At 39.5% G+C, this 71,586-nt stretch overlaps 4 protein-coding genes across 7 annotated transcripts in view; 2 read left to right on the forward strand and 2 right to left on the reverse strand.

Annotated features, from left to right (window-relative positions):
- Positions 1–24,826: 24,826 nt before the first annotated feature.
- Positions 24,827–42,730, reverse strand: DUS2 (dihydrouridine synthase 2). 3 transcript variants are annotated; one of them, XM_015640080.3, is made up of 16 exons: positions 42,671–42,730; positions 41,537–41,676; positions 40,608–40,653; positions 39,824–39,915; positions 38,880–38,923; positions 38,182–38,242; positions 36,882–36,929; positions 36,218–36,283; positions 34,547–34,617; positions 34,067–34,153; positions 33,793–33,961; positions 32,736–32,857; positions 29,913–30,056; positions 28,605–28,692; positions 27,878–27,951; positions 24,827–26,667 (listed from the first exon to the last, which is right to left on the reverse strand). In XM_015640080.3, the coding sequence occupies exons 2-16, from the start codon at positions 41,657–41,659 to the stop codon at positions 26,430–26,432; spliced, it is 1,473 nt and encodes a 490-aa protein (XP_015495566.1). In that variant the 5' UTR covers positions 41,660–41,676; positions 42,671–42,730; the 3' UTR covers positions 24,827–26,429. The 3 variants fall into 3 exon arrangements, with proteins under 3 accessions (XP_015495566.1, XP_015495564.1, XP_015495565.1); XM_015640078.2 differs by lacking the exon at positions 42,671–42,730 and adding an exon at positions 42,005–42,095; XM_015640079.3 differs by lacking the exon at positions 42,671–42,730 and adding an exon at positions 41,811–41,892.
- On the forward strand, positions 41,687–44,384 carry DDX28 (DEAD-box helicase 28). The gene has a single exon (XM_015640077.3). It carries the CDS (start codon positions 41,705–41,707, stop codon positions 43,718–43,720), a length of 2,016 nt encoding a protein of 671 aa, XP_015495563.2. The 5' UTR covers positions 41,687–41,704; the 3' UTR covers positions 43,721–44,384.
- Positions 44,385–44,892: 508 nt separating this feature from the next.
- On the reverse strand, positions 44,893–58,967 carry LOC107209628 (galanin receptor type 1-like). The gene is made up of 3 exons (XM_033517286.1): positions 57,105–58,967; positions 56,162–56,227; positions 44,893–46,516 (listed from the first exon to the last, which is right to left on the reverse strand). The coding sequence occupies exons 1-3, from the start codon at positions 57,813–57,815 to the stop codon at positions 46,199–46,201; spliced, it is 1,095 nt and encodes a 364-aa protein (XP_033373177.1). The 5' UTR covers positions 57,816–58,967; the 3' UTR covers positions 44,893–46,198.
- An 8,923-nt stretch (positions 58,968–67,890) lies between these two features.
- The window catches only part of LOC107210062 (dipeptidase 2-like), a 9,845-nt gene continuing 6,149 nt past the window's right edge, over positions 67,891–71,586 (forward strand). Inside the window, exons 1-4 of one of the 2 annotated variants that reach the window (XM_015640426.3) lie at positions 67,891–68,127; positions 69,757–70,040; positions 70,845–70,971; positions 71,457–71,586. In XM_015640426.3, the coding sequence (XP_015495912.1) occupies positions 69,907–70,040; positions 70,845–70,971; positions 71,457–71,586 (391 nt within the window). In that variant the 5' untranslated portion in view covers positions 67,891–68,127; positions 69,757–69,906. Of the gene's footprint in view, positions 68,128–69,756; positions 70,972–71,456 lie in introns of both variants that reach the window. The other variant, XM_033517238.1, reaches the window with a different exon arrangement.

The following is a 71,586-nucleotide window of genomic DNA, read 5'->3' on the forward strand; positions in this document are numbered from 1 at the left end:
AGCTTGAGAGGAGCTTAGTACTTGAGTCCTGTGTTCAGTTCTGGGTCCCTCACTTCGAGACATTGAGGTGCTGGAGCATGTGCAGAGAATGGCAACAGAACTGGTGAAGGGTCCGGAGCACAGGTCCTGTGAGGAGAAGATGAGGGAGCTGGGGGTGTTTAGCCTGGAGAGGAGAAGGCTCAGGGGTGAGTTTATCCCTTTTCTATAACTCCTAGAAAAAAGGGTATAGCCAGGTGAGGATAGGCCTCTTCTCACAGGCAATTAGCAACAGGAGGAGAGGACTTCAGGTGCTCTTCAGCTATGCCAGGAGAGGTTCAGGTTGGTCATCAGGAAGAATTTCTTCATGGCAAGGGTTGTCAGGCATTGGAAGGGGCTGCCCAGGGAGGTGGTGGAGTCACCATTGCTGGAGGTGTCCAAGGAATGACTGGACAGGCTGCTCAGTGCTCTGGTTGACAAGGTTATGATCAGTCAAAGGTTGGACTCAAATATCTTGGAGGTCTTTTCCAACCTAAATGAATCTGTGATTCTATTCCCTGGTTCTAACTTAATGAAATAGTCACTGTGTGCTGTGGAATTAGTAAAATATTAATCCTCAATATATATGATCTAGGAAGATTTTAGGTTTGTGCTGAAACTTGGGCATTGATGGGATTTAAACTACTAGTCACAAATAGTCAAGTTTGCTTATAGACAGTTATGTAATATTCACAGTTTAATTTGTTATGGACTGTGAAATTCATATAAACCAGAAATATCACTGCTATCACTAAGGTTTCATTACTCAGTTGAAAAATCAGCTGAGCTAGTTAGTGTGTTGTGATTCTATGGCCATCTGGAGGTTAATACTGTTTGATTCTAAAATAATTCTCATTGTTTCTGTGCACAGTGTCTTTCCATGTTTGTTGCTGTTTAGACATATCCAAACAGGCATGTCATAATCCCAGGCATACATTTGTACCTGGATGTTCTCCTTAGACCCTGCAAATGAAAGTGAGAAAAGAAGGCTCACATGAAGAGGAATTAGTTACAGTGAATAATCCTCAGTCCAGAGGCTCTTAACAGAGTGCAGTGAATTCTCTGTGAGTTCTCTCTCTCTCTGTGTGCTCCTGAGGAAGGTCCGTAACCTGTGCTGAAGAAAGCAAGCCTAAATGAAAAGCTACTTTTTGACATCGCAATTCTAGTGGAAACAGAACACATAGTATGAAAAAATACTTTGCAGAACTTGGGACAGCAGGAATTTGCCCAAGTTTGCCCAAAATGGGAAGTTGCTTCTAGTGCAAAAGCAGCCATATGTTTTTTACTTATCTTGTAAAGCACTGTCCTTGCCATTATCACTTCCCACACACCACTAGCTATTTCTTTGCTGAAAATACATGAGCAGCTATAGCTACTGTTCTTACAACACTTAAACCAAAGATTTGTGCTCTTGTTAGGGTAGACAATTCCCTCTCCTGAAGAAAGCCCGAACCTTTATAAGGAGCTCACATACAGTTGGCCTGTAGCCTCTTTTTATCTCTAAATCCAAGGTCACGTAGCAAGACAAGCTGGAAAAGTATGTGTAATTGGATTAACTGTGATTAAGAAAAACCCTCATACATTCTTGAATGAAAACGGATTACGATGAACGAGTCAGTAAAATACACTATACATAAAAAGACTTTTAATGGCTAATTTTGGTCTTAAAACTTTTGGGTAATCTTTTGCTTTTCAAAGCAGCTGAATTAGACTTTGTCTTATTGTTAAATAATTGTTGTGTCAGATTACAGCAAATGGAGCAACCACAGCAGTTTCCTGTTCTGTTATACCAATATATTATTCATTATGCATGTCCCTGGTGAAAAATACAATCAAACATATTCTCTTTATAAGGGGAGATTTGAACATGTTCTTTGATAAGATGCTCAGAGTATATTTCTAATTAATATGATAAAGATTTTAATATTAATGATTTGTTCATTTCCCTTAACTGTAAAATAAATCTTCTCTTTCCTTTTTCTTATTTCCACTATTCATTCAGAAAACAATGATATAAGCAGGACATTAGGTGTTGCTTTTAGTCCTACTTATTGCTGTCAATTGAAAGAGAAAATTGACTCTATGTCCTAAAATAAACAGAGTAACTGGTTATGACATGACCACTTAGCTAACAAGGTAAGAATTTACAAGGTGGTATTGTAAGTTATTTACAGTAAACTTTATAAGGATTTTTACTTCAAAAGCAGATGTATGTCTTTGAGCTCAGTACTTCCCTTGCCAACATCACCCTTTCTTTTTATCTTGTGTTCACCACACCTTTCATTCTGTTGACTCCGTTGTACTGCGCCAAAAAGTACATCCTTTCTGCAATTGAAATTGTAAGGTGAAACACACCTTCAAGCTTCTTCTACACAGCTAAAGAGTAATTGGGGTGTGACCAGGAGTGAGTTGGTAAAACTACTGACGTGAGTGAGCTCACATCAATTTCCAGGGAATTATGTCAACCACTGGGCTCGAGGTCCAGGGCATGGATGGTTGATTTGGCTTTTGTTGGCTACTGAGAAATGAAACGGTGGCAGTAACAAGGGCAACTTTATTTCGCTTGTGGTTTTGTGAGGAGAAGTTTCCTTTATTTATTCATTTATTTAATATGCATAGGTGGTTTCTGTCCTTGTTGCTTCTAGGCTATGTTATTGCATCCAGATGGGGATACACCTTGATCTGGTCAGGAGCTGGAGTTATTGCATGTGACTTGAGAAGGAAGGAACGTGCTTCCTGTGGTATTTGAATCCTTTCCAAACTGCGGCTATTTTTTAGGCGTGTTGTGACTTTCGGCTCCAAAAACCTGAGGGCTACATTGTGCTGTGTTTTATTTTCCACACATCATCCAATGCTGGATAGCTAGGAATTTGGGATCTGCAGCCACATCCCAGATCTGTATTTGTGTTGGAGTAATAGGGATTCCTCCCCCCTTCCCATGGGCAGCAAATCAAAGCCAGCTGTGCAACTGTAGCCAGAATAGGCTTTGGAAGACGCATGGTCAGGCATTTGTTCTGCATGATTCAATCAACCAAACAGCCTCGAATTAGGAATATAACACAGAAGGTTGCATTTCATGTGCTTGATCTCATTCCCATTTGTGGTTGAATCTGGACCTGTTTAAAAGCCACACACACCAGCGTGGCATAGAAAGGGCAGATGAGAAAGCACAGAGAAAGACTCCTGGATTGAGCAGATAATGTTCCTTGGCTGCAGCCATGATTATGCCTTTTACAGCTGCTATTGAAGAAAGCATGAGTACAACAAGGGACACTTTTTGATCAGTGTGTATACTTAATACTCAAACTCATTTGCAAATGGCATACAAACAAAATTATCACAGCCTTCATGTCTCTTACAGCTAACAAGGCACATCCATTGTTTAAGCAAGCAGAATGGTGTTCTGTAGGAGAAAGATAATATTTCAGTGTATAGCCTATGTTGAAGACGATTAAATTCAGCAGTCATATAGGAAAGAGGCTTGCATTCTGCACACAAGGTCATAGGTTATTTATATTTAATATGTGACATCTGGCATTTTAAATAATTTCCTTGGCTAATTACCAGTGCCTGGGTGAAATATGAAACTTCTGCCATTGGGGAATTAAAAGCAAAACAAAAACAAAAGTAGATTGCATAGCATTGGAAAGTTTTATAGCAAAATTAGGAGTCGTGCTAACTCAGGCATTAGAATACACAGTAGCAAAAAATAGATTACAAGACATTAATTTGATTGAACTTTGATAAATTTTCAGTGAAAATCTACAGTCATTCTTTTAAGATTTCCTATGTCATGATTTAGGTACAACACTCCTATCTACATCTTGAGCTTGGTGTTTGATCAATGGGGCATTTGTAATAGCAAGATTACAAAGTTAAAAAAAAAACAAAAACATTGCATACAAGGTGTGTGTTGACAAAAACATACCCACATAAAAACTTAATGAGGTCACAGTCTCATTTAACCATTTTACAGTTTTCCCCAAGAAATTTCATCACTCTTCTAAACCTACTACAGTCATATTAAATACACTTTAATATATTTCTCTTCAATATACTTTTACATTAAACAATCATTGCTTTACTTTATTGTTTGTTTAACATGCCATGTAAAGCAGACATTACTTCATAAAGTTTGCTGCTGCTTTATATTTCCAGAGTTTTACAGAGCAGGTTGCAATCCTCCCATTTGGAGGTTACCATCACACATGTTGAAAAGACTAGAGCGTCTAGAAATCTGGCACAGAACTGTATGGCTCTTCTCACAGACTTTTTAATTGTAGTATTTTGCTCTCAGATCATCAAGTGAAAGCAAAGTAAAATTATCAACTGCATTATTATTGAAACCAGTACGTAGGGACACTCCAGGCACAAGTACTTGCTTCTGAAATGATTGCTTTTACAGATACCTTAGAGTCTTATTACAAAGCCTAAAGTGGTTTGTGAGTGAAATCAGATGACAACTGAGATTGCTACCAGAAAAAGAACAAACTCCTTTAATGCACAGTAATGTTTGCATAAGATAAATATTTGTGGAAACTCAAATGAGGTTTCATAAAAGCTCTTAGGCTTGAAAAAAATACTAAGATGGCATTTTACTTACTTTTCCATATTTTAACTTTTATTTTTGACTGTTTACTAGCCAGCAGACAGTCCTCTTGTACAGTACTGGGATATAGAAAATATGGGCTCTGTTCCAAGCTTCCCCTTTCGTGCAGTCTAATTTTCAGACTTCAGAGGGGCACAAGGAACTTGCTATTTATATAGACACAAAACATTGCCTTAGTTTCCCTCTAAGGTGAGGCTAATACAACTTCTGTTCCTCTTTTCCCTTAGACTGCAAACACATCTGAGTAAGGACTCTCAAGTCTGGAATACATCTTATACATTCCATTTGAACTTTTAAGCAGCCTGGCCTGCTGATTTGGGCTGGTGTTTCTCTTTGTACTGGTCAAGGAGAAGCATCACACAACTGTTGTAGCAAAATGGAACCCGAGCCCCTGTGCCTTTAGCTGTTCTGTCCTAGGATCTATAAATACTACAGTCCTTCTGTGGAGTGGTTCTGTTTGGTTCAAGTGTAATGCGCATGCTGCAGAAAGTGCAATGTTTTTTCTGTATTTCATATATACGTTTGATATCCTTCGATTAGCTGAGATATAACCACCATCTCATGTGCTTAAGTCATCCCTCCTTATAGACTATAATTTAATAAGTGATACATATACTTTGCTTATCCATAAATTAATGTTTCTTCATCAGTATTTTAATTATCTTCAGGGGTAGAAAAAGAGTATTTCCCCTCATTACAGCTATTCACCATAATTCAGAATAAGCAATTAGAATAAATGTATTATTAAACTCTTCCTGATGTGCCTATTCCCAGGTTTCCATAGGAAGCCTCATGGGCTCACTCTTGACTGGCACAACTGTCAGCCTTGTGCAAACCACCCTGGTGTCCTTGACTCAGATCAGGCTAAGCCAACATGAAACAATAGGTTCCAGTGGTGCGGAAAACTTTAAAGGCTCCCTGGCAGTTTGGATCTTGGACTTCCAGCTTTCCTCTGTGGATCCATTGTACGGTCCTTAGACAACATATGCTCAACCCCTTGCTTAGTCTGTGCCTAACGAGCTTTCTGACTCAACATCTCAATTTGGACACAGCAGGTTTCAGCTGAGAGCTAATATGTGGAACACGACTGCCGTACACCAGCTGTTGCAGGTGCTTATGTGTCTTTTTTGCTGTAATCCATCCCAGTCTAAAGTCAAACAGGCCAGCCAGGTGGTTTACGTTTATTTTTGCCTTTGTATTTTTTTTTTTTTGCCTTTGTAGGGTTGGTGGTTTTCATTAGCTGCTCTTGCCTCTCCATTTTTACGTTGATTGAGTTTCCGCCTGGCTTGATGTCCAGATTGCAGCATGTAAGAGGGTTGATTCTTCTTTGACAGAGCAAGGGCTGGGAGCTTTAACTATTTGATTTGGTCACAGAATCAATCCTCATTACAGTCAGTCATCTGATATGCTGCTGGTCCTGATCCTTATCTTTCTACCCTAACCCCTTCCCAAGAATAGGCTTAGCTGCATCCTCTAGCTCCTTAAATATTGTCAGAGTAGATTGGGATAAAGGTACTGCTGTATATTAAAAATTTATGGAAAGTAGAAAAGACAAAACACAGAAAGGAATAACTGATTAAATACTATCTCAGTATTTTTCCTAGCTGAAGAATGAGCTATTCAATTAATAAAGTGATCCCAGTCAGCTCTGGAAGAATATTACTCAGTAAAGGTTCACCATTTAAAATTAATTTAGTTTTGCTGTATTTGAAGATCCTATATATTTATTCATTAAGTATGCATATAAAGAATGGCTTGGCTGGTAATTTATATTGAACAAAGCAACAGAGTTTAAATGAATGCTCATAAAATGGATTTTTAACATGTAATCAAACTAGTAATCTTTGCATTATGCCTAGTAATGCACTAGTAATATTGCAAGAGTTCATGTCACTTAATCATCAAGCAAAACCAAATCATATGATCAGCCCTTTTGCCTTCATTATCAAAAAGGCCACGGATGCCTGAATATGCACATATCATCTGTCTACAAACACAAAATAATATGTTTGACCTGCTGCTTACTCCTTTGGAGACCAGGATCTGGTGCTTCCATATGTTATGAAGAAATAACACCAATAAGCTACAAATACTTTCCCATTAAGAAAACCAGTAAGAGAAAAGGCTAAACTTATTAAACTCAATATTATGATATTACTTCATAGGTAAATAATTCTATTAGGTCTGTACTAAACTTAAATAGATTACCTTCCCATTAAAAAGTGGAATTTATCTAAAACAATTCTATAACCCATGACATTAAGAGTGATTCAAAATACAGAATACATCCATTCTAAAACATGACACATACTTCAGAGTGCTCAAAATTTTTTCTTTTGTATTTCATTGCATAATTTTTTTTTGAGGCATTATAATTGTTTGACTTGACAGACTGAAAATATGATTATCTGTACAAAATGTCATGTGCCTTTATCATTTAAAATGTTGGCTAGTTAACATTTAAAGCATTCAAGGCTGCACTGACTCCTGGGAAAAACAATTAACTATTCAGTTTTTATTTTTATTCAGTCTGATTTTTATAAAGGTTTTTATAAAGCATTTTTTGACACCAAGGTTAACAATCTGTTGATTGATCAAAAAGCAGAATGAATCATTAGAAAATGGCTCAGTGTTCAGACTACCCTCTAATTTTGTCATTTACTTCTGGTTTCTGTGATTGTCAGGCTAAAATATCATACTAGTAGTTACATCCAGGTAGTAACATTTGGGAGGCAAAGAATATAAGATAATGGAAACTGATCACCTCCACGATGATGGGTAAAATACAGACAGGGAGGTCCTAGTAAGTAGTTTTATGGCAATTTTTGCTTTAACTTAATAAACCCTTTTGCTGAACTAAATATACTCAGATCAGAAAAGGTCTCTGGATTCTGCTACTTAGCTTTCCATTTGAATTAAAACATACACATCTTCTCCAGTTTTCCACAATTCAAAAAGAAGAAACAACCAATCAGCCATGGAGTCATTTCAGCTGGGCTGGGACTCAGCAAGATTGTATGTACCCACAATCACCATAATGCATGACTTTTTTAGCATGTAGTAGCATTAAGCTGTCCTGATGGCTCAGCAAAAAAATGCTGAAGAGAACAACAGCTGCCCTTCTTGGTGCTCTCCTGAAGCAGACTCTAATCCTCTGGGTTTATACAGTTGTTCAAGAAACATTAAAAGGAAAAGCCTTCTAAAGCACCAGGGGCACCAAATGGGACATTGTTTGCTCTAAGTTTTCTCTGTGTTAAGAAAATGCTTTAAATTTTTTTACAGTAGCACCTTCCAAAAACAGTCAATGTATTAAAGATCCATATCACAGAATGCAGTTTTGTACTTATCATCACAAAGGGAGGGGTGTGTCTGCTGCAGTATGACCATAAACTGAAAATGAATCTTTTCCAGTCAAGACAGTACATGAAAGTTATTTGTCTAAGCAGCTTCCAAAGTTGTAAACCCAGTTCAACTGGCTACCAGGCTCTGACTGTGCTGGTACAAAACAACTGGTATGGACCAGTAAATCAGACAAAAGATCAAACTAAAAATAGTTTCAACATTGGTATTTATATATCTTCAGAGTATTAAAATTAGTCTTTCTGGATTTCTTGGAATTTTTCTCATTGGGGATTCCCTAACAAATAATACTGAGCCTGTAATAAAATGGAAATTAATAAGCTTTAAAATTAGTGTAGAAAACATTTGTAAGCCAAGAAATGTTAGAGCAGAACTTGAAAGTAATCCAAACTTTTTAAAGCTTAGAACTACATAGGATATCCAAGCAATGTTAACTCTTTCCTATAGTAGTCCTTTAGTTGGAAAATAAATTTGATCTACTTTTTAATATGCTTTTAATCTGAGAGTACAATCTCTTCTTACAGTAAATGATGTCAAGCATTTGGTATTAATGTACAGCATTTCTGGTATCAATAACTTTGTGAAATATCTAAAACTCTTCTGTTAATTAACTGCAACGTCAATTGTCTGTGTGAGGCTTCATGTTAGGAAATAGTAGCTATATGTGGTTTATATTGCTAAGGGAATCACAAATAAGAAATCCTAAAAGGAAAGGAATGGTTGCCAGTAAACTGTACAAGACCAAAGGTTAAGTAACTCTCAGAACACGAGGTTATGGGTTGAAGTAGTTAAAGGGAAAATATCCCAGAAATACATTTCAGAAAATAAACTAATTAACCCATAATATCACCAGAATGACAGGTATTTAAACAAAAGGGAAAGGGTGGAAATAATTCCTTTTTTGGGAACTCTACTTCAATATTTATAACTTAACTGGCCCAAAATGACTCAAAATTTAAAACTAAATTAGAATTATGTAGGATTTAAATTCCTTTGTACTTAATATCCTTGCATTTCTCAGGGGTGGCTCAATTGCTCCAGAAAAACAGTATTCTGGAAGGGAAGTTTTTATATTTTTTTGCTTCCATTCAGGGCGTATTTCTCTAACACCTTAAGCCAACCTAATTTACAGCTGCCACAGCCTGGCCCTCCAGCCTCCCCTGGGCCGGGTGATTTGTGCTGCTGCGAGCTCTGCACACCAAGGCAGCACAGGGACCTCAGCCAGTTAAAGGTTTGTGCTCCAAAGAAAGCAACTTTTTGTCTCAGTTCCCTGAACTGGCTCATTATGAGGTAGCATGAGTGGCACAAGGGAGTGACCTCTGCCAGCTCAGCTTCAGGAGGTCCCAGAGAAGCCTTGGGACCCTCAGTGTGCGGTGGTTAACCACCCCTCTGGGAGCCCCAGAGTCTGCAGCCTAAAGAGTGACATGAACTATAATTAGCTTTAGGTAGGTAGTAAATTAAACAGATGAAATTTCACCAAACCTGACACTTCCAACATGGGAACAGTAACATCTTTCAGCAGAAAAGTCACAAATGGCCCAGCATGACTTGTTGCAAGTGGTTTGCTAGAACCAGCACAGTAAAGGTGCAGTGAGATTGCTGCTCCACTTGGACATTTATTTCCCTGTGTGGGGAAAGAGGGGTTTCCACACACCTTCTTCCCTATGACCCCCCTTGTATGAGAACTGCCTAAACTCACTAAACCGGATGGAAATGTCTCACTTTTGCTGTGTTAATTTTCTGCCTGGGGCAGAACAAGGTGGGAATGGAGTAATTTTCTTTCAGAAGCAAGTTTTTCAGCTCAACTCAGCTCAGCCCATAGCTCTTCCCTGTCAGGCTGGGGATGCATGTCCTGGTCGGATGGCTCAGGGAAGGGGTGACCTCTCCCAGGCACCCACAACTCAGTGACACTCCTTGCAGTCACAATTTAAATAAGCCACATTACCCACACAGCTTAAACTGCAGGTCTTTCCCTGTGAAAATCAGGATGGAACCTGTATTTCGATCATAACTTTATCACCAACAGCCCACCTGCCTGAACCTCAGAGCCAATTCTCCAAGGTATTTGATGGGTGTGTACCAGAGCTCTCTCACTGTGCACCAATTTTGCAATGAGGCCACAACAAACATGCAAAAGACAGGGCTTTGCATGTAACCTTTTCCTGTTCCTCTGTTGTGTCTCCACACCTCTGTAAAATTTAAACAAAAAGAGTAATTAGTATCAACTGAACACATCCAGTTTCAAAAATAAAATACTAATAAGGATGAACCTAGTGCTTCCACAGAAATTGTCAATTGCTTGCCTTGTGCCAAACTGCATAGAGTGGGTGGAGGAAAAAAAAAAGGTTTTAAACCATGGGATATATGAAGGTTTGATCAGAGAACAATATATGGACAATGAATGCAAGGCACCAAAGGCATAATCACAGGTTTCTAACCTACAAGACTTGCAGGAAAAGCCAGCCCAAGTCAGGTACAGTACAGAAATTACTGGAATTGGTTCAATTTGACTGAATGCCAGAGCACACTCTAATCCAGGGAACAGAGCCAGACCTGACCCCATTTGCAGGACCTTTGTTGCTGTTTTAAACATGTATCTTTACTGTGCCAGATAACAAACCCAAGATGATATTAGTCTAGCAATTAAAGAATAATTAGCAAAAGAAGCAATGCCCTGATCCGCACCAGTTACTTAGACTTCCATTAATGCCAACTGGGGTGTATTAAGTACAGATTTTTCTCTAACAACGTTTTAATCAATTTGAATAAATAAATTAATTTAGGCTACATGATAAGTTATAACACGTAAGTCTCAAAACCTCCTCCCTTAAAATCAGCAACCTAGTCATTAAGGCAAATTGCAGTTATAACTACAAGTATTAGGAAATAAATGTAGAATTTGTATCTGTTTGTGCTCTGAGGCTTATAAGAATATGGTGTTAGGCAATGCCAGTTTGCTCCTTTCATCTGTGCCCCACAAGCATCCCATCTGCTCAGCTGCCTCAGTAGAACCATTTGTGAGACCATCCCTTGAGCCAGATCTAGGGAACTGACCCAGCTTTGAGCTTTATCTGGGGGAGAAGGGAGGATTGTTCAGGTTGGATAAGCTCCCCCCATCTGAGGCACAGAGTGGCCCCACAAAGAGCTGTGTCAGCTCCACCACGCGGGGATGGTGCAGTGGCTGCAGCAAGAACACAGACCAAGGATGTCTAAAGTTAGTACTGCTGCTGGGTGCTGCATGTCATGAGACAAAACCACAGCAGCAGCCCCAGTCCCTGGCCATGGCCACGGTGGGCAGCAGCCCCAGAGAAATCTGAGTCACATCCACAGGCAGTAAAAACCCCTTTGAACGAGCATATGAACGATGAACAGATGGGATCTTGAGCATAAATGCTGTGAATACATCGCTGTACAGTGACTTTAGAAGAAAAGCTGTGATGAGGCTGATCAGTAGTGAAACTTGGAGAAAGTGAATCTGAACAGTAAATAACAAGGCTTATTACAAGTGATAAATACAGGGCTATTGAATTGTTTGCTATAGAATTTCCTCGTGTTAACCTTTGTTTTGAAGATATTTTGCATTCAGTAAATCCTTTAAAGGATCATTGTCAGAAAGATGTATATGAAATAGTAAATCAGGAAAAATAGGCCAAAGTTTACTTCAAATAAGAGTGAATCTTTAAAACACTTAGACAACAATTCATCAATTTTCCCCCTCCCAACAATTCATAGCAGTAACTCTGAAAACAAACAATTTATCCACTAGGGATGATTGTTGTTCTAAGCCATGGCCCTGATGAATGTATTTTTTAGTCTCAGATATAAGGAAAACTACAAAAGGTTAAAAAATGTGGGTATAGTTTAGATAAACATCTAAGAGTTTGGAAATTCATCTGAATGCTTTCTGTCAGAAAAAATGTGCTGTAAGTCTTGTGAGAAAAAGGCTTATTTGTGATGTTGTCACTTTTATTTCTGTTCTCAGCTGGAATATGATGAGAGAAGTCAACCTCGCACATGGTGTTTTGTCTTCAGGAGTTGTGGGGAAAAAGTTCAGTTCTAAAAATAGAAGATTATGGTGAGACTTTTATCCTACATAAACTCACTTTGCCTCTCGTTACTAAAAGAGACAATGGGGAAATTTTGCTTAACACTGAAAAGTTGTGTGCAGTTAAAGAAGAGAGAATTGTTTTCATTTTAAAAGATTAAAAATTCCCCATATATTCAACTTGAAAGACAACTTCTATTCTGATTTTTAGTTACATGGCACAAAATCAAAAACGCCTCTCAGTTGATTTGATTTGTAACTCTGACATATTCCAAGTTCTTATGACAGTGCCTAGAGATTAAGCTTGACCATACACAGCAGTAGGAGTGAGTTTCACCAATGAATGAAATAAGTAGTCTACCATTAATAAATTACCTCCAAAAACTACATTTAATTTCCAAAATACCTCAGAAATTTATATTTTTTTTAAATTTTAAGTCAGTTGGATGTAGCCTCGAATATTAGCCATGAAAATGAAACTTGAAATTTTAAATTACTTTGATTTGTTGAAATTTTTCAACCAGTTTTATATGACAAATACACATATGTGCAGGGAAGGGCCATGGTATACATGTGAACTTTGAGTGCTCTTCCTCCCCAGGGGCAGCTGAAGAAATCACATCTCTTCCATAATGGCAATTCTCCCTTTTGATAGATCAGGGTTGTTTTTATCCAGAAACAAATGGGTTTGGTTTATAGTTCCCTGGACTAGCTCTGCTGGGAAGCCTTTAATATTTCTGATGTTACAGACATCTACATCAACAAAGGTAGCTAATATCTATAGGACACAGTCTGATAAATGCTGCTTTTGCCAGCAGTTCTGTCTTGAACCATCCTTGTCTCCAGGCTCCTTGTTCCTTTCTTTTCTTTCTGCCTTGTTGCCCTCAAAGAACTGTTTGGAGAGGGGGTGGCACTAATGTGGAGAATACAAGTTTTAACCTGCAAAAGCTCCCTGATCCACCTATAAATCAGACTTACACTATTAGGACCAAGGAGATACCCACTTAAAAATGGTCTCACACAGACCTCCTTGGTCTCTCCTATCTCCCACCCTGGATAAGGTTGCAAAATTTCACACTACTTTTGTATGAACAAGCTTGTTGTTACTGACTCTTGCAGTTTATTGGAAAATTAAAAATTAAAACATGCAGACTATTTTATAACCCCACATGAATGTACAAACTTTCAAGATCAAGTATGTTTGCTGTTCCCAAACCAGACACACAATATAGGTATTTGTATGTAAAAATTCATAGACAGAATTTTAAAGGCTCTATAATACACAAAAAAGAGCTGTTAAGCAGCTGCTCAGTCCCCACTTTTATGAATAGAGGGCTGAGTTATTACTCTATATAATAGAGTACTTGTTTTTCCATGAGGTAGGAGGTAATCCCTAACACTTAGTTTGTTTACAGGTCATATCTGCCTCCCCAGTGATACTTCCAGGGCCTGGTATATTTTCTGAAGGGCAAGGGGACTAGACTGAGTACCTTTCACAGACTGACCAGTGTATATGCTCCCTAGATAGAACTCCTATAAAGAGATTGCAAAGAATATGCTTTTGTTTTAGGGAACAGAGGCACATTTTTGATTTCTCCTTCCCCTCCCAAATATTTTCCTTCAGAAACAACTCTTGGTAATCCTTCATGCTTGTGTTTTTTTAATCTATAGACAAAAATCTGGAGCCAGAAGTCAGAAGAAAACTCAAATGCACAAATCCTTTTAAAAGAACTTCTATCTTATCTAGGCTTAAATAGATGTGGTAGGAATGTGGAGACTGGAGCCAACTGTATTATTTTTGCCAATTTGCCTTCAAGTGTGAATAATGTCCCAAAAGTTTATATGCTTTCCTAGATATACGTTACATGGCTCACAGATAACTGTGCAGTTTGTCTGTCTCCTATCCCAGCAGCTGTAAGAAACACCTGGACTCCTCAGGAAGACATATTGTTTGAGATGTCACCACCTTGTTAATTTAGAAAATAATAAATTCTCAGGAGCAGCATCAAAGAGTAGTGAAAAAAGGTTAGTGTGGATCCTGAAACAACTTTTCTTTCAATTCTTTCCCCTGGACCTTTCCCTTCCCTTTGCCTTTTTCAATCCCTTAAGCTCTTTGGGACCAGTTCAGTAAGGATCAGACTCATCTGCCTGTCCAGAGCAGTCAGAATTTCAAATTTATCATTCAGAAATCATACAGACCATAAGATGAACATTTATTTGGCCTCTGTATCACAAAGGACTTCTAGAATGGAGTTTCTGTCTTCCTTGCCTTGATCTGAGAAGCTTTACTGCATTTGAGGACATAGTCAGAGTTGTACAGCTGGTCTGTATTAAGAGATGAACTCCTTCACACCACCTATAGCTGCCAGTCCTCTCAGATCTGCCAGTCTGACTACACATGGAGCCACTCCCATATCTGGGTCTGTCAAAATAATCTGCCTTTTGTGGCAAATTATCAGAGAACCATAGGAAAGGAATCAAAGAAATTGCTCCTTTGTGTTAGCTCCTGTTGCTCTAGGGACTGGACCAGGTTCCCACTGACAGTTAGTTACCATGACTAATAATACCTTGACAGAATGTGAATGAATTCCATGATTTAGAAGATAAGAGTGAAATCTCACTAGGAAACCCTAGGAATATCATAGCTGTATAGCAGTTTCTTTAGTAAAACGAACTGATGGCCATTTGGAAAAAAGTATTTATATTTAATGATCTGCAAAGTTTAGCCTCTGGCAGTTCTATTTTAAAAATAATCTCTTACAATTAAAAGCAGTTAACTTTAAAACTGCTGCAAGATGAAATATATTTGTTCTCTTGTCCACACTTTGAATTGGCACAACCTTCCTTTGCTACAGACTAACTTCCCTCAAAATATTAAATGCTGCTATCTCACATACACAGAGAAGAGGCACAGCATCTGTTACTCAGTCAAGAAACAAGTCTGAGTGCCTCATTGCCAGGAAAGACAACTCACTTTGTACAAGAATGCTATTTGTTAGACATACAAGAATCCACTTAGCTTCCATTTCAGCTCATTTCTAGTTGCCAATATCTACCCTTTAAATACTTCCAGCTGCCACTTATGTGCTGAAAAGGTATCTGTTTTCATCTTTCATTTAGGACTGAGATACTGTCCAAAGCATCTGGTAATACAAACTGTGGGGCGCTGCGTAGCCCAGGAACTATATAACCTGGTTCAAAGGCATCCTAGAGGGAAATAAAGGAGGTTCCCGAGTGGTTCTTCTGGCAGCAGTAGCCCTTTGTTATCAAAAAATTCCACCTAACAAACCCACTTTCTTTTGCAGGCTTGTTTTTACTCTGCATCAGTTCCCCAGTCAAGCTGGCCAGACAGTTGTACACATTGCAGAACTGAGAGTGTGATGCAGGGGCACGAGGAGATTTCCACTGTACTTTTCTAGAATGGACTTCACAGGTCACACTTGTACAACTGACTTGACCACTGCCCTTCCAAATCACAGAGAATTTCAGCCTACACAGACACTAGCCCAAACCTCTTCCATAGCACTAATTCCCAAGGTAAACATTTTCAAGTAGGCTGTGGATTCAATAATGATTTCAAAATGCTTGTTTTCAGGAAACAATAGTGGGAGGATAAAGGAGGTACAACAAGATAATTAATTTTAGATTCTACACTTGAGTGAATTGTTTATCAGCTGCCATGATCCCTATTGAGAGCTAGCAAGAAGTAATAAAATGTCTAGGGCTTAAAAGATACAATCTTCCCTAAAATCACCCTCTAGGCTTAGAAATGTAGATTTCTATCACGAACTTGCATTGCTGACATATGCATCAAAATCAATGGCTAGTCCACCTGAACTACAACTATTTTAACCACTCAATAATGCAGATACTGGCTCAACAACTCCCCAGTGTATCTGAGAGTGTATGGACACTGTAGGCATTTTTAGAGCTACAGCTCATGAAGCACAGCCAGCCTGGCTGTAGAGCAGCTGTTGTTAGCAGAACTCCTGCAGCACAGATTTCATTGCAGGGGTGCATGATGTTCTACAAAACTGAATAAATACTTGAGATGTTTAGCCAGCTCAGAGATCTCTTCTGCCAGTAGCCAGTCATTTTAACTGGTATTTTAACAATACAACTTCAATTATATGGAAATAACATTTGCCTTAACTGCTCCCAGAAATCACAGAACTTACAAAGCAAACTTTCTCCCAAAGTACCATATACTTGCTCAGGAGGGCTCTTTTGCCATGACTCTCATCATCCACAGGGAAAATTTAATGCAAAAAAGTTGTAAGTCTCATTTGACCAATATGAATGCTGCCCATAAACTGCCAGGAGGTATTTCGCTGGGCCTGAAGCTACTGACCTTTCCCAGGTGACTAATACTGGCCAATAATCCCCATTTTCCCTCTTTAGGCACTCTCCATTCCCAGGTACCCTTTCTAGCTGACATGCCATCCTTGTTGTTGTAGCACCACTAAGACTTGTGTGGTCCCAGAGTGAATCAAATCAGGGAACTGATTCAGCTCAAAAATAAAAGCAATCACAAGCAAGTGTCTGTGTTGGCAAAAGGGAAGAGGTAAGAAGCAAAAAAGGCTGTAATAACAAGCAGAAAGCAAGGACTTGATACCTTGGTTTGAACCACAGCCTGTTATTTGAGCCTTACTAACATAGTCTGTTCATTCTAACAGAGGATCTGGAACTGTAAAGAGATGAAATTACTGCTGAGTTTGAAAAGGTCAATTAAAGATTTCAGAATAGATGTCAAGTCAGCCTTCACAGTCCCTTGCCTTAATTGTATCTCCACTTTTCCTTTCATGAAAGAGTTTAAAGGGTTTGAATTCAATGCTACAATTTTATTTAGTAGCTTTGAGTGTCTCTGAGAAATGTGTGTTGTTTCAAGAATTGGTCCAAGAATATAATGGCAACATAGTTTAAATACAGTGTCCTTCCAACACACTTATGAGACTCAAGGACAGGTAGCAACTTCTTTAATTGATGGTCATTCAATATCCCTTTTTGGTATTCTTCAGTTCACCTCCCATCTCCATTAACCATAATATATTTAATGAAAAATCTCATGCAGTCCCCATGAAGTACTGCATATCAGTTCCTTCTTCTTAAGCACACAATTTAAAAATTTTAAACAGAAAAGTGCTCAGAGCAAAATTCCTTGGCTAAATAGCTTTTAAGTTTGTGAGAACTTAGATCCAAAGTATGTTGCTGTAATCCATCTAATTCAACCAGCATTTCATCCTTTATAAGTAATTCAGTCTAAAGCCTTATACTCAACCAGTGAAAACTTGAAAAAATGCTGATTTCCATTTTAAACAATCTCCTGTCAACCATCATATATAAGAAAGTACATCAATACTTCTCATGTATATAGCGGGTAGATCTGAATTCAGGACATCATCCAGGATCTTGGAGTCATAACTAAATTACCAATAAAAGAACTCATGGAGATGGCAAATAATTTTCCTCTGACATTAATTTAGCTTCATGTGACCCCAGTTCCACATCCCTGACTATTTTAACTTTCTGCTCACCAGTTCATCCACAACACATTTTTAATATGTTTTGTATAATGTTTTTTCTTTCTCCTTTGTCTTGATGATACCACGAGCCCATTCTGAGTCCCTCAGCTTCCTCCTCCTTCATCACATCCATCCTTGTCACTGAGCACAAAAAATGAAAAAATATGTACTCCAGCTTGTCCTCTACTCTTGTGAAAAATGGGTCAGTCAGCTTTGTGCTCCTCCCTACCTTTCACCCTTTGTAGCTCTATCCTGTCTGCTCTGTTGTTCAGCTTTGTTCTCTTAGATGGTAAATTCTTCACAGCAGATGCTCCATATACTCTTAACACTTGGCCTATTTTGGATTTTGCTATCATATAGGATAAAACTATATTCCACTCAGACCTGAACTTTTTCTCATATCAATCAAAAAACCCCAAACCCTGTGCATAATTGCTAATGTTTTTGAGTCAGAAAAGTAATGTCAGAGTCTATTTTTAGATGCTGTGTTAAGTTTCACTCACTTTTGATAATCTGCATTTTCCTTTTATGGAGCTATATTTTGTTTATGGCTTAGAAATTGTGCATGAGATCTCAAATGATGACCTTTAAAATAAACCAAGTTTAACATCTTGATATCCACAGTGGCGTGGGAGTCTAAAGATGTGGTTGTAGATACCTGTTTCTCGTTAGAAGGAAGCTAATGACAGATCATGCCACTTCCTCACTTATCAAGGAAGATCCTCTTGATGCGAGTTTTGTGTCAAACTACAGTAGTTCACCATGCACTGGAGGTGTGTTTTTCTGTTCTATAGATACAAGTTGTTGACAGAACTCAATACTGTACATTGTTCATTAATTGATTAATTCACAGAAATGAACAGAATAAATTGAATACCTATGCAAAGCTTAGGAACTTGTCTGCACAATATCGAGCAGTCAATAAATGTGAAGTATACTGGATTGAAATTTTCCAGATATTTCCCACTTCTGTCTCTTCAGTCACAAGGAAGCATAATAAAAAAGTGCATCTGTTGGCCTGTATCTTCTGATGGCACTAATTTGTCCGCTAATCTGCACGGAAGTGCCAAAGAGTGAAAATTATTACATTCTTTTAGGAGATCAACTACATTACAGACAGTAATTGTACAAACTCCACAGACACCTTTATCACTGTCCTGAGTCCTGATCTGGAGACACTGTACTTTAAAAAACTAGAAAGTATTTTAATTGTCCTTTTCTTTTTCTGCCACTGATGTTTGTGCTGAGGTTGTCAACAGGATGTTTTGTACATACATACCCTTGATGATCCCAGTTGCACTGTGAGTAAGCAATGTAAGGAAAACCAACACTGGCAACAGTTGAATGCTGCCAACTGTGCCCTACAAACCTCAAGGAAAAAGCTGTGTAATGCCCTCTGCTACAAAAACAATCTTTGTAGATCAAAGACTGGAAAACAACCAACATATTTTTTGTCACCCCAGCTAAAAACCTTCTTGAGTGGAAGTCAATACCTGCACAATACTGTTCAGGTGTAACAGCTGCATCCCAAATTCATTCACCCAGGGATGCAAGGAAGGCATGCAATGGAAATTCCAGGATTAACAAGATGACTATTAGTGTTCAGCTAAAAATACTGGTCAGCCTGACATGCCTGCTCTAAATACTGAAGTGGAAGAAAAGAAAGGTGTTTACAGAAACAAACTTTAGCTCAGTGAGGCTAAGAAAACACCTGAGCAGAAACTGTCCTGAATTACCATTTGAATACCCTCTTCCTGATCCGCACAGACCTGAGTGAAGAGTATCATCAATATGCTATGATTAGCTTTTGTCAATATCCCAAAATCTATTAAAAATTGCAGACATCTTCTCTAAGGGCTGAGTTGTATTTAGTGACAATCAATTAAGTCACAGTCCTAGAACAGCCAATAAAAATTCCTAATGCAAGAAGGAATAAAATTTAGCTGCTCACTATGAGTCTGCACTGTCAGTACAGTGACACGGAGGGTTCTAAAGCACAGGGGAAGTGAGAGGAGTGAGCTGTGTGGGTGAAATGTTCTCTCCAGCCAGGTGATCCGGTGAATTCACAGGCTGGGCTGAGAGGAAAACAGTACACAATAGCAGTCAGGCAGTGATAGATGAAGATGCAAGATGTTTTCTAACAGGATGAGGTTAGCTCTTCCTTTCATGAAAATATAGCAACGTTTTCTGTAAAATCTCCTCTTAATCTAATTTTTTTTTTTTAATGAAGAAGTATGAAGAAAATAAAGTGTGGGTGGATCAAATCTGTTTGTCTTCAGTGTGTTTTTCTACAAAGTTAAATGGAAACTCTTTCCTCCATCCTACTATGAGCTCTGTTTTCTTTTGTGGCATAAGGCATCCCTTTCGATAAACGCTGTGGTAGACATTCTGCCTCTAACAAAGAATGGAGAATCTTACTACAGACACAAGTTTAGATACTAAAACCAAAGACAAGAAAAGGGGTAAATGTTTAATCTATGGGTAAATGCTGTACCAGTACTACTGCACTGAAAGACAGCAGTAACTAATCTTATTTTTTTTCTCTCTATGCCTTCACCCAGCATTGCTGCCATGATGGGATATGCGCTCTCAAGTCATGCTGCAATCATGCATGTTACCCACACCAATGAACAAACTACCACTGATTTTACAGTCTACATTGCAACACTTGGCATGCTGATAAAAGTTAATGGAGAGAAGATAATTTATTAAATACCTATTAATTCAGCATTCGTAATGCAGTATTTCTATAGCCTACAGGCTATAAACTTTCTAAGAACTACAACTGTTTTCCATGTTCAGGCACAGCAAAATACGAAAGCTGCTATTAGCTGTAATAAGAGAATGTCACAGGGCAGCATGACATAATTACCATGCCACTGATGTGACAGGTAGGCATCATGGTCTAACTGTACAGTGATTTACTGCCTGAATCCTGCAGTCCCAATATTGCACCTCCCTGATTCATACCTCTGATGCCCTTGTGAACACTCCACCTTCCACTCCCTTCCACCTAAGGATCTGAATACACAATGTTAAATTAACTCTTAAAAAAAACACCCTTACAAACACGCCATACAGGGGAAATAAATGCATACTTCTGCTCAAGTGAAACTGCCCCACATTGTTTTTAACACCCTTCAGATCTCATGGGTTTTGTGGCTCATATAGGTGCCTCTACCCACACATGTTTGTTTGTGTTCTGTCTGGTGTCCAGGATTTGGCTCTATTTCAGCACAAAAGAAAACAATGGTTTCAGTTTTTAAACTTTTTGTTGGGATTTAGTATGAGTATACAACTAGAATGGATACACAGATGGCCAGAAAGTTTGCTTTCAATTTTATAGCAATTCAGAGAGCAAATGAAGCAGTAAACTACCAAAAAAAAAAAAAAAAAGGGGGGGGGGGGAAGCTTTTACAGCCTGAAAAGCTTCAAGAAAATTAGAAAATTAAACTACAGTAGTCAATTTCTTAGGTAAATAAGCATACACTGAACCAAACCAGGTAAGTCACTGAGAAGCCTCCCAATGAATTTCAATTACAGCATGACTTTTCTTTATTCAAAAAGATAATATTTTCCAACACCTGAGATTAGAAAAAGTAAAAATGTACTAGCTTTAGTTAAATATCTTTATAACACTCACTTTTCTCTGACCACAAAGAAGGAAACTACTTTATCAGTCTCTCTTAGGAAGTTTAACCTGAAGGCCCACGACCAGCTGCTGACAATCCATGCTAACACCTGTGCACAGGCAGTGGCAAGTGCACAGGCATGCATTGCTTAGAGAAGTTTGTAAATCAACAAATAAAGCATTAGAAAAAACATGCTTATACAGTTTTAAATCAGCTAAAAAGTAGGTTGAAGATCTGTATTCAAATCCAGTTCTGCCAGATCTATGCAACAGAATACTAATCAAAGAACACACATTCACAACTATATTTAGATTATATCCATTGGTTCCAATCACCAAGCAATGATTTTTAAAGGCAGTTGAACAGGAACACAATGACATACTGAAGCAGTTACAAATGTACGGAGTTTATCAAGGAAAGTTAAGTTAAAATGAGCAAAGTATCAGATTTGTACTACAGTGCTCTGTAAACTCTCACAAGAGGATATCTCGCAGACACTAATTTTTAAAAACAGAAAACAGAGACTGTCCCACCACACCAGGGCAAGGGAAAAGTATTTATTTATTTAACTGATAGATGTTTAACAGCTGATTCACATTAGCTCCTGCAACACAATTTCATTTGGGAGCTAAGTGAACACCACAAGCGAGGCATATTTTAAGCCTCCTCTCACAAAGCTCACTGAGGCTAGAGCTCCTTGGAATATGGGTGACTGAACCAGACTCCCTCTGGAGCTCAGCAGTTCTTCTCCTTGACTGACCTAGGCAACTGCTTTTTAGCAATACTTGATGCACCCCCTCTTCACCAAAGACTAACTTTCCATGCTTAGCTTTCAATGTTTTTCATCAGCTTTCTCATCAGCACCTCTGACTCAAAGCCTCAAGCACTGGCCTCCTGCACTGTGGCACAGATGGAACTTAAGCTTTACAGGCCATCTCATCACTCCTTGACTCAGAGTCCAAATATAAGTAGGTTCCTGTTTAAAAAGGCAATAGCTTTCATTATGTTGAGCTCCTAGGTTTGATTAAAGAATGGCAGTAAAATGCTTTTGTGAATGAAGACTCTTTCCAGCTAACACCTGTCTGGGACCTCTCACAATCTTGCCAGTTGATGTGTTTGAAAAGCACGTTCTTTTGCATGTCATAACGGGTAAGTGAAAACCAAACCAAAACAAAAACCATCCCACCTCCCTCTCCTTCCCCAGCAACCCGAGGCACACTTATTCTTTGAACTGGAGAGCAGCTGAGCTGACATGTGGCTCACTTGCCAGTCTGAAACTGCAGTGCTGGGGAACTCTAGGATTTTGATATTCAAACTCTGTATTTGTACCGCCAACATTTAACCTCACATTCCAGGGCGGGGTTGGGCTGAGAGCCCGGGACATTCCAAAAAGCATTCCAGCCAGCAAGGCCCTGGAGGTAGACCCACAGTGAGTGCATCCACACTAAAGGCTGGTAAAAATATCTCTGCATTCCCATTCACATTTCTAGTAAGCAGGATACAGGGAGGACAAGTTATAGTTCTCCACACACCCATGGACCACACTTCGGCAGGTATCATTACAAATACTCCCTGCAGCATCACTAGCAAGTGAAAAAATACAACTGCTTTTTTGGCTGATGGAACAAAAAACCCTCCAGTTGTTTCACAGGGTTCCACAGGATTAATAGTGAAACATTTTCACTAAGCAAATACTTAAAATAGAGCACAGAGCACAGCTTTCATCAGTATTGACCAAGTATCATATTCACACCACATTAAATTAAAAAAAAAAAAAAAAGAGAGAGAAAAAAGAAAAATAAAAAGAGGTTTCTGAAAAGTGAAGCTAAATATCCTCCAATCCAGCTGTGGTCTCAATTGCCACCCTATGCAAGAATGCTGAAGTGCAATGACTGGATTGGTACCACAGAAGTCAGCGGTATTTTTCTGAAAACAATAAAAAAACCTGCCACCTTCTGTTTCAGCAAGGCACAGCAGGGAAGAGAAGCACGGCAGAAACTCAGAGTAACCAGCTGCTCTTTAAAAGCAATGCGGATGTAGTGATTTCTAGGAGGAAAGCACTGGTCACAGAAGTAATTACCACCGGTGCTGAGAAGGGAACACACACGATAAATACAATTATCCTGTCTGTAGAACTGGGTAGGATGAATTCAATGATCGAAGTAGGATAAGTCATCACACTTTAGTTCTAAGAGAGTTACAAGGAATCAAAGTATGTAACAGAAATACATTAAATCACAACATTCTGACAAGCACATACATCTACATACACAAGAGCAACTTTTCTTTGGTTCTTCCTGAAACTGATCAAAGATGTCAAATGTTATACTTTCTAGCCATTTGCCAGAACTGCAGGCCTTCTATATTTAGCATTAAAAGCTCATTCCAACAGAGTGACTCCTCACTGTCATTTTCACAGGCTCTGTTTGGCCTATCCATAACTACAGCACAGACAACCCTGCTAATGTGTACAACCAGTGCAGAGAGTTAAGAGGAGTCAGTGTAACATTGGCAACTATGTAATAATTTCAGGAAGGATTTGAAAACATGCAGTTATTAGAAAACAAAAATATACCCCTCAACATTTAGCACCCATTTGATTTAATACACACACTTTGCAGACTAGTGTTAACATTTATTTTGCTCATAGCAAACTATGCAGCAAGTTTTATCCAACTCTCTACAGCAGCAAAGCCAAGGCACATATTCTGTAATATGAGTAATAAAGCAACTCCAGGCTGGTACTCATACCTGTGTTAAGGTATCTATTTTCTATTACAGTTACATGTGAATTTTTGACAGCATCCTGCATAAATCTGCTCAGCTGTTCAAATGAACCCAAGATTTCCACCTTCTGAAGCAACACTGGAACACCCACCTCTCACCACAAACCTGTGCTCTGAATTGCATGGAGTCACTGGCTGGAAGGAAGCAATGTGAAAAGTCTGCACAGGGTGTACCTCACTAAGGAGGCAGGAGGATGCACATTCACATCACATGACAGAGTAACAGAAATAAAAACCCCCATGGTACAAACACTGTTATGAAGGCCTTACCTTCTAAACTCAATGACCCTATCTTGCTTCTGTAAGAATTGCAAGTCAGCAGTGGCACTTTCTCCTGAGAAATTTTTCGTGGTTTTTTCTGGGTCAAAAGAGAAATAACATGCTCTTCATGACTGACTTATCTATAAACTCATCCCAATCCACTGTATCTTCCACTGATCCACAGTAATTGTGCTGCCATACAAGTTCACACTGTACTTAAGCATCACCACCTATATTACCAAAGATTCAATTTTCCTTTTAGAGAATGACTATGAGACAAAGCCAGATCCTTCTGTGTGGCAGGATGAAAGACAATGGGCACAAATTGAAATACAGGATATTCCATGTAGAAAAAGGAAAAAAAACTCCACACTTTTGCTTACCTTAAGGGTGCTCAAACACTGGAAGAGGTTGCCAAGAAAGGCTGTGGAGTCTCAATCCTTGAAGATGTGCAAAACCCACTCAGACATGGTCCTGGGAAACCTTAGTTCACCCTGCTTTGAGCACAGGTTTGGACCACACCATCTCCAGAGGTCCTTTCCATACTCAAACATTCCATGATTCTATTACATTAGACCTTACAAACTACACCGGTAGCAGGTCCTAAAAATGACTTTTTCTTTATTATTATGGCTCCAAATAGTTCTGACAAAAGTAAGCTATCCAGATAGAACTTATACTAGAAAACAGGCTACTTCTGAAATTTGATTAATAATGCAAATTTTTTTAGTGCTTCAGAGTAAAACTGTAGCACTAAATGATATTGAATGTAAACATATTAAAGTGCATTTACTGCAATGTGCAAATTGAACAAGGAAAGCTGCCTTCTTCCTAGACTGTATAGATTTACTGTCTATTACTCTAATTGAAACAGCAGACATTTTATCTTCACAACCCTGAATATTATCTGATGAGACATTGTTCTTCCTTTTTAAAAGAAAGTTTAATTTGGCACTATCACTTGAGGAAAAGAATCAAATTTTTAAATAGAAAGATTATTTATGAATTATGAGCAAATGAATTATATGTTGCACATTCTTTATAAAAAGTAGTTTAGAGATCATGGCACGATAGATTCCCATCACTTTGTTCTCATACCAGAGCTGCAAATCTCAAGATCCCTCACACTGTTGGGGGAAACTAAGCCACCGTTTCAATAAACTGTTAATAACAGAAATCTCTGAATTCTTTTGGCATTCTTTTGAGGATTCAGAACTCTAATTTATATCAGACAAGCTCAGCTGAGTTGCCATGAATCAGACAGTGTCTGTATCCTCTCTTGGCATACAGCATTTACTTACAGTTTAATAGGAAGTTGTGATGATGGAAAACAAAGGAGAGAACACAGGCCTTTGATCAAGACTCCTGTATCACCAACAGCTGATTACTGAGACAAATAAGGTCACATTTCAAGAACATGCAAGGCCATATTCGGGTGGCCATTACTGCAAGTAATCTACTTGCAGACATTTACAAGGACTTTCAAGTCCAAAAGACAAAACTCAAAGGGCCTTCATTCAAAAAAGTCATTGCTACCAGGTGTGGCGCCAGTTCCTTACTGGGAAGACACAATTGTTAACACCTAAGACCAGGAAAGGATTGTTAATTCTACTGTCATTTCTAAAAGGCAAAATGTAGTAGAAATTATCACAGAAGAACGTTATTTTAATAACTGTCTTACAATTTTAAAGTCCTTCTCTCTAAAAAAAAAACCTTCTTCTTGATATACATGAGGAATGTAAACAAAGTTTGCAAAACATGCATAAAACTCAGTTGATACAACCATGTCTACTTTGCTAGTAATTATTTTCCTACATTGATTTTTCTGATTAATTGCAGTTTCATTCCTCTGCTTGTGGATGATGTATTAATGCATCTCTTACCAGCACACTGCAGACTTACTAAAAATAAAAAACAAGTAATGAAACCAATGACAAAATTGCTTTTAAAATACCTGATATTTTAAAAAAGTTTATTATTGGGATTAACTTCTCCATGTTCTATAAAATCAAGTTCCTAATTATCACCTAAAAGGCACCATAGGGACAGTGAGTGGTGAACAGTAAACATCTCAGTGGCATTTTTCACAACTGGGAAATTTATCTGTCTCTGAGAGAATCCAAATGAAATGTGAACAGCAAGATATACAAATAAGATCTCATTTGTGGCTGCACAGGCATGAAACCTCTAATTTCCATGCTATCGTGGCATCTTCGGCACATTCCTGTCAGAAGTTTCTTCAATAAAATTAGCTTTTTTATGGGAAGGCTCAGCAAGATCCTCTCCATGGTCTCTGCTAATCAAGCGCTCCTGGTCTCCCCTCTTGCGTTTGTTAATCAGGTGATTTTCTCCCTCACAGAGCTTTCCCTCTGGGACACCCAACGTTCTCAGACAGACAATAGCTGCAGCCTGTTCTGCCAGTTTCTTGGACTTGTCCCTGAAGAGCAAGCACACAGAGCACACGTAAAAGTAGAAACTGAGGTCTCTACACTGCCAAGACACAACTTCCTGTCTCTGATGCAACATCATGAAACAAACAGCATTTGTAGCCATCTCACAGCAGAGGAACAAAACTGGTCAGTTCCAGAAATTATTTCAATCTTGCTAGGTGTCAAGTGTTGATGCATCACTTCTGATGCAATATTCCTAGAAAATCTGTCTCTATCAGGTCTTGTCTCTCAAAACACTCTTCATTTCAAATGCACACAGTCAATGTGTGTTTGGCCCACACAATCCTCAGAAAGGAAACTTTTACAAATCTGATCACTAAACAAAACATTTATGAAGGATCACTCTTCTTGAAAGAGGCTCAGGCGTAGGTATACTCTCTGGCAGATGTGTAAGTTCACTGATGCTGACAAAAGCAGGAACTGCTCCATAATAATAAAAGTTCTGTCATTTCTGAGAAAGACTGCACATCACACATTTGTGGAAGTCAGTATTTTAAAACATTTTCTTTCAAAATTTCGTATCAGCCTAACTTCCTAAAGTCTCTGAACAGGAAGGCTGCAAAGCAGTTGTGTGCACTTGTCCTGTTTAAAATGTTCAGTGCTGAGCTCTAGCTTTGCAGTTAAATCAAGATCACCTTAGGTGAAAATGCCTCAAGTCAGCTCTGGTATTAACAGATGATTGTATAAAATACCATCATGAAACTTTACAGCAGCCCTGGATGTAGCTGCTAATTAACTGTGATCTCCAAGAACTCAGTGTACTGTCCTCTGCTTCACTAGATGTAGACTCTCAGTCCTGACTTCTTATTGGGAATGGATCTGCTGCCGTGGCTGAAGACATAACCTCCTCCAACATTCCCTTCTGCCTCCCTTGGCTTCTTTCTGAACTCATCACATACAGAATGGAACTGGGTCACCTATTTTCTCCCTTTCCAATACAACTAGTGGACTAACAAAAAGTGAATTAAAACCTGCAACCGTTTACTTGATTATGCCAGTACTTACCTCCTCTTGTCATATTCAATTCTCAGAAGTTTTTAATCCTTTCTCCCTTCTAGAGATAGCTTTAGGAGGTAGCTTTTAGTTGACCTTTATTAGAGTCAACTGGAATAAACTGGAATACCCTTTTAATGTAACATTTTAAGCAACATTTCAGAAACAAAAATCCAGCTGAAAAACACATTAAGGATGGCTTACCACAGAGTTGATCGGTATTTTCGCTCAGCTACTGTCACTACTGAACAGAATAATCTATCCAGTGGTCTTTGAACCTGTAGAAAAAAATAATTAAAAGGGAAGGGGCTGTCAAAAACCAGTCATGTAATTTACAGAAGAAACAACATCATCAACATTCCTTCATAGGTATAAAGACTAAAAGGTATATAGGTATAAAGAATAACAAGTAAGATAGCTTTGAAATTACTCTAACTCAGACCATAAATTTCACGATACATAATCAACATTAAAAAAATTAAGCAATTGTCCAAGCTGCAAATATTTTTTGCTTTACAAAAATAAAAAGTAATCAAATAATGTTGCCATCTAACCAAATAGGTGCTCCTGTCCCATACAGTTCCTCTCTGTAACAGTGAGCAACAGAAAACATTACAAGACTTAATTCTTTACTTCACAGATGTAGTAAAAGGAAGTCAGCCATGGGCTTCTACATAATGACCAAAAAAATACAGCAACTTCTTTCACACATGAATCAAAAGCAGACTGAAGGTCTGACTTTTAATTTTTTATTTTCTAGTAAAATAAGCTGCTATTTTTATACCCGTGTGCATTACCATTTCTACAGCTGCTTTCTGAAAGAGCTACACCAGACTGGGAAGCAGAATTTCTCAGTACCTTGAGTCCTAAAATACTTAATTTCATATACAAGGCAGAAGAAGAGGTTTGAAAGGGCTTTTCATTGACTCACAGTTTCATAAACAGGCTGGGGATGCTTTTCTTTCCTACACCATTCCAGAAGATACATTTTTGGAGTGATCTGTGGTGGATATTCTCGCCTAGGCAGAAAAATTTGTGGTCAACAACTGTGCAACATTCTATTTTAAAACAGATGGTGCTGCTTATTGTATTACTTCTACCAGATATTTGAGGTTTAATTTTACAGCTCATATTATGAAAAAGATGCTTCTTCCTCATTAGGTAACTCAAATAATAGGTGTGACAAAACATCTAAAATAAAATCTCAAGTTTTCTATTAATTCTTCCTGAATATTTACATCCCACAGTAATACAGCTGGAGAAGAGATACTTACCAGAAAGGACATTCTAACTAAATATGCAACACAGAAAAGAGATACAGTTTGGTACTGCTTATTATAAGTACTAATTATAAACTAGTAGAAAAAAGGAGAAGCTGCTTCTGTTACAAAGCAATAATCAAATGAAAAAAGGGTAGGAAATGTAGGAATTTATTCAGTTACTGACACAGAATTACTGCCCCTTGCATGTGGCAGAACAAAAAAATGATTATAAAATCTGTATGCAGTTCTCAAGGAGTCAGGTAATATATCCTCTAAATATTAAAGCATTATGACTGGATTTGTTGAGCATATTACATATCCTACTCTTCCTGAGCTGTTCGATAGGCCTCTTAGCAAAATCAGCAAACACGAGTTTCACATTGAAAGTAACAGCAATTATACAGGCTTCGCAGAATATAATTAAAAATTATATAAAATAGAATTCTACTCAATGAATTAATTTTTCAAGGAATAGCTTATGAGTGGAACACAGAAGACTTCAGATGAGAATGTTAGAATACTCTAAGAAGAGTATTAAAAATTTTGTTTAAAAATTAAGTTTTATTATTATTAAATTTTATTATTATTAAATTTAATTAAAAAATTTGTTCAGGACTTCTTATAGAAAAATTATTATGTTTTAGTCAAATTTCACTAACTGAACTCTACATCTTTGTAATACACTTTTCTACACAGACATGTTATTTTTTCTCTCTTTTAGAGCACTCAGCACTTCTAACAAGTTAACTGAGAGAATTAAGCAGTCTCAGGAAGCCTGGAACTAAAGAACATCCTACAACATCCAGATAGCACAGGAAGAGTGGTGATTATGCAATTTCACTTATTGCTTTATAGGACTTCACTCAGTAAGTACTGTTTTGCAAATCATCATTTTCAAAAAACTGTTAAGACACTGTCAACCTCACAGTTATTACTCAAAGATGCAAGAGAGTGAACAACTTGATTAGCATGCTTACTTGTCAAATCTAACAGCCATTTTTATTACATCTGGATCTTCCATTTGGTCATCTTCATCTTGCATCTTGGTTTCCAAAGATGTTTTCTTTGCTTCAAAAATAGCTGTGGTTTCTTCATAGAAGTCACCCATTTCAAAGACTTCACTATGCAAATAGAATTCCTTTATATTACACATCAATTTACAAACTTTTGTATCACTTTTATGACAGAGAAACAAAATGTAGAAATCAATTGTGTTTATAGTATATGTTAAAAGTACAGAGAGTGAAGTGGAAGTGTGCCTATATTCTGCACAGTAGCATTACATTGTTTCTCTTTCAATTCTTACCAGACATTGTTGAGCTACAAGTAGAAAAAGAATATTCTGATCTCCAGCACTACACATACAATTTGTAGCCTGGAAGTACAGGCAGCATCAGTCAGAAATACAGGTCCTGCAATGTTCAAGTTATTAGCTCATTTGAGTAACTTGCAGTTGGATGAATCAGCGAACAAACATCTCAGAGTGAAATCTGTTCCATCAGCTCCACAAGGGCAATACAAGCAAGAAGTAGAGAAAAGATTCTTCTTCTAATTATAGTGATTAAAAATACTATAAGCAATAAACACTATAGCATCCAAACCCCTCAATATCTCTGATTTTCTGACTTCAGAGTATTATTCACAAGCCCAAATAAAGGGAAGGAGCAACCAGGATTTTAGTCAAAGGCAAAAGCCTCAAATCCTTTTAAATTTCAAAATCATGGCAGGCTGGATCTACTTTGAAAAAATGAGACTATTGATTTTCTACAGAAGATAATGGCAATAAAACCTGCAGCAGAAAAGAAACTTCTTTTTCTGTTATGAGGATGCTGGTTGATATGGGGCTGTTCAATGACAAAATGAATTCTGCCCAGAAAGCCATCTCCAATGCTCCAGGCAAAAAAGCAATGAAGCTGAACAATACTAACTTATGCTTCTAAGGGAAGGCAAATTTATTACACATTGCTATGTAAATGTTTTGTGGGAACAGGAGCAGGCTGTTCTCTTACATTCAGCACTGAGGTTAAAGCTCAAATGGCTGTACCCTATCCTCACCACCAGGAGACAGCAGAATTATGCACTACTGTTGTCTGAAGATAAACTGCTGCATTTTAGAAAACTGACTGTTCCTCAGTTATCTGGACAGGAAACAGGTTGTTCAGAACAGGGGTTAAAAGATCAAGTGTGCTGGCAGAAAGCAGTTCCCTAAATTTTCAAATGGCTCTCTCTGTCCCCCTCTCTTCACACTCATTGCTTTAGCCCATTTTGAAGTTGGTATTGCATCACATGTATGAAAACAAAGAGTTTGATTTTGGAAGTCCCTAAAGAATTGCTAAGCATAGCACATAAATCCCACAGTTTTACACTAGATCTCTATCCAGTGTTTATGTGCATGAACTATGACATCTCTAATTACCTGTATAAAACTGTTACTTTACAGTATCTACTTTGCATACTATGCATTGCTATTTGTGCAGCAGAAAACACCAACGCCATTTGGGATACGACTTTTTTTAAGTTGCAAAAGATTTGAGTTCCAATCTATACTACATCTTTTTTCCTAAACTCAAAATCTATGATCAAAATAGATAGTCTGTTACTGTCTAATACCTAATCTGTCTGTTAATACTAAAACGTGTTAAATTCTTTAAGTTGACAAATTGAAAAGTAACTTGCAAAGTTGAAATGTTGTTCATGGATTACACTGCTCCTTTAAGAATAATGAAGGCTAATTCACTTTATATATGCAATACAAATTCCCTTCATTGTACTGTAAGGCAATAATCATGGACAGAATTATTTATAGAAAGCCAAAATTGGTAAAAGGCAATAAAATTGAAAAAAGATTGCAAGCATTTCCATTTATTTTGGACATGAAAAGAATGCTGAATAGGGTTTGCTAGAAACTAATAAATTATTTTTCAAAATATTTCAAGCTTTCAGTATTTCCATCCATTTTTATACACATTATATATCAAACAGTTTCAGACTGCTCATTTTATAAAAAGACAAGGAAACTCTTCCCCTCCCTTCCATCAGAGGGATAATTATAACACACAACATGGATATGACACATGCAAGCTCAGAGCTTTATTTTGTTCAGTTTGTGATGTGTCCAAACCTGAACTCCCCTAGTTCTGTGCAAATTCTTTATTCATCTGCCTATTTTATGGTTTCTTTCAAAATTTTTTTTCTTTCATTTCTGTTTCTCCCACTGAAAAATTTCACCCACTCTGTTTCAGATGTGCAGGATGGTAAGATTCTTTAAAGCTACTACGTTTCCTCAAAAAGATTGCCATCATTCGTTAAGATATTCCAAGTGTGAAAAGCAGCACAAAAAAACTACATTTAAGTACCATACAACCCTGATATATGGTTTCTAAGGGTTCATTTTAAAACAAATGTATTGTAAATATTCCAGTAACATTAAAAAAACTACATGCAAGAGGGAAAGCTAAATCAAATAAAGATCCTTGGAAGAAGACAACTTCAACAAAATTTCAGACAAGCTCAAATTTTTCTTAATCACTTCATGCAAATACTGGATAAATACCTGTCACTCAGTGAAGCACCACTCAAATTAGCATGCTGAATATAGAGAACTTTAGGGCTAAAGATTTAACATCTGAGCATGGGGGAAACCTGGAAAAGTTGACTCTGTTATTTCACATCTCCCATCTGGACTTTTTGGGCGGTTTCTGCAACTTCTCCTGACAGTGTGAAATGCCAGGCAGTGCTAGACAGGGAAGTGGTGTGCAAGTTTGACAGAGTACTACTCCTTTTCTCAAGTCCATGCTTACCAGATCTCCTGTGTGGACTGTGCAGCATGAAGCTTCTTACCCTGAGTAGTTTCCAACTGCTCTCTTAGCATTTGACACAAGCAGTATTTGGTGTTGGTGTAGTGATTGTCATATCTCACTGCCTGATGGAAAGAGACAAAGAATTTAAAAACACACCAAACAAATTTATCTTCTATACTGCACATGGTGTCTTGATGACTTTCACAATTATTTTTGAAAAGAAAACCACAGTGCAATCTCCTCAGTAACATACTCAATACTACCCATGGGTGTGACTATAATCTGATTATTTTGGCATGACTTCATGAACTGAAGTTCAACTAACTCATATACTTCTGAAGAAAGAGTTGACCTGGTTACATCATTGACTAGCAATGCACTGATATTTTAGTAAGTAGCTGATTAACAGCAAGCTCAAGTTAAAAAAAAGAATTTGAACTGATGACGTGATCAAAGTTACAGATTTCTGACTAATTTCCTATTATGTCATTAAAATATTGTCTTTTGAATACTGGATAAAACTTCATATATGAGATGACCTGGCTAATAGAGCAACAGCACTACAATACAGCATTACCTTATTGGCAAATCATTCCCTTTGCTTCCCTACTGTGAATATTTCTTGACAGTATTTGTGAAAATAATTAATTTCTAAAAACTGATCTAGGAGCAACTGAGTATTTAATATTCCTTCACTTCTGTGTTCAATATTGTATATTCAATATTGTGCACTGTACATAATATTCTGTTCAATTTGTACAACTGTGACTTTGAAAGAGTTGCACTACATAGTTTTAAATTTCTTTACATTTTTAGATAGTCTGGTAAATCTCGTAAATGTTCCAAAGACACAGAACTAGGGTGAAAAAGCATTTTTTTTTCTGAACAAAATCAAACAGAGGAAGCAGGGGTTGATTGCAGGTTGATTGCGTGTCACATGCATTATCTTAAAATACCCCCAGAACCAACACTTTGAAATGGAATTAAGATATGGCAGTACGATTTGGATTAACAATTCTAAACAATGTTAATTACAAGATCTTAGAAAAAAACATACATATTTGATGTAATCTTGCATGACATCCTTCAAGGGGCAAAACCCCTCTTTTCTGAAGATAGAGGGGTTCCACATGGCAGCACGAGCAATCATGACTGATGAGGCAGCTGTCGCCTTCTGGAAGGTTTCAATGTCTGTGTATTCTTTGATGAAGTCATGAGATCCTCCACTAAAAATTAACAACATTAATATAATTAATCATGGCTCTTCTTCCTGCACTTGGAAATCTTAAGTGCAGGCACCTAACCATAATGAGCTAATTAATCCAACTTACTTTGCTATTACTGGAATGGAGACAGCTTCAGATATGGCCTTGATCACATCACAGTGGACAGGGTGCTGAGGCCTCTCCTCCTTCTTCCTTTCCAACAAACAAACAAAAAAAGACAAGACCAAAAATTTCCTGTGGAATTTACAGATCTCTAAACCACAGCAGATGTGACAATGATTATTGGGATATACTTGTTTCAGCTTATTTATTTTATGTATTTGATCTTTTAGACACAAAGCATGCAAGATAATTTTAGTTTTATTTGGTTTTTGAAAACGTGTATTTAGGAAAATATTTATGCTCTTTAGGAAAAGAGCAGCAAGCAATTCAATTCCCTAATTATTGGTTTGATTTCCTAGAACACAAAATCAGTTAACAGTTGAAATCAGAAGGACATATTACATTTAGAGTATACTCACATCAGTCATACTGTGCTACACTCATCAACAAACAAAAAGTCTTTCTCACCTAAAATCAATTTACCTTCCATGGACTGCAATGGCAGCAATGCCAGTTTTCTCTATTCTCTTCACCAGATTGACAGTATCCTCAACCTGAGGAATAAGACAGACTGATATGATTTTAATTCAAAGCAAAAAGAATAACTATCATGAGACCACTGTACAAATAAATGCTGCAAGTCTTTTATCAAGAGGGATGTGATTCCTGACTTTCAACAGTAACACCCAACACGTACAACCATTTAATATATTCATGTGTTAAAGAACTATATGCTATGGAAAAAATAAGAATCCATTTTCAATGCTTCCTTGAATATACAGATTACAAATTTTCTCAAACCAGGTAACATAATACTCTGTAGCAGGAGAATATTTTCCAACAGATTTTCAGACTGTCAATTGAAAATGATTGGAACACTTGATTAGCAAGTCCTAATGACTATTCTCTAAATTGTAATTAAAATGCTTTTCAGTAAGAGGATGTCTTCTGAAATCAACCTAACATGCAATCAAACAACTATAAATATTCCTTTCAGACGTGTCTTAAAAACGTTAATCAGCATCTAAAAAATTCTAAGGATATTCATATGTGCCCAGTAAATCAAAAGGCCCAGTATATTTTCAAAGAGTTAAAACGCCCTTAACAAACAGAAATAAAATGGACACACTGCTGTGTCAGCCTGTCTTATGCATCTTTAGGGAAAGGGAGAATGAAAAAAACCTAAGGCAAATTTTCCTTTCAAGAGCTGGAGGAGTACCTGTGGCTCATCCCAAATATATCAGATTCAGTCTTTGGAAACTGCAACTGTCCAAGTTGGCAGGGATGCTGAGCCAGAAGCTCACCTGTTGTTCTGATGGATGACATTATGCAAAACCAGCTTGAAACAAAAAGGGAGATGCTCTAGGATAAAGGTGCCAGTTCTCAGATTTAATACTTCAGAACCAAAATGATCTTAGACTGGGTTACTGATTCTTTTCACATTCATTTGTTTATCCCAACAATAAACAACTTCTGAGCAAACCTGGCTCAGGTACAGCTCATCCATCTACTAAAATATCTATTTAGGTCATATGCAATCATAGTATCTAGGCAGGTAATTTAATAACCAAATGCAAAATAATCAGTCTTTAAAAGAGAAGGCAAATCATCTCTTGGAGGTTTAAAAATATGTAGAGAAATCATCTGCAAAAAAAAAAGGGCAGTAAGGAAGATACATCAGCTGTAAAAAAAGTCTGGGAAAAGATTCTGAAAAAGACAGACCCTGTAACTTCACTGGCTGTCCTAACTGCAAGAACAGAAAAACAGTATGGAAGAAAAATTAGTCAGAAAGAACAGAAAACAACCATTTATTGGCTACTTCATGTGAAAAACGGGAATTAACAGCATCTACTGGCTCCTCGAGGGTGCTGTCCTAAACCCTTTTGTACCTCTATGACATAAAAATGAGTCAATTGAGAAATTTAGAGGATAAAAGCCTCTGTGCCCTTGCATATCATGGAATCTGACAAGCCCACAGTCACTGTGCACCTGCAGGTCAGATAACCATTTAGGCTAGGACAGCAATTACAAATTGTAATTTCACAGCAACAGGTGTACAGTGAAACGTACTAGAACAATATATACTCTAACTGATAATAAATAAATCGCAGAAATTACAGCTGAATACTTCAGCACAATGATTTATGTTCTTACTGAGGGCAAAATGCGGATTTTGCAGGTTACTGGTTTACAAATTCCTTTAACAAGGGTGGTCAATATCTGAAAAAAAAAAGAAAAAAGGAAGACAAAATCCTGATCACAACAGTGGCATTACTAAAACTCCTCCCTCTTGAAAATGTTAGAAAAATGTAATACTGTTTACTGTTCCTCTATAAAGAATCTTACATGCTAGGCAGACATATACAATCTGTAACTGAATATACCATTTTATCCAGTAGACACACAAGCCTGCTTCCAGTCTAAGACATTTTTACTTCTACTTCTTTGCTGATTTCAATTGGATTTTTAGAGAGCAATTAACTGCTGCTGGAGTTTCAACACTGCTTTTTATATGAGGTGGCCAGTGAACTCTGATAATTTCAGATTGCATGCATAGACACATAAAACTCACAAATACTGCACCACACTGGAAGTTTTCAAACTGAGAAGAAAGAAGCTAGCAATTGTATAGGCCAGATAATGGAAATGAGAAGTAAATTAGGAATATTTGTTTATAACCTTAATTCCAGTGTCCTAAATCGAATATTCCACTCCAGCAATCATAAATTTACTGTCTATGCAACTCATTCCTGCTGCCAGTAGAGCACAATGCACAATTCTTTCCAAGGCAGCTCCAACCCCATGAGGTGATACTTACAGACTCAATTTTGTCAGGATCAGTCAGCAGTGCTGCTCCCATACCTCCCTGGGAAAATAGACAGAAGCTGTTACTCATCAGGCAAACACATTTTTCAACTCAATTGTTTTGCCTAATAGCAGACCATAACAAAAGCACAATGTTGTATTAAGGAAAAAAATAGCAAAATTTAAAGTACAGGAGCATCAGTGAACACTTTGATGCAACATTTCTTAGACCTATCAGAATAATTAAGCAGAAATTCAGGGCATCAACTTGCACTCATCACTTTATTGAATGTATAGGATTTCAAAAAGCTATTTGGAGCAAATATAATCTTCCAGTTTCTCCTCATTAATTCACAGCTGAAAAGATTTATTGTTTTAACATTACACACCACATTTGAGAGGTCCTTAAGTCAGTACTTTCTGTCTACACCCTACATTTAAAAAAGAGACTAAGACAAATTAAGTGCCTTTATTGAACAGAAACAATGAATATTTAACATAGTTATGAACAATTTAATATTTTACCTGTTTTTCCCACACTGTTTCATCTGCAAACATAGATGCAGAGGCCACCAACTTTTTTGAACAAACTTTTTTGACCCAGAACTATTGTTGGAGAATAACCATTCACCAGCAGTTGAAGTTTTGATCTTTCACTCTAGTACAAGATGGATATTTTGGTGTTTTGATCTTAATTATGGTTCTGTGGAGCAGCTGACATCAAAATGGAGCGCCATGGTGCAATTTATTGATCCTTTATCTCTGCACCACATGGCTTAACAGTCCTAACAACCAGTTTGAATGCTCTGTTCTAGTCACAGACTAGAAGTAACAGTTTAATTTAGAACTGCATGTGCTTTACTACAAAAAAAAAATAAATCAGAATCAGGTTTTAACTGATCCATTGTCCTCCCACTTAAAATTGACAAATAACTGAATTCAGCATTACTAAATTGTGATTGTTTTTTGCCATCTATTTACTCAGATGACAAATTGATTTCAATTTTTATTAAAGCTAGGCAGAACTTTTTTCACTCACCCAACAAATTAATGATGTCAGAAAAACATTTCAAGACCCTAAACAAAACACTTCATTTTATCTAGCCTTTAAGACTTTAATTTCTAACAGCCTACATTATTTTACTGTATTAGGGCCGTGACACTTTTGAGAGTCTTCTGTTTATTACAAGAAATTAAATTCTATTTTTTTCTGCAATTTTTACTGCTTGAATTTGCAAACTAGACCGTGTATTTCACATTCCACACCAGAAAGACAGAAAAGGCCCATTTAAGAGTAATCAAAATCTACTTACCTTAGTAGAATATTCTTTTGGGCATCCCATGTTGATATCAATACCAGCCACATCACCCTCTCTGAGAGAGAAGGAAAAAATTAAAATATTTTTAGCATATTAGAACAAATATCAAGAAACAGATATCCTTCCTTCCAAGTAATTTGTTCCATCATCATCAAGGCTTAAATGAACACTTAAGGTAAAGTTTGCTTGAACTTCTGAATTTTAAGCCTCTCACTTATTTAAGTTAAATATAAAAATTTTAATGGTAGTCTGAAGATCACCCTGTCCACAGGTTTCAATAACCACTGCTGTGCAGAAGCACTCAAATCCACCACTAAATTCACTACAGCAAGTCCTATTGAAACTTCCATCTATTTAAATGGAGGTTTAAGACCTCCTTTTTGAGAGTCACTTTTCATTTTGGCACAACACATTACTGGAGGCTTTAAGCCACAAACGGTAAGGGACATTTTCAGGTATACTGGTCTTGCAGCTGTGCAATACCCATTCATACTGGAGAGATCAAGGACACATTTGCACCAGCAAAAAGCCATGCCAGCACAGAATATATGCAGCTGAAGTTTTCCTGGTTCCATCAAGAGCTAACCTGATGCTCTCAATCATAAAGAAATGTCTTCTACAAAAAAATTGTCTTGTACAAAAAAAACCCAGACAAACCCGTGATAGGAAGGGGGTGAGAGTAGATGACTTACACAAGCTTAGCTACTGCCAGGGCTCTTTCAGCATCTGCTGAACCCTGTTGGTAAAAGAAGAGGATTTATAATTACAAAATATCATCAAATTATTAAAAACCAAAGTGCTTACTTGCACCTGTGTACAACTGTATTTGTTCTGAACATTTACTACAGACAGAGACCCACTCAGAGGCACACTGGATACTTAAAACATTTACCTACAGCACATACAGGAGTCAGCCACTGGATGATAAAAGGTGATACAAAAAGGATCCAAAGAGGTCTGTCTGCCCTCTTCACCTACAGCAATATCCAATGTTCTTTGCCCCGCAGCAATAGGTAACTATTTTAATGTTCTTCAGAACCTCCACTAATAACAATTCTACAGACTCTACAAGCAACCTATTTCAGGGCTACATTACCATTGAAAAAGGTCTTTTCAGTATCTAATGCAGTCCACTCACACTACTCCCTCCCTCCAAGCCCATCATCTCTTGTCCTACAGAGTGGTCTCTAAGAGCAAATTACTGTCTTTTTCTCTTCTTCATAGAGAATCTTTAATCCATTTGTGCAATGCTAATGCACCAATTAATCCTCTCTTATCTACATTCAACAATGCCATTTCTTTCAGTCCTTCCATTGGGACTGTTTATAGGACAGTGAAAAACTTCAACGTGTGATCAGACATCAGCACAATTTACATCTAAGATACCTGTTATAAAAACAAGCTGCTGGAGAGCACAGAGGTTATCTTAATCACCTCTTTTGAAAACAGATAGAATCTTGATTTGTACCAACAGCTCAGAAATTCTGCAAGATGTTTGATGTAAAACTTTACCTGCCCCTGGAAACATCAAGAAATTGACAGTCTGCATCAGGGAGAGTTGCTTTAGGCTGACATCAACATGTCACCAACACTACCTCATTTCACTACATTGTTAGAAGAGTATCTGGTTTCTCACCATTTGGAAGACAACACGTTCTCTCTCCCTTTCACAAGTTCTGAAAACAACTCTTTCATTAGGTGCAACAAAGTCCACTGTTTGAAGTACTTCTGTATGAAATGAGAAACAGATAAAACAGACAAAAATTCTATACAAATGTAAAAATTTAAAAAAATGTCATATATTTGTATATAAATGAAATGCCATCAAAGTCATTTGATGTTCTTTGAAAAGTATCGAAGTCCAGTGATGACTTAGCCAGAATGAACAGTACTATTTTTGGGAAGGGGCAGGAGGAGAAAGGAGATTTGTAGTGAACTTCTGTTTCCCAACAGGAACACTGCAAACAACTGTTTCTATGCCACTCAAACAGGGCCAGGTCTCAAAGATACCTTTTAAAAAACTTTAAGAACTTACAGTGACAATCGTGTTATTCCAAGTCCAGCCCATCAAGTTAATAAATGAATGATAAACAGAGAGATCTCGTATATGTTGCTTTCTTATTGCAGAAGAACTAAAAGTACCATGTCACAAACAGCTAACATTTAAAAAGACTCATGGTTGGAAACTGTCTCTACTGCAGTCCAAACAAACAAACTAAAGTTTCAAACTATACAGCAGCAGACAGGTCTAAGGTAGCACTTCAAAAGTTTACTGTAAGCCCCTAGACACAATTCATTGAGATTATATGTACTGATACATCACTATAACCACTAGAAAAATGCTTCAGAGAAATAATTACCCTTTTTCTTAATTAGAAGAGACTCCTTACAGGTGTTATCAAAAGAAATGCCATACTTACCATTTATAACCCTCTTACACTGCAGCATCTTTATGTCAATCAGCTCCTGAGCAGAAAGAATAAAAAATGTAAATGAGTTGAATTGTTTAAGCCAGTCAGCTCTAAACAGTTGCCCATTTTATTAAATAATTATCTAGAGAGACCAACTTCTCTGAGCAACCTGTCCCAATACCTCAGCATCCTCTGTTTAAAGAAATACTAATACTAGTATCTAATCTAAAGCTCTCTTCTCTTCAGTTTAAGACTGTTCCCCCTTGTCATATCACCATCTGTCCTTGTAAAATGTTCTTCTCCCTCTTTTTTAAAAGCCTCCTCTATGTACTGGAAGGGCTCAGCGAGGTCTCCTCACAGCCTTCTTTTCTCCAAAGAGAACACAGCAAACTCTCTCAGCCTGTTTTGTAAGAGAAGTTCTCCAGCACTGATCATCACTGTGGCCTCCTCTGGATCTACTCTAACAGGTCCACGAAGTTCTTCTGCAGGGAACCCCAGACCTCAATTTCAGCCAGATTTAAAGAAAGTGTTTAAGAAACAAGGAGAGCAATGCTATGAGTGAAATATACGAATGCACAGCAGAACTAACCAGATGAGACAAGAAGTCAGTTTTCAAAGTTCCTTCAAAGTTCTGACTCTACTGAAAAAAGAAATAGAAAAAAATATACTACCCCCTCAAATGCAAATGAAAGTACAACTTGAGGAAATTGTTATGGTGTTCTGTCTAAAGTACTTGAAGCTACTGAACAGCCTTAAAATATGCGTTTGCCATAACTTGAAAATGGCTCAGAGAAATGCCTCAAGACACAGAGATTCTTCTTTCCTCATTTTAGTGGAAAACTATGTGTAAAAAGAACAAGTCATACAATGAAAAAAGTCCATTTGTACTTTTCTTAATGTTACCAGATAAAAACGCCTCATCTACTCCTTCTCCATACCTCACAGTATACGATATCGGCACCGTAGTCCAGAGCAAGCAGACGCATTGGAAGTGTTCCCACTCGCACCATTGGAGCCAGGATCTTCTTTCCTCTAAAGCACAGCGGGGTGTTCACCGTCATTCCTGCTGCTGTACCACCTGAAAGACAGAGCCCAGGGGGACTACCATGGAGCGTCATTTCCTGCCCGCAAACACAGTCCTTTGCCGGGAAGGGGCGGTGGGTCCCCCGCCAGGTGTGACAGGGCTCTCCGGGCAGCGGGGAACAGGCTCACCCAGCCTGAGGGAGCCGAGGGCGCCGGGAGATGCTCCTCGCCACACCGGCTCCTTCCCGAGCGAGAGGCCCCGCGCCGCCCCTGCCAGAGCCCCTCAGGGCCGAGGCCGCTCCCGCGGTGGCGGCGCGGTGACGGCTCTCAGCCGGCAGTGGAAAAAGGTGAAAGAACGGAGCGGCACGGTCCGGTGCACTCACCCTCCCGGCGTGGCTGTGCCGCGGCTCGGCGGGGCGGGGAGAACCGGGGCCAGCGCCTCTTTCAGGCGTCATCGGGCAGCGCCGCCGCCCCACGTGCGGGCCGCGATGGCGCTGGGCCGGGCCGGGCCGGCGCTCGCCCTCCCGCTGCTGCTGCCTCGGCGGCCGGCGGGCAGCGGAACAGCGGCGGCGGGGAGCCCGCAGTCCCCCGGGGTCGTGGTGCGCGTCCCCTGGGCCCTACGGCAGCGCCTGCAGCGGGGCGCGCAGCGCCGGCGGCGCGGGCAGGGAGAGGCGGCGGCGCCGCGTCCCGGGAAGCTTCTGCTGCGGAGCCGGCGGCCGGAGCTGAGCCAGCCCCGCTGGCAGACGGTGGGGCGCTGGGAGCAGCCGCCCTTGGTGTCGGCGGGCTGGAAGCACCGGAAGGCGTACGGGGATTACTTCCAGCTGGAGCCCTCGCAGGAGGCGGCTCCCGCACTGCAGGCGCCGCCGGCTGAGACGGGACAGGGCCCGACCTTCGCCGAGCTGGGGCTGCAGCCGGCGCTGCTGGCCGGCCTGGAGCGGCTCTCCATCGGCCGGCCCACGGCCGTGCAGCGTCTCGCCATCCCCGCGCTGCGCCGCGGCCGCAGCGCGCTGTGCGCCGCCGAGACGGGCAGCGGGAAGACGCTGGCGTACCTGCTGCCGCTGCTGGAGCGCCTGCTCGGCCGCCCCGAGGTGACGGCGGAGGCGGCGGGGCCGGCGGCGCCCCGTGGGCTGGTGGTGCTGCCCTCACGGGAGCTGGCGGCGCAGGTGGGCGCGGTGGCGGCGGCGCTGTGCGCGCCCGCGGGGCTGGCGGTGCGCGGCCTCACGGGCGGTGGGGCCGCGGGCGGGCTGCGGAGGCAGCTGTGGGCGCCGCCGCCGGGCCCCGCCGTGCTGCTGGGCACCCCCGGAGCGCTGCGGGAGGCGCTGCGGCGGCGCTTCCTGGCCCTGGAGAGGCTGCGCTGGATGGTGCTGGACGAGGCGGACGCGCTGATGGACGAGTCCTTCACGGAGCTGCTGGAGGAGATCCTGGCACACGCGCCGCTGGCCGCCGGCGCACCCGGGCCAGTCGGTCCCGACGAGGAGAGGACGCAGGTGGTGGTGGTCGGAGCCACCTTCCCCACGGGGCTCAGCGAGACGCTGGCGAAGTTCACTGACGTGGGCCGGTTTGTCACCCTCAGCACCCAGAGCCTGCACCGCCTGCCGCCTCACGTCCAGCAGAAGTTTGTCCGCCTCAAAGGCCGGGACAAGCTGCCCGAACTGCTGCAGCTGCTCAAGGAGCGCCCGTCATCTGGCGGGGCTGTTCTCATCTTCTGCAACACTGCCAGCACTGTCAACTGGCTGGGCTATATCCTGGACGACCACAAAATCAAGCACGTGAGGCTGCAGGGTCAGATGTCAGCAGCTGCTAGAGCTGGCATCTTTGCCTCTTTCCAGAAGGGTGACGTGTCTGTCCTCGTCTGCACTGACCTTGCCTCGCGGGGGCTGGACACCAGCAGTGTGCAGCTGGTGGTCAACTATGACTTCCCAGACACCTTACAGGACTACTTGCACCGTGCTGGGAGAGTTGGTCGGGTTGGGAGCAAGGCACCTGGAGCTGTGGTTAGTTTTGTCACCCATCGGTGGGATGTGGACCTGGTACGGAAAATAGAGACTGCAGCCCGAAAAAGGACAGGTCTCCCAGGAATGGACTCTACCTTCACCTAAAGGAGGTTAATTCAGGTTGCCAGGCATTCCGTGGTAGGGGCTTACCTTGCTTGAGGTCACTAAGGCAGAGTGAACAAACTGCTATGTGTAAGGCAGACTGAAAGAATAGAGTTGAATTTCAGAACTAGGTGGTCAGGTTAACTTTGTGCACTGTTCTGGAAGCTGCAGTATTCATCTGCACAGCTATCACAACATGTAGCTTTCCCAAAGGAAACCAGTAAGTGAGTAACAATGCTTTTGGAGAATACTGAAGAACTACTTCATCAGTTGATTTAGTTTGCTTATTTTGAGACATAATTTAAATTCAAATCCAAATAAATGTATTTCTGTATGATATACAGCTCTATTGCATTTAATTACTGCCCACCACCATCTGTAACATTCATTATTAAAACTTAAAAATTGCTGCTGTGGCAGCATTTAAAACGTGACTAGTTACAGACACAAAGGACTAAAGGACAAAGGATTCTTGATTTTCTTGTGATGTAGCAGTTCATTCAGAGAATTCTAGATGGGATACCCATAATATACAGTGAGAATGAGAAGGCACAATAATGCTTGAGGCTCTTTCAAGGCCTTAATTTGTTACTTTACGGTTACTTTTCACTGAAAATGGGATCTTGCTCCTTCATGTTATATTAAATAAAAACTAAAAAACCCTAAAGTGTTTTCTGCCCATTTTTTTTCTGCCTATTGTAGTGACATGTTCAGTTTCTGAACTGACTGTAAAAATCAAAAAAAACCCACCACACTGAAAGATGTCTTCTGTTAAAATGAAAGAAGTGTGTTGGTTCACGGGTTCTAGTGACTCTTCCATAACAGAATGAGTGTAAGATTTCATTTGAATGTTGTGCCTTTGTTCTATTTTGCTTCAAACCAGAGAGTTGAAGTGAGGCTAAGGTTGTTTCATATCTCGCTGCTAGTTTGTATCCATGGTAAATAATCACACAAACAAGCATTTTAGCTCTGGTTTCTGTTGCAGTGATTTGCCACAAGCCTTTCTTTTAGTGTCTGTTTTTCCCATGCTATCTAGTTTAGGCTGTGCAATCACTCGGAATGGAGAAATAGTAGATTTCCACATTATGGTCAATGAGAAGATCACAGCATTGGATCTAAATCCAGTTCTGAAGGAACTAACTCACTGGAGTTACTCTTATTATACTGAGAGTAAAAGGCAAACAAAGAGAAAACTTTAACAGATCAAGGATGACCCAAGGATCAGGCAGTGACTTTATCCTATTGTACATGTGCTCTGTTCATATTGCACAGTTAAGGTGCTCTTAAAAGAAGTTACAAACTGCAGTAAAATTATTTAATACAATAGCTCACAGGTTTTAGAAATACAGTGAAAGAATGATCCATTTGGAGACTGGAAACCCATTCATTGCATGGACTGCAAATAATTGGTAGTTTAACTTCTGTAACCCACATTTTTACTGTCTGTGAACAGGTCACTCTGCACTGCAGTACACAGAAATACTAAGATAACACAGTGAAATAATGAAATTCTTTCAACCATTTGCTTCCTACTTTTGAAGTAATAAGCACTTCATATAGTTACAAGTAGTAACCTTGAAGGGTACAAATACTCTTACCTATTTGTTGCTAGTGCACTGTTGATCACAATGGTTCGTCAAAAAAACCAAACAAAAAACCCCAAAAAATTCTCACCACAAATTTTAGGCATTATACGAAAGTGGCTAATAAAAAGTCTTGGGTAGATAGACTCAAGAGAACACTGTATTTACCAGTAAAACCTTTTGTAGACAGTACTTTTAAACAGAATCACAGTTTTTTAAGCATATATAAAGAAATAACACTTTCCTGTTGCTGGACCCAGTGATTAACAGCAGTAATTTTACACAGGAGCACACAGGCACTCAGACCCTGGGATGAATAAGATGATGCAGAGCCACCAAATGCAGCCAGCCACATCACTGACACATCATGTGAAAGGTGTAATTGCCCAATAGGTAAATGCTACAACAAAGCCTTCAAGGAAATTTGTAGAGACCCTATCTCTGGTAGTGAGCTAAATGTGTATGGTCAAATTTGGTGAAGAAAAAGACATCCAAAGACTTTAGTTTGACTTCTCCCAAACTGTCTGAATGTCACATCACACGTTCACATCTCAGTGACTGTCTATAGACATAATTAACTGCTGTATTCTTGTCTGTACATGTTCTACCTTCTGCATAAATATTATTTTAGATTCTATGGTCATAACTACAGCTTCATTTGGGCTCTATCTTATGGGCATTCAGATAAGTCTGTAGCTCAATGTCTAGCAAGGTACCCTAGGACAAGCTCTGTCACATATCACAGCGAGAGGGAAATACATCTCCTACCACTCCAGTAACCTGGCAAAGCACACTGTTGGAGACTCCACTGCTTCCTGGAATGCATTTGTATGTATGTTCTCCCCAGACAGAACTATCTTCCCTCCTCTTCCTCCTGAATCATATTTGTGAGCCCAGCTTACACGTTTGTGGTGGAGTGTGTGGTAGAGAAGTTCTCCATGCGCACTCTGGCCAGTTTCTCAGCGGAAACCGGCCGCAGGAAGAGCTTGCAGGTGAAGACTTGCCGGCAGGCCTTGCGGAAATTCTCCGAGAGGAAAGCGTAAAGGATGGGGTTGATGCAAGAGTTCCCGTAGGCCAAGCAGTGAGAGATGATGCGGAAGGTGAAGGAGATGTTGTTCAGGGGAAAGTGCCCAAACTCTGCCCACATGGTGATGATGTGGTGTGGCAGCCAGGAGAGCAGGAACACAGCAACCACGAGAAGCACTGTCTGCGCTGTCTGGAAAGGAGAAGATTGTGCATTAAATGGTCACAGTGATCAAGTGAGTCTGTGGGAAGAGTGAATTTGCTCTCCTCTGTCCGTAGTGAAGGTGGCCAAATTATGACAATGTAAAAAAGGATGCTAAAAACCCTGGTAAACTTTGATTAACTGGTTTTGGCTTAAGCAAATAACTATAAACAATTGAGGTAGTGCCTGTAAAACTTCAAACAGTTCAAAGGCTGCAACAATGTTAACTGTGTTACAGGGAAGAGTGGAAATAATATTCCCTAATATTTGGAGGGTGAGAAACATTAAGGCTATTGAAAATAACTGCAGGGGAAAACAACTTGCAAGCAAGCATGCCCCTAAGAGGAGTAACAAAGGCTGTCCTGAGGAGAAAGGCTTTTCCACTATCTTCCCTATTACAGGAGAAACCCAGAAGTCCAAGGCATAGAGGGTTTTTTTTTTTTTTAAATACACAATGCTCATTGGTTAGACATATTCCTAGCTGGGTGATGACTTGAGGGAGGCTTGCTGTGCCTTTGGGATCAGCTTTCTTTCTGTAAGACTCTGAAGCCTGTGGGAGCAGTGTTTCTCACTTGTATTTTGTCATCATAATAAATGTAACAACTTGCAAACATGCAGATGATATCCTTCCCCTAAGGAGAGTTGTTGCACAAGTAGCAGAAAGGCAGTGGAGAAAAATTAAAATTTAAGTTTCATTTAAGCTCAAAATTTACAGCCTTACTAATCTATGTCAATGTTTCTGTTAATAATTCTCTTGCACAATTTTAAGTGAACAGTGTAAAGTTACTTTCCTAGAAAAGGGATAATTTTCTAGTGAACAGAAATTCATTTAATCAGTGGTTATAATGGCTGCATTTAGTTAAACCCATTAACCTCTCTAAGGAAAACATTATTGTGTTAGATAAAGACTACAATATAAGTAGAAAAAAGGGATTTCTGTCAAATAGGTCTCTCTAATAAGGTTCTATTAACTTTGAGAGGCAATTACCTGTAGGTTCATTGTGTACCTGGCATGCCCCAGGTGCTTCCTTGTTTCACCTACCAGAATGCTGTCTGACAGCTGAGCTAACAAAGATGTTCCCCTAAGTGTGAACAAACTACCCTGCCAAGCGTCCTCGAACAGACCATGCTGGAAGTCAAATGATGTCCTTGAAAATAGTCTGGAATGATTAGAAGTTGATGAGACTGAAAGACACAGACCTAGTGGTCTTGTGGGGTCTAGCTCACCCACTGTGGTATGATGGGTACCAAAGAAATTATTAATAAACAGGTCCCATCATTAGCTTTCATCAGCAATAATGGTGCTACTTCTTTACCCTCTAGCAATGTTAAGTAGCTTAGGCTTGTTACCCAGGCAACCTTTCATAGCATCCATCTGCTTAAATTAGGGGGCTACAAACACTGAAATATTCTTTTGAATAAGGCTTATATACCTAGCTTTCCCCCCCTTTTATTGTGAAATAACAAGCCGTGCATTTAACATAGGGCTGAGTATTACACAATGTGTTTGCAGTTGCTATGTAATAGCATAGAGCTTCTTTCTGGGGTCCAGCTTTTTGGGATTTTGCAGATGGAAAACACAGACAATACTAGAGAACTAATGTACGTAATTCATGACTCAAGAAATGGGTTTTGGAAATGGAACTTGTGTCTGTTTTTTCAAGTTAGGGACCATGTAGTTAAGACAAAAGAAACTGAAACAAACTCTGGCTTTTATTGTGGTAACTTTCCTGTAGCTTAAACTACTGTTACTGTAGAGTGTGACCAGCTGGGAAGGACTGATCCAAATAATTTGTGTACTGTTTGAGCTACTTCCATGAGCTGTGGTAGTTTGCACAGTTACTGCATTACTGTTGATCAAGCTGGCCCCAATTAATGCAAACCTTCTGATTTGACTTTGAAATTTTGGTGGGTCCATAATAGACACGTACAATGGCCACTACTGGCCACTTAAGTTTCTCTTACTTCTCCTAGAAGACTTTCAAGCAGCTCCAGGAAATAACTTACAGTGGACTTGTTGTAAAGGCAAAGTAAATGTGTTTAAGCTGTAGAGTGAATCGATAGCATGGTGACAAAGACTAGGAGATATTTTTGTTCATCAGATAATTAGATAAACTTCTGTTATTTCCCCCCCCCACCCCCATTTTTGTCATGTGCAAATTGTGTTGAATTTACTTGCTTATTCTTTTGTTATCTTTGTAGGCCATCTGCCTCTCATTTATGCTTTCCAGCATTCCTTTGTCTGTTTTGCCCTTTGATTATTTTTCCCCCTGGCCTTGGACAAGCTATTTCTTGTTTTTAGCCTTCCCCCATCCAAAAAAGCATTGGAAAATGTGTTTAAAAAACATTTTGGGGGAGATACCTCATTCAGGGGGATGCAGAAATCTTTAACATTTAATTGTGTTTAGAACTGTTGTCCTTGATAAGATTCTAATGAAGTCGCTTCAACTTGTCAGGTATCTTGTCAAGTGCAATATTAAGATTTCCCTGTAATGAGTCAAATGCTTCAAGTATTCCATGTATTTACATATTTTAGGAAGAACTGCCTGAATGTTAGATTAATAAACATTCCCGAGATTAAAATATAGAGTGGACAGAACAGTGTAGAAGGGTAGAGGACTTGTCACTTTCCTAATTTACTCCCAGCTGGAGATAGCCCAGCTGCACATCATTTTTCAGAGCTGATCAGGGCATCCATTTCTACTGTGTACCTCAGCACACAGAAATGGGAGAGAACATTCAATTAGGTTTTCATTAAACAGTACTGGCTTGCAGACAAACTGGGCTTCATTAGGGAGACAACTGCTGTTTTCTGAAATTGGTGAGATTATTTTTCTTCTTTTTTTCTTCCATAATTCTAAATGAAGAAGCACAAAGAAGTCTATGTCTGATCTTCCACACTGTCTTATCAGCAAACAATTAATTCTTCCTTTGTTACTGCTTTGCAGGAGGATATCTGATATCTGATTATGTGATTTACTGATGAATCTTTTCTCCTGTTATGCTCATCTCTAACTTGTATATTTTTCCCACCAAATGGAGGCAATTGGTGCATGTTTCAACAGCCCCAGGCTTGAATATGTTACAGACTTCACTGTATATTGTAATGAAGACTTGGAAAAAACGTAGTGACCCACAGTGCCTTAAGCTTTTGTTTTTAGATATTGCAGGTACCCTGTGTCAGTGCCCAGGAAAGACCTGTGGCTTAGTGCAATATACCACTGTACTGATGGAGAAACTTACTGACCTCCAAGGAAGACAATTTTTGTGGCTTTAGATTCAGGGATACCCAATTGAGAACATCCCTTTGCTCAGAGTCCATGTGTGAGCCAATGTGCAAAGTGAAAACTGCCAGTTTCTTCACTCCTGGTGCCATGTTCTTGTTTGCTTTGTTGGCAAATCTGACTCCCCCGATAGATTTGCACACATTCTTTTCCTTTTTGAACATAAAGTTCTAACAGAAAGATCAGCACAATCTGATCTCCAGAAACATGTCCTTGGCTTAGTGCTAAATGCAAAATGTTCAGAAAATGGCATACCTATTCTTAAGTACCTTAAATGTTGGATAGCAGCTGTCTCTACTTCAGAGCACACATATCTTTAAATTACTATTGAAGCACTTCTCATTACCCTTTGGTCTTCTTTTTTTTTTTATTACACTTGAGTCTAATTCTACTCTTCAATGGTCTGAAAACCGCACTGAAAGTGTTCTTTTTCATTGTTCTGTCCTCTTTCTGGGAGCCAGATATGGCAGTTGGATGTCATGAAGAAGAGGAGGGACGGAAATAAATATATTTTCAGATGTTATAAATTCATTTTAACTACTTGCTTCATTTTAACAACTATGTGCTAAGAGGGACTCTTCATTTCCCAGCAGCTTGCTTTCATTGTTCCAACTGCTCATCTGCACATCTCTCATTCTGGGATTACGCCACTAATTTCCTCTCTTGGTGCCCTTGAAACTTACTCACTATCTATTCATAAATGTGTATGAGCATTATGATATTTCCATTATCCCCTAATTGGTAATGATGCTCTTAATTCCTGCTGCCCTGGGCTCCTGTTAACCAAACAACATGCAGGATTTCACTTCTGAATTCTATTCTCTTGCTCAATGGATTTTTGGATCTTCTATGTTCCTTTGCTATATTTACTGTTGCTCAAATGCCAAGGCCTTGAACATCATGTCTACATGGAAATCTTTGATTTGCATGAATGATAGCCAAATAATTAGTTTAGCATACAGGAAAGCAGTTACAGTGCAACTTTTATCTGTCTCTCTTGACCAAGATGTCCAGAAATACCCATCTACCTTGAATGAATTTTGTGTCTTTTACCTCAGGCTCTTGTATGACCTTCAAAGTGCAGCACTCCAGGGAATGTCCCAAATAAACTCCATGTGTTTTACTTAGCTCTGGAAGCAATGAACAGTTGATTTGCTTACTTGTCTGGTAAGCAGGGCTCACCTTTCTATTGTGCTAACAAAAAAAAAAAAGAAAATCAGAGTTGATCATAGAAAATCATACTAGTTTGTTATTTTTAAGTGGCTCATTTGGTCTGTTAATTGAAGCATCTGGGCTCAAGATCCCACAACTCCTACTGTCCTTTCAAGGGTGCTTGCAAAATAGCTGTGAAATTCACATCTCCAGACACATTCTTAAACTTGAAAATAACATTTCAGATTGTTCAGTTTGCAAGGCTTGTTATTTGTTCTTTAAAGATGCACAAGACAGAACTGAGTAAACACTGAGGAATCCTGGTGTGCTCCAGAGGCCGGTAAAACACCACAGGGCCATGCTAGACCTTAGTTTGCATTCATTTGCATCATTAAATCATCTTATTTAAGGCAGATGTATGACCAGAGTTCCTGGGGCTGGGCTCTTATGAAACATTTTGTAACACTGTCAAACAGGGAATCGTTAACTTTCTTTGGAGCCAAATTACAGACTTGCTGTACTCTGCATAGTTCAGAAAAGAGGTAATAGGACTGAATACTTAATTGTGATAGAGGGGTGCACAAGATTTCTTAGCATGTGGTCTTGCTGGCTGGCCTCAAAAACAATTACCCAAAACTTCAAAGGTGAATCCTGCAGCATCACACCATCTGATTTTCAAGGATGGCAAACTTGTACAGCTAGTATGGCATTAAATGGGGAAACAGCCAGTCACGTATCTCTTCTGCAGGCACAGTCTTAGTTCATCATAAAGAATTTCAGCACAAGCATGCAAAAAGTTCTAAACATCTTCCTTGCTCTAATGCACAGATTATACATGTAAATGGAAAAGCACTTTATATTGATCATGTCCAACATTATCACGTAGATGGCAAAGTTATGTAAAAATTTCCAAGTAGGATTCTGAATTAAGAGTCAAATTCTTTTGACAATGGAATGTGAAATCAAGGTGCAGCAAATTTGTGCAAGGGACATTTTTGCAAAGTTTTATATGTGCATAAATTGAAAAGGTTGCTGTAGTTTGAACATGAACACCCTGTAACTTAAAGATCATAACCCAAGCACAAAACTTTTTTTTTTTTTTTTGTGATATGCGCCTGTATGTCATTTGTAGCATTCTGCTAAAGACAAACTTGTTCTTTTCAGCAGGTGTTTGAACGCTGACTTGGAGAGGGTGACAGCTGTCAGAGCTCTCTGGATTATTCATAAACTGGACCCATTCAAACAAAATCTGGTTGTAACTGACTTTACAGTAGTGGGTCTATACATTGCCCATGAGTAGTTAATCCTGAAAAACAGGGCCCTCTTAAGCTGCCATTTTAGCCCCTACATGACTTCAAATAACAGACTTTGAGTACAATGTTGTGGCAAATGGGACAGTGACAGACAGCAGGAAGATAACCTGTAATGGAAGAGAAGGGAAAAGTGACTTTGCAAAGATTGTGCAGGGAATAAAATCCATGCTGAAACCCCGGCTGTATCTTGTGGCACTGTAGTCTGGGAGACAACAGCTGGGTCTTCAGATCCTGCTGAAGTGAAGCCTGGTGTTAGAGACTTCTATTTAGAGAAGATGCTTCATATACCAGTGGGAAGTTTTTGACAAGACCCCCTTGAGAGGAAATGAGTGGCAGTGCCACTCTGTAGGTGTATGTGTCAGAGCTCCTCTTAACCGTGTGGATAACCAAAACTCTACCACTGTTTTACTTTTAACTGGGTTTCATTTCCATGCTGTGATAACAGACAGAGTTATCACAGCCTCATCTGCTCGTGCAGCTCTGCAGGGCCCTGGGCAGCTGGTGCTGCTCTGCTGGGAGCAGGCAGCACACACCAGGGAGGGAAGGGAGTGCAGCTGGAGGAAGCAGGCACTGGGAACCATGCTGTGTTACACAAAGGCAGAAAGGGGTAGAGAATCAAACAAGAGACTTCTTGGAAAAACAAATTCCTAATACTGTAGTTCATTATGCTTTGTGTCCTGTTCCCATGGGTTTGATTTATTTAAAGGAAAAGATTGTAATTTTTATTTTTCTTTTTTTTCATTTTAAAGGCATAGATACAAATTACTGATGCAGTACAATCTTTAAAGGGGGAGGTTAAGCTACAGTACCAAGAACTTGGGCTCCATATTCACATATTCAGAGTCAGTTAAATCCAGAATTACTTTGCTTTCTTTGCTACAGCAATGCAGCTAGGAAAGTCATGCATGTACTTGCACAGCACTGGAATAGTTCATTTGGCTGTGCTATCATCATCTCTTTAAAAATCACCTTAGGTCTGGATCCAGCCGTGTCACACTTGTTCTGTAAATGTTTGTCTTACTGAGGTTCACATGCTGTTTCCAGATTTACTAATAGCAGATAAAGTACCAGCTCCTCTATGACCTTTCAGTAGCTTTCATTTGGATTTGTCCCAGTAATGCTTCTTACTGCATTTCTGTGTTCTATGGCTCAAACTATGTCAGTAAGAATGATGTCTCTTCTGCCTGTGATCAGTGTCACAGGATCTGGGGGTGAAGGGACTGGTATTACACCAAGTCTCCAGCAAGGTCAATGAAAGCTAAAGGTCCAGAAATCTGGATATTTTAAAAAAATCTTACCTGGTAATACTATTTTTTCCAGAAGCAGCCTATAATGGAGAATAATAGCAATGTGTTTCCAGTCAGCATGTGGAATGCTGCTCATGGCAAGACCATACCCTGAGCTCTGTGGCTTTGATTTCTTTCTTAACTATGTTTTATATGTTTTGAAGTGTTTAATCTTGAGGAGAGTTCTTATAGCTTCTGAAATGCTGAGTGACAGAGCAAACTGTTTGCAGTGGTAATGTTGGCAACTGTTTCACTGGAAAATCTTGTTCAACAAGGACTCTGAGTCTGCAATTTGATTCTTTTGAGACCTTTACTCATGTATGGAGCCCAGATGAGCACTGGGAGATTTGAACAGAAAGCTGCTTGCAAAATTTACTTTTTAACTGTTTAAAAACAAAACAACACCAAACCTACAAACTAAACAGAAAAAAACTCAAACCAAACCCAAAGGGAAAAAAACCAAAAAAAGCAAATCCATTCCCTGTTCTCTTGGAGGTAGAAGGAGAATAGTAGCTCAAATGCCCTGTTTTCTTGAAATTATAGGAATGAAGCAGGAATTGCATGGTCATAGTTTCAGACTATTCTCTTTTCTGTGAATATGACACCTTGTTTGCCATATCAGTTTGGTGAAGACACACACTGTGAATTAATAAATGTGACTCAGACAATTTTATCACCTCATGTGGAAGACTTGGCTGGTGTGCTACACTTTCTCTCATAGCTCAAGGCAATCAGGATTTAGCCACTGAAGTCACACATATTTCAGAACAAACTCAGAGTTCTGTATATACTAAATTAACCTTCCAAACATGAATCAAGATTCATTTGTCAAACATCTTTCAGTTAAATAAGCAAAAGCTGTTCACTTAATCTCTGATGAAGTTTATGATTTAAAACCGAACACAGCTACTTTCACAAATGGACCAACTAAGTACATATGAAGGAAGCTAGATTAACAGAACTGACAGGCATCTACGGGTTTCCTATCAGGCTCTGGTGTGAAGCGTTCTTAAGAAGATGTGCTTTAAAAGACTGACTCTCACTCCTGTGTTTCAAGTATGCTTTGACAGCCTATGTAGGAATTGAGTGTGTCTGCAACTGACCCAAGGAAGTCTCCCTAAGAAATGCTGAGTAGTGTTTGCAACAAAAAATACTTGAAGTAAGTACACTTAAGAAGATGTCTGGCATGCAGGAAGGCTAGATGGACAATTTCTACACACGCAGTGCTGGAAGAAGACATATTGTAAAGGATGATGTGTGTGTGTGTAGAGGAATATATTTGCTTTTTCTTTCATCTGAAAGGATCATCTATTTAACTAGGCCTAACTGTGCCACATGGAACAAGAATTGCTACTGGGTGTTTCATAATTATGGCCAGGGAAATACTTAATGGGAGGAAGGGAGGAAGAAATGCTGTACCACTAACTTATTTTAACAGGTAAAATCGAAGGTGTTTTTTAAAGACTGATCCTCTTGGCAATATTTAATAACAAAAGTCAAGGTTGAAGAAACTGTAGAACTATTTTTTCATCCAACTCCACAGAGCAAATCTGAAAACAACACAAGTGGATACATTTCAAAAAGTGTCATAAATTAAATTCTTAACTTCTTTCTAGAAAAGTAACAGTAGATATTTTAAACTGTTGGTAGCATTCTCTTAAAAATTAGCAACAAAATAGGTAGTGTGCCATTCATATGTAGGTAAGAAAATTCTGAAGAGAAATTTAAACCAATCAGTTTAGGGATTTGTTGATGATCTAAAGCAACTTTTCAAACTTGTGAAATTGTGAAATGATTCTATGTGGAACGACAGTGCTTCTTAGCACTTTATTTGCTGCATTTTACAGTATCAAAATTGTCAACACATCTTGGTTGCCTTTTCTCATGGTAGCTGTTAAACACACAAAACTCTGACTCTGCTTTCTGTTTGTAGTTTGCACTATTGATCCAGAAATTATACTCTTGGTTTTGACATTTTGATTCACAGTTTATCTGCAGTAGCATCAGCATTCATCAAAATGTCAGTAGGCAAAACAAGACACGGTGTTTTTCAACATAGACTGTTCCATCGAGGTTGGGTGGTGTTCCTGCAGCAGGCAATACACAGCAGCTCATTGCCGCATAATGTGCTGCCTTAGAGAAGGTGATTAAAAGAACGTTTATCAGAACCTACTTGAGGTTAGATGAACACAGAAAACATGTTCAAAAACACTCTGAGGGGAAAGGGGAAGTAACACCCATATAGCAAATGTTGTTTGTGGTGTATTATAACTTCTACAGTTATCGTGTTATGAGATAATACTGAAAACACCAGTTGAGTTTTATCCTTACAGACAGTGTAGGTGCAAGACCAATTATGCATTTGATACTCATAAGTATATTGCAAACAAAACTGAGTGTATGCTTGTGAATGTAATGAACCAGTAGAAACAACATATAATCTACAGTTAAATCTGGTTAGGATTCATAGGCAAAAAAGACTGGCAGAAACTGTAACTCTCTAAATTAACTGGAATCAGCACAGACCAGGCTGATTGCTTTATAAACCTGGCACATCTATTGTATTATAGTCAATGTACAGATTAAACCAAAGACATTTACCTTCTTCTTTGATCTCTCTGACTTCTTGGAAATGTTCTTTACTTTCGTATGGAGATGGTATAAAACCTTGGGGGGGAAAAAGGAACAATATATTGAATGGGAAATTGAAATTTATGTATTAATACTTGAACTCCTTATACAAGCACAAAAATTTAAAGTAATCGTTTTAACATTACTTCAAAGATGAATTTGATGATTTCAGACCTTTAATTCTAAGTTTTCCATATTCAAGAAACAAGGTTTGGAAAAAGCATTAAACCTGCTAAGCTTTCAGTAGTTCAGCATATATTAAGAGCTCAGTTGGCACTATGCTGAAATCCACAGGAGTTTTCAGATGGACTTTGAATTTTATATTGAGCCTCAGATTGTCTTCATTTATTCCCTAGGCTGATGATACACATGGGCAGAGAGCAGGTTGCCAGTCCTGTACCCTGGTGGGACTGTCCTGCCACTCCTGAAGGCAGCACAAACAAATGCAGTGGTAGGAATCGGTCACCCTCCAGAAGAAGGGTCATAAGGGGTCTTGGATCACTGTAGGCAATTCTCAATTAGCAACATCTAGATCTAGCTTTTGAAACCTGATTACAGCACAGCAATAACCTGGAAATGTTTATACCTCCATAGGCTTTCTCTCTTGCCAGTAGCAAACATTTGTTACTTAGAGAGAACAAAATGAAAAATATGAAAAACAGCAAGAATCTTTAGGGGGTTGGGGTGTCAGGCTGAGTGTCATCTTGGTAGTTGTAATCCTTTTTGTGAACTGGTGCAATGTCATTCTCTGTTTTCCTTCCCTCCCCCACCTCAAAAAAGTATTCTCTACCAGGAGAGGATATGGAAAGGGTTGGATCAGTTATTTGGCTGTGTAGCTGTGTGCACACACAAGCCACCAAGAGTCTGGGATCTTTCACTCCATTTAAACATTATTCCCATCCCTGGCACCCACCTTGGCATAGCAGCAGGTGATGAGCAGCAGGGGCAGGAGGTATCCCACCAGCAGGATGGTAATCTTGTACATCTGCTTGGCTGTGGAACCGTTTGCCCAGTGCTCCCAGCAGAAAGAGCTGTTGGGTGCTTGCTGATGGCCACTCATGAGGGCCTGGTGCTGGGCCACGGGGATGGCAATGAGGAGAGACAGCAGCCAGATGACAGCCACGCCGAGGGCAGCATTGCGCTTGCTGCGGATGCAGGGCGAGCGTTTGGCATGGACCACAGCAATGTATCTGTCCACAGACATGGCCACCAGAGTGAAGATGCTGACCAGCATTGTAGCCATGGCCAAGTAGTGAACCCACTTGCAAAAGAAGGCACCGAAGATCCACTCTGGCAGGGAGTAGATGGTGGCCTGGAAGGGAACGCAGAAGAGCAGAAAGGAGAAGTCTGCAATGCTTAAGTTCAGGATGAAGATATTGGTGGCACTGCGTGATGGGCGTCCCCCAGGCCGGAGACGCCCCAAAACAACCAACACTAACGTGTTTCCCACCATTCCCAGCAGAAAAATCAACCCAAAAAGCACCGGTACAATCACCACCTCTGGGCCACCCCTGGTTGCTCCTGCCCAGCACATTGGGGCCTCTGTTTGGTTCATCTCAAGGCTGCACCTGCTGCTGGTGTTGGCTCCAAGGGAAAGCACAAAGTTGTTTTCCTGCTCCTCCATGGAGCCAGGCAAGGAACAGTCACTGCAGCCCTGACTCTGACAGGTGTGTCCGTGTTTGTTAGGGGTGACCAGAGGTGAACTTTTTTCCAATGCCGTGTCTTTCCTTTGAAGAGTAATTTTCTTCAGATGATTCTTCCAAGTTCTCTCTGTCTCTGGTGCAGATTATTCCAGGGACTGGCAAACAAAGGAGTTGAGGAATTTGTGTCATCCAAGAGGTGACATCCAGGTTTGGCAGTTGATGCTGGTGTGGCAGAGAAAAAGTCCGTGCCAGAAGAGCGGAGGATGAGGCTGCCCTGGAAGCTTGGAGCAGCGGCAGAGCAGCAGCAGCTTGGCTTGCCCCTCCTCTTCTGCTTCCCTCCCACACTCCCTGGATCTGTGGCTGTCATACCTGCTTTCCCAGCTCCACGCTGAGCTGTGGCAGAGAGAACAAATGCTGTCTGTGACCTGAGCCCTTCAGAAAACAACCCCTGGCCAGCTTTGTCCCCATGCATTACTGCTAACGAGGGGGAAGAGCAAAGCAACAGTTCTCATCCAAAGGGATGGATAAGCAGCAGCTGCTGAACAATAGTGTGTGCAGTTCTGTGAGGGGCAGCATTGTTACTGGCTGCATAAGAAGGGAAAAAAGCGGAAATACTTTCTTTTAATCAACAGAGAATGATTTTAGTTGTTTATTTCTTTCATAATCTTCAATGGTCCCATTAGAGCATAAAGCCATCTGAATGGTTGTGTTTCCAACACAAAAAGCTGGGAGAGCTTTCGATTCAGCACCGGGTCTTGCCGCTTCTGGGATATCTGCCCGAATTCCTTAGTGCCTGAATATTCATGGACATTGTTGATCCAGCTTCGAAGACATTTTGGGTTCAGCCCAGTAGTGCCAACAGTGTCTGCACTGGAAATGTTTGGTCTTAGTAGCTGTGGGCAGCTGTATTCCCTGCCAGGGAATGGAGATGTGGGGGGTTTTTTTAACAGATGTTTTATTAAAGATTAATGGCTCAGTTACTGTGGTTTTAATGCTTACTTATAGGATCAGTACATATGTTTTAGAAGGTACTAAGTAGGTTAGTTCTAATGGTTTGTTTCCTCACATTTCTGAAGGGACTCCTCAGGCAATGAGGAGTGAACAAAGTTTAGGTGAACATTAACAGTACCTGCACACGGTGATTTATGGATGCAGCACAGCTGCCTGCAAAGAGGAATTCCTCTGCAAAGAGGAATACCCACCTCTAATTTTAGTGGTTACAACTCCAGGCACTGGGTCAGAGTGGGGCACCACTGGCTCTTGTGGATGGGAGGGTTTGGCTGGGGGGAGCCCCTTAATTTTAGAAACAAAAGTTCAGGAGCTGAGGGCTGCCCTGTCTTGTGATTTTTTCCCAAGCCCTTGTTGAGCGGTGACAGTGCTGCCTTCTGTAGCCTGCTCTGATTATACCCTTGCTTAACACTGACCTGGAGCTCAATCCCTTATTTCCCTCACAGCTGCGGGGTAGTTACGGGGTGAGGCCAGGGAGGGAAAGATGTCTAAGCCACAATGGAAGAAACGATCTCCCCTTGTCATGAGCAGGTCGCCGTGCCGGGACCCGGCATCACCTGCAGCCCCATGGCCTGGCCGCCTCAGGTGCTGTGGCACAGGACCTCCGACACCTTTAAATCTTCCAGTTCTCGAATATTTTGTGTGTTTGCTGGGATCTCTGCGGGGACAGCGCTGTGCTGCAGCCCGAGTGCCATCTAGTGACATTTCATCTCCTTCACTGCCCTCAGGCAGCTGCTGGGCCTCCCTCAGCCTTCCCTCCCCTCAGCCATTGAGTCAGGCCTGCACTTTCCTCTCGTCCTTATGCACACCCGCCCCGCCCTTAAATCATGGAACTTAAACCTATTTTCCTTTTGTGATAATATGTGACCGCTGTAAGGTTACTTCTTGTAATATTATTCATATTACTTCATGTTACCTTTTCGAGCAGGCTATTGAAAGTGATTTCAATGGCTATATTTTCGATGTTTGGGCTTTTTGTGGTTTTGTTTTTTCCTCTTTTCTTTAGTGGACATTCATACCAGAAAGAATTATTTAAAAAAAATCTGTAACACTCACAGCAAATGGGAACATGCATTTTAGTCTTTAGTGGGTTTGGGCAAAGTAATAAAACTAAAAAAAATATGTGTGGTTTCTACTGCAGGGGATTTGGGACAATGCATGCAGGAATTTAAGAATTGCTCGTATATGTCACCTGCAGAACAAATACAGCTTTGCAGATCTGAAAAATCTCATGGCATGGTAAGCAGAACATGGGCAGGGAATAGCAACTTTTGGCAGCGAGGAGACAGGTCATAGGATTGTTTAGATTTGTAAAAAAAAATAAAATTTAACAATTACCTACATTCTTACAAAAGGAACATTCCAGTTCTGTGAAGGTGTTATGGCAGGGGCAGGGGCAAGAAAGGTGAATATTCTGGAATATTCACTTGCTGAATTAGACATACAGAAAACCATGAGAAGGAACTCATCTTGTTTTCATTAGGGAGCTGAGATGCTGCAAATCTGATTTCAAATGGAGCTTGGCTGGTGTGGACATATTCCTGGCTGGCCTTACTCACAAGGAAGTACTTTCCAGTGTTAATTTACATGCTTTGCTGAAAACTTACCCTAAAAATATGTTTACCATGGCAGTCAAAAGCTTCACAAAGATAAAGATTCCTTCTCCTGTTTCTTTCATTTTGTCACTTCTCAACTGCTTTAAATCATGTGGTTTTGACAGTGAGAAATCTCCTGTCCCTGAGAATTCCCAATCCAAATACAATCAGAAGGGAACTGACCATGCCAAGACAAAGTAGTTGCCAAAAGACCTGTTCATTAGTCCAACAAGCGGGAGAAGGTCAAGTCATTTAAGTACAGGAGCACAGATAGCAAGTGAACCTGTAATGTCCTGATTTGCTGGGAACATTCACATTATGTGTGGTACTTTAAAATTCACAGTGTTTCATCTGGAAACCAGAAACAATTAATGCCCTGTGGATTGAGCTGCATGAAATAATTCAGCTGTAAAAATTCTGCTGTTCTTTAGAAACTCTGTTGCTTCTTAGACGAAGACAACAAATATTTAAACATGAGTGGGAGGATGTAGCAAAAGGACACTGAATAATCTTTGTGAGAGGAAAAAAAATGTAGAAGTTTGACAGCCATCACTGATGATCAACATCAAGAATGAACTGGAAGCCAGACGCTGTTGCTTTTGTCTGAGTTGATTTGGGCTAAAAACATTAGATTTTTACCCCTGACTAAACAGGCATCAGATGTGTCTTGTTGAGAGAGGATAGTACTGGACCTCTATGAACAAACCTGCAATCCCAGAGTAAGGAGAAGGGTGGGAGAATATCAACCCTAAGAATAAAGGTGGGGGAAAAAAAACCCCAAAACATTAAAAAGTAGTATTTAAATGGTAACATTTTTAGCTTGTGTAGGTACAAACTAATTTGTCCATTTTCTGATTGCTAATGGGTGCTTCAGTTCCTAATTGCACTGAATATCAGGTATGTTGTAAACTGCTCCTACTGTTTTGACAGTCATGGTTCAGCTTTTGATACCTGTGCATTAGCTCTCTAAGCCTCTTGACTTTGGAGTGGAAAGAGGGCACTGAAGCATAACAACCAGCAAGAACCTTACTGTCACACTTTTCTGTGTGTCTAGAGAATGTGGGTTACATCTCAGATTCAGATCCATTTAAAGAAAAACAAACATCCAGATCAAAAGCCTGTTTGTGGCCTTAGGTTCAGCAGCTCTTGGTGCTTTTTGAAAGGCTGATTCAGGCTGAAAAGCCCTTTAGGCTGACTAATGAGCTACCTAGATGCAATTGGGAAACAAGCAGGTCAGAAATCTGCACTTGGATCACATCAACCCTTTCCAGTTATGATCCCAAATGGAAAGAGAAGGTGCAGTGGCCATTCCTCTTGAAGTATGACCTCAAGAGAGGCAGGAGGTCCTGTTGACTGCTCTGCATATTTGTCCCCAAAAATGACAGCCCAGATTCAATTCCTTTCCAACTCCATGTAGCCCCTTTCCTGAGTTGCATCTAGATAGCTCCTGAAGGAGCTGAAACCTTCATCCCCCTAGGAGTTACTTGTCCGCCAGGCCCCAAGCCAAGCTGGATGGGGTGGTAGTGCTCTTGGAGGGGCTATGATGAAGTGCTGCAGCAAGTACAGAACTCCCAGAATAAGCAAATCCTTTCACCTTTTTTGAGCTGTGACCTTTGAGTCTTCAGTGAAGGATCAGAATTGAACTTATGTATTTCACTCTTGCCATTATTAAGTCCTCACATGGCTTTTCTGTGTTATCCTTACTGGACAGGTAGCTGGTTAGAAATACTCTACAAATTCATTTGGCCTTACCTAGAATTTATAACAAAAATAGAACAACTTCATTTAAACAGTCAAAAGCATTATATCCACGCTGTTTCCAAACTTTCTTCTGCAGTATAATTTTTGACAAGGCAGATAAGACTGTTTAACAAAGTTTTTTATTCATTTATGACTAGCCAAATGAGTAAAAAAAAATAATTTTTGGTTCTGAGAGAAATTATGTTGGAATAAAGTTACAAAAAGAGAAGACTGTTTGGCATACAATGTTGGCAGATACATATAAAACCAGCACAGAAATATGTCAAAACCATAATAAGTCTCAAAACAGGATGCTTGTTGATACTTGTATAGTATTCTGCAGGGAATAAGGAACATATTCTGGCTTATGTCAACAGATTCAAGACAATGTATCTCTTCCTGTGAACTCCTGTGGTTTTGTGCACAGCTCTTCTATGTAGTCAGAGGAAACAAAGTGATGTGAGTGATCTTTCACAGTTTGGCCTTAACACAGAAGAACAAGATGTCTTTATCTGAGTCCCAGTGTGATATATTTGTAAATACATATGTGCCTTTATACAAAGGACAATCAGATCCCAGATCCCAGTGCAGAGTCTGAGACTCTGTGGTGTGAAAACCAGAAGCACAATGTCACCCTGGAGAGGTGCTGCTCCCCTGTTCAGTACCAGACCTAGTGTTTATGTGAAGGAAGGTAAGGAGATATTGCAACTTCAGTGGAGTGTGTGAGCTTGGTCCATCTTGATTTGGAAACCAGATCATTCTATGACAACACAAGAACCTTTAGTTAGCTTCTCATCGTGATAAACTGATTTAAGGCCAGGTCACAAATCTGTTTTACCTATGTGTGTATCAGCTTGACTTTGCCAAACTGTTTGGGTAAGATCACTTGTCCACTTGTCTCTTAACATTTTTCTATGTGTAACAAGATGTGCTGTCAACTGGATAACTCTGCAGCACAATAAAATCCTGCAACAGTTCTGAGAAAGTCCTGATGTCTTGCTGTTCAAATAACCCTTTTACTCAGTCACTCCAGACTGTATCACAAAATGCTGCCTATTACAAAAGGAGAGATATAAGTGTACATGCTGCGCTTTAATACCATCTTAGCAAAAAGTTTCCATGGTGATTTGCTCTCATTGCTGCAAGGGAGCTCTCTTTCCAATAGAACCACGGCAAATTTCTATCCACTGCCTCACTGAAATTACTGCCAAATTCCTCAATTAAAGAAACCTCTTCTTAAGCATCACAATATGTTGTGAAAAACACCTCAGAAATAATAGATCCTAGCTTGATAAATTTTCTGGTCTAAAACATCCCAAGACAAAAGTATTTGGAAGTTTCTTAACACTTATGTTAAAATAATAATAATAATAATAATAATAATAATAATAATAATAATAATAATAATAATAATAATAATAACAACAAAAATGTATATAATGAGGATCTCTTATTTGCACACAGCTCTGTCTGAATGTTTAAGAGCATCTGATTGTGCTTCATGTCATATTCTGAGGCAGCAAAATTAAAACAATTGCAGAAAATTCTAGATTTTTCTGAAAGTCTCTGACAGACTGAATGAGCAACTTGGTTTCCAGTTTGATCAATGTGGTCTGAACAAGAGACACAACCAGTCAATTTATTTCCATGTTCCATTTAGCTTCATATTGCTTCTGAGGTACGAAAATAAACACTGCCTGTATGTGTGCCCAGCACAGCAGTTTGCAGATATGAGCAAAGAGAAGTCATTGCTTAAGCCATTCAGCATTCCTAATGAAGAGACTGGCACACAACCGATTATTTAGAAAGCTGGTATAAGAGGCTACACTCTTCTAATATCCTGGCATGTGCTGACAAGCTTGCAGTTAAAGGTGGTTGAGAGCTTCTACTCATAAGTATAGAAATGTATAAGAAATCAGGCCTTGCTCAAGGATTACCTGGATACCATCTGCAAATCAGACAAAGATAAAAATTTTCAGGTATCCCTCCAAAACTCAAAGTAATATCTTGTAAACATGAGGAAAAAAAAAATAGACCCATTATTAGGTGGCAAAAATGAAGCTAAGTAGACTTGTTCTAAATTGGATTTTCTCATGATACCAAAATGATTGGCTCTTCTCAGAAACCTGTGCTAAACAGGAAACGTGGCATGATTCAGTGGAGCTTGCTGCCCTGCCTGGCTGTGGGTCCCTAATGCCCAGGGCAGCAGTTGCTTTAAATAGATATGAATGGGTTTGCTCTTCCTGAAAAATTGGAGTGGGAAGTGGCAGAAACAGAGCTCTGAAAAGTCTGCTTTTAAACAAGAAAGTATTTTTTTTTCTTTTTTTAAATGTTTCTGGAAGCCTTTTCAGATAAAATTCTCAAACTGAGTAGGCAACAATTTCTGTTTTCCTTGAGGCTTTTTTGAGCTCTTCAGCTGCCTTTCAAAAAAGATTTCTCTTCTTGTTTCCTTGGGTAGGGAAACAACCTCCAAATAAAAGAGCCCACCGTCTGAAGGAAGCTAGTTTGCATCCTGGTTCTCAGAAGTCATCTCCAGACCTGCCAATTAGAAATCTTCATCAGACTACATATTATTTTAATGGGGAAGCTCCTGCCACCTCGTGGCAAGAACTTTCACCTTGCTTGAATCAAAAGAGTTAAACCAGACACCTGATACCTTTGTAGAACAAATGCATAGCTAAACAAACAGAGGCCTTGATTGGTTTGTTTTGCTGTTTGGCCATTATCAGTTATAAACATTAATGCTATTTTAAAAAAAAACATAAATTTCTAGATAAGCTTATTGCAGCTATTTTTTTTTCCTGCTGCTCCTTTCTCCATCCTTCTTTCCAAGAAAGTACAGAAATTAATTCTGTCGGAGTATTAAACCAGGAGAATCCACAGTAACTTTGGTATTTTTAGAAAAAACCTGTTGACAAGACATGTTGATGGATTTCAGAATAGTACTAATTTGTGTTCATCCTGAAAGGTATCTGCGTTTGATTTGGACTATTTGCTTTCAGATACAGACAATGTTCAGCTCTTGATTCCTTCTAAGCAGCTTTGGTGATATCTTGATGTACTTCATGAAATATTTTCTCTGTGAAAATTTATCTTGGTACTTCCTGTTTCTTTTGTGTTTGGTGCCAATTGATGTGGTTCTGTATGTTCATGTCCTGAGAGTGTATGACATCCTCTGAACTGCCTTCAGGATGCTGGTCAAATAAGTCATGAAACTGGGGCAGCTTCAGGCAGCCCCAAAGCAGAGCAACATGGCAAAAAGAAGTTTTTTACTGACTTGGTTTTTAACCTCTTTGATCTCCCAAGATTAATATTTCTCACAAGGTCTCATCTAAGAAATATGTTGCAGCCATGCTGATTTAAACAAATTAAAATTACTAAAGGACCTCCCATCACCACCCCTCCAAGTGGGAACTCACTTCATTTTAGGACCTGAAACAAATGCTGATATGAGTAGAAGAAACAGATAGAACTCAATTTGCAATAGTTAAGTCTGCCTGTATTGCTGTTTTTATGCAAACTGAAATCCTGGCACACAGGATTTCTTCTTCCTAACATGTTGTAACAGTTTCTAATTAAAACACTGATACCTGCACTCAAGAAATGCCAAACTGACTGCCCTGTAAGTTTGTAAGGAGTTTGTAATCTTCACACAAAGACAGCAAGTTTGAACACTTGATAAGCAGGACCTACAATACTGTTAATGTGGCTTGTCCCTAAGGAATTGCAATGGGGTTTTAAAGCTGATTCATACACAAAACTATATCCATCCCAAATGCTGAAGTGCTAGAAGAGAAGAATTTTACAGAAAACAAAATTGCAGTTAAAAATGACTGCTGCAATAGGGATCTGCATGTACAAAGTCCTACTTTCCCAGCTGCAGTCATCTACAGCTCAGTCTATGCTGATAGTAAAAATTATCAGTGGTTTGGATGTGTAAGTACTGAAATTAATGAAGATGCTCTGGGCTGGAACAAGCCTTTCTAGTGGGAAAAGTAGCTCCAACACATAATGCTATCCCTCTGCCTCCAGACAGCAGCTGATTTGAGTGTGAGTGCTGCAGTTATTTTATAGCTTCTCAGCTTGCCCCAAAAGATATGTGAGGTGAATATAACATGATATAAACATGAGGATAGCTATTATCAGGGAGAGACAGCTGTGTAACAGTACTCTGGACAATAAAGATAGCTCTTGGGATATTTATTAAGAGACCAGTCCTGCCAGATGAACTCTGCAGGAAGGATGTACATCACAAATGCTACATTGTAAGAACTATAATACACAGACAGCTGCTAACACTAATCCAGGGCTATTGGAATAAAATTATAGAAGAAACCTCACTATGAGCCAAAGGATGCTTTTGGCATTTAGCAGCTTTAAAAATCAGTTATGTTCTGAATCTGCAAAGAGGTGAGCTGTTAAAGGCTCAGGAAGATGTTTAGTGGCTCAGTAAAAACTGTTGTTGAAGAAGGAATTGGTGAGCTTAGTTTTTCTGCAAGCATGTGGAAACAGAGTTTTAGATAGAAACCAGATCAGAGATTTAACTTGATTTTGTAAGGAGAGAAAATTCAGAAAATGGGAAAAATAAATTGCAATGTATGTGATATTTAATTACTCTGGAAGATAGAGATCAGAATCTGAAAACTTTAAAATTAACAATGAAATATGGGCTAGTACTAGACCACAAATGGAAAAGGAATCTGAACCTGATAATTGTTGCTTTAATTTCAATATGAAATATAGTTTCCTGTCATAGGCGTAATAATGTCTCCGGCCTGGAACAAACTTCAGAATAGAAAGAGAAAATATTTGTCATTATTCTTATTATTTCATTTGTATTGTTTAGGGTTCTCTAGTCCAGAGAAGTGGATAGTAAATGCTTATAAGTTCACTAAATGTGCAGCAGAATTCCCAGGGATTGTGGGGTTTTCAGTTTAAGTTTTCCAGTTAGTGGGGACTAAGGGATTGATGATGAATGTGTGCTCCACTTAAGACACAACTTGCACGACAGGTCTATGGGAGATTTGATCATGACACTTGGTCATTTCTCCACAATAGAATCATAAACAAAAGCAGGATTCCCTTTTGGTTTCCAGTAAAAAAACATGAAGTGAAATAAAAATTACGATATGCAAACCTCACTTCTTGTAAACTCTAGCATCAGGGTTTTGCATATATTTCTTTATTTCCAAACTTCCATGTTTGAAAGCAGGTGAAAATCCACAGTAAGTTCAGAGACATAATCATTTTTGGAAAGGTCACCAGTAGCTTGTGACTATTTTGACCTCTACAAATATAATACAATGGCATTGTAAGCCCTGCATAAAATACAGGAGGTACAGTAACAAGAGGTAGATATTTACTGGCTTAAGTGTAGTCAATGTGAATAAGCAAGCACTGGAAAAGGGGCCTGGAAAGGTTTTATGAGCTTTTTCATTGAAGATACCAAAACTTCCTCTAAGTGAAGTCCTGAGCGACCTGATCTAACTTTGGAGTTGCCTTACCTGGGAGCAGGTGGCTGGATTAGATGACATCCCACCAAAAACCTCTTCCAACCTAAATTATTCTGTGGTGAGAGACACTTATTTCTGAACAATACAAACAGTGATTTTAACACATTATTCTGCTAGTGGCCAGAGGCATTGTGGGCTGCACAGCCAGGCTGCCACGAGAGGGAGGAAATGCTGGGTTTTTAACAAGGCATAGCAAAAGCCTTGTGGGGCTCCCATGTGGGTGTAGCTGAGCTGAAAGCTCACACACAGACCTTGCTTCTCAGAAAGTGGCAATTTCCAAATGCCTGTTGTGTGTGCAGCCTGTGACAGCAGCTAAAGAAACAGAGGAGGTTTCCTGGTTGCTGCTGTGATGCCAGGCAGATCCAGTGCCAAGCTTTAGCTGTTGTATCCAACACAGCAGCATGTGGATTTCGACTCGGCTGTATTAACTGAAGAAGGTAACTGCTCCAAGGAGCCTCTAGATAAACAAAAGAAAAACCATAAATCTTATTGCAGCTTCCACTTCTCAACTCTGCTTAGTCAGCATGGGAAAAAGCTATGTGGATTTTGTATTTTAAATGTTTAAATAGGGATGCTAATATGAAATGTTCTTAATTTTGTGTAGTGCTTGCAATGTTCCTTCAATTTTTAAGTACTGATCTCTGAATGATGATTTAATTATGAGTCTTCTTTTGTACCTAAACAGTTTCAAAGGCAAATATACTCTATACTGTCAAAGTATAAAGAATATTTTGCATTAAACTGAGAAGATATTTTGATATAGAAAATCTATAGAAAATTATTGTAGCTACAAAGAACTGCATTTTTGTACACATGCACAGAAATGAGATTTGGTACTGTGTAGATAAAAAAGAATTTATTTTAGCATTCAAACAACTGGAAGAATATATAGTTCCTACTGAAAAATCTTCCTGAAAATTGCTGTTAAATTCAGGAAAAAATCGTAACGATTTGGACCAAAATCTACAGTGTGTATCAGTTTTTATAGCCTCAGAACAGTTTTATTATGTGAACAAGGTTTGCTACTTTTTCATTAAGCAGTTTGAACTAACACATTATATGAACTTCTATATATATATGAGGCCAGAGCAGATAATAAGCTTTAAAATCTTAGTTTTTTCTTTAAAGTCCTTTTTTCAGGATATGGGAGAGTTGTAGAGATTCAGGCTGCAGATCTGTCCTGTATATTGGCTTGAGGATTTTGCAACCAAAACATGCCTACAGAAAATAATTTGCCTCTGTGGTACTAACTTGTCAGAATTCTTCTGCTTGGGCAGTTTTTTGACCTTTTCTTTCTAACATTTTGCATGCTGAGCTGTCACAAACAAATTTAACATTTTCTAGATTAGAGATACAAAGATATTTTTTCCCTGTGGTAATGAAGTCTGCATTTGTGGTAAAAGGGTAATTCTGTATTTGTGCTTTGACATTTCAGGGAAATCTCTGTGGTTGCCACAGAGCAGAAAAGAAACAACTTCTGATTGCTCTCTAATCTTTATGGTTTTTTAGAAGTGCTGTGCCACTAAAGTTTTTGGGTCTCACAATGCATGTATATTTCTGATGCATATTTATGGAACTAAAAATTATATTCTAAGACTGTACTGCTATCAGAGGAGGCCTTTTGAGGATGGTTGTGTTTCTAGCAATCATTGTTCCTTTCATCCCATTTGATGTCCCGTGTGTTTACAGAAGACAGTTCACTTCTCAACTTTCTCAGAAAACTGTTTCAGTGCTCATTTCAGTGTGAAATTTCCCACGGAAAGAGAACAAGCAAGTTAACATAACGAAAAAAAACTGTCTTCTGCTGCTGCTTTGGAAGCTGTTTTTGGGAGGTTTGAGTCCAGGCTGTAGCAGGCTCAGCCTGCCAGCTCTGACTGAGTAGCTGGTTCTTTCTCTTCAGCACTGAGCTGGTGGCAGCAGCAGAGTTTAAGGAGAGGTCATATGTACAAGTACACCACAGCCAGAGACCCTGAAATCTTTGGGAGAGTGTAGCTGTTTCAGAGTTTCCAATGCTACCTTCTCCTCTGTTTACTATTATTTCTTTGTTTTTTCCTTTCCTCCTCCAGAATTCAAACCAGCCTTATCAGAAGGAAGGGCATTCAACTCTGCCTGCATTGTTAAGCCTATAGCCTCTGCAGACTGGAAATTTTGCTGTTTCATCATCATCAGTGAACAATTGTGGTATCCCTGTCCTCTAGCACTTTTTCCACTGGAAAATGGAAATGAAGAGAAATATGGCAAAGTTGTTGTGGCTGCTGATGTTCTTTTCCAATATTGTGCCATTCAGCTGTGAGAAATCAATGAGAGAAAGAGCTATTGAGCTGATGCAAGATGCACGTTTGATTGATGGGTATATAAAATATGTTCAACTAAACGCTCTTTATGAGTCCTGACAAGTGAGGAGGAAATGCTGAAGTGTGTGTAGATCAGCAGAGACATGGGCTGTTATGAACACATAGCACTGAGCTACTGTTGCAGTGACATATTGGGAAGGAATTTTGGTTCAGAGGGTACTTAATGTAGGACTGTGTTATTCTAAACACCGTTGTGATTTTCTGGCCAGGTCTCATGGTTTAATCCCAGCTGGCAACTGAGCCCCACACGGCCCTTGCTCACTTGTCCCTCTGGTGGGATAAGGGAGAGAAACAGAAAAGTGAAAAAACTCATGAGTTGAGACAAAGACAGCTTAATAAGGAAAGCAAAAGACATGCACAAACAAAGCAAAACAAGGAATTAATTCACTACTTCCCATGACTAAGGTGTTCAGCCATCCCCAGGAAGCAGGGCTCCATCACACATAATATTTTCTTAGAAAGATAAACATTGTGATTCTGAATGTCTCCTGCCTTCCTTCTTCTCCCCAACTTTATATGCTGAGCATGACCCATATGGTCTGGAATATCCCTGTGGCCAGCTGGGGTCAGCTGGCTCAGCTGTGTCCACTCCCAGCTTACTGTACACCCCTAACCTGCTCACTGGTGGGATGGGGTGAGAAGAACAGGCAGAAAAGAAGAGAGACTTTTAGGCATCTGTTGCTGCAAGGATTATTGGCAATGAATAGTCTATGTGACTACAAACAGTGGAAGAAATTACACTTGGGTTAGAAAGGGAACAACTTATTTCTATCACAAGCCTTATTTATTTTCCATTCTAGCCACAATGACTTTGTACTGCAGCTGAGAATACTTTACCAAAATAGACTCAGTAAAGTCAACTTGAGAGAACTCAATGTGACCCACACAAACCTTGTGAAACTTCAGGCTGGTTATGTGGGAGCTCAGGTATGTATCTCTGTGGTCGTGAGGCTCAGACCATGTTTCTGCATTTGCTTCCTTCCCAGCCACAAAAGTACTCCTAGCCTTGATTTTGGTTCTTTATGTTGAAAAAGAAAAATAATACAACTGAAAAGTCAGAGACACTGTGGCCAGATACAGTCACAGCCACAATTTCATGACAATTTTGTTTCAAAAGTTTGGGGGTTATAATTCAGATACTCCTAGTCTAAACAGCATAAATTAAAATAAGCTTATATTTGCTTTCCTGCATGTCCTGTGGAGTAGCTGAGTGTATCAGGAGACTTTAATCATGTCTGGAGTGGGTGCTCTTGCCTTGCATCATAACTCTTTCTTTGGGGGAAAAGCTGTAGTGGCAACTCCCTTGTAAACTGCAGGAAGTCATTTTGGTCTGTGCTCCTGAACTATGAGCAAACAGAAGTTTCCAAGTCAAAACACAAGTTATCTGGTTTACTTGTCAATGTCTCTTTCAGTTTTGGTCAGTGTATGTTCTTTGCAGCGCTCAGAACAAGGATGCTGTGCGTCTGACCTTAGAGCAAATCGATGTTGTCAAGAGGATGTGTAACAGCTATGAAGAACTGGAACTTGTGATGTCTTCCCAAG

Source organism: Parus major, chromosome 11, assembly GCF_001522545.3.
Source record: "Parus major isolate Abel chromosome 11, Parus_major1.1, whole genome shotgun sequence".
NCBI lineage: Eukaryota > Metazoa > Chordata > Aves > Passeriformes > Paridae > Parus > Parus major.

Coding starts and splice junctions, on each gene's coding strand:
- DUS2 (XM_015640080.3), bottom strand. CDS start 41,659: ATGACGGTGAACACCCCGCTGTGCTTTAGAGGAAAGAAGATCCTGGCT. Junction 38,924..39,823: donor AACGTGTTGTCTTCCAAATG/GTGAGAAACCAG, acceptor TTTTACCAACAG/GGTTCAGCAGATGCTGAAAG. Junction 38,243..38,879: donor CTGGCAGTAGCTAAGCTTGT/GTAAGTCATCTA, acceptor CTTCTCTCTCAG/AGAGGGTGATGTGGCTGGTA.
- DDX28 (XM_015640077.3), top strand. CDS start 41,705: ATGGAGCGTCATTTCCTGCCCGCAAACACAGTCCTTTGCCGGGAAGGG.
- LOC107209628 (XM_033517286.1), bottom strand. CDS start 57,815: ATGGAGGAGCAGGAAAACAACTTTGTGCTTTCCCTTGGAGCCAACACC. Junction 56,228..57,104: donor TCACCTGCTGCTATGCCAAG/GTGGGTGCCAGG, acceptor TTCCCCCCCAAG/GTTTTATACCATCTCCATAC. Junction 46,517..56,161: donor CAGAGAGATCAAAGAAGAAG/GTAAATGTCTTT, acceptor TCTCCTTTCCAG/ACAGCGCAGACAGTGCTTCT.